Consider the following 72,089-nt stretch of genomic DNA (forward strand, 5'->3'; position numbering starts at 1 on the left):
AGAGAAGTTTTCTTAACTGCTCTGTCTGTTGATTTTTAATGATGGTCTGTAATTTATGCCCTGCATAAACTTCAGTCTGTTCATAATCTCGGTCACGTCCCATCCTTGCTGATCTCCATGAACCATGCCTCCAATTTAAAAATCTTTTCCTTCTCTTTAAAACCCTTTCTATCATCTTCACCTCCTACCTCCACCCCTCACACATTTCGGGAACTTCCTTCATTATTCCCTCGTTAATGCCCCTCTCCTGCAGCCCCATTTTCCTGCGCATCCCTCTGGTGTTGGCTTTGCGTTTGGCTACCTGGACCCCAGGCCTCTGGGACCTGTTGCCTTACCTGATGTTTGCCCAAGTTGCACCTCTCCTGTCCTTGCAGATTCATGCCCAGAAGCGAGTGGTTACACTGAAAAGACACTGTGCTCAACCCTGTCATGTGAGAGAGATGGGGACCAAAACATAGGAATGGGGGTCAGCCATTTGGCCCTTCTACCCTGGTGCGACATTCAATATGATCATTGGCTGATCATCCAAATCAGCATCTAGTCCCTGTTTTATCCCTTTAATCCTAAGAACTATTCCCACAAAATAAACAGTGGGATTGGCTGGTGAACATTTTATGGGAATGTCTAAATGATGTAGTGGAGGGTGTTCTTGCTGAGCTGGTCTTTATCTCACATCTCCCAAAGACACTTGTTGCCACAATGGGATATAGTCACATTTGCCCTTTTGTATCTCCCACATGTGGTTGATGCATTTCGATGCCAGTCCAGTGTAGAGAGTGCCTTTGTGGCTGTCATGAAGGTAAGGCACCACCCTTCAGCCCTGCCCCCCCCCCCCCCCCCCAATGTTGGTGGCGTGGGTATCCTAATCAAACTATACTCTTGCAGCCTAGGAGCCCTCAGGTACTATTCCATTCACTGTCCTGACTAATGCTGAACAGGCAGAGGGACATTTTGGACACACTCCAATTTCTGAACAAAAAAAGGGTTGCACATCACTTTAAAGAAAATAGCATCCAACCGAAACAAGACAGGAAGAAATGCCAGGATGTTGGGTTATTATCACTTCAGCAAGTGAATTTGAGGTTGATCAAGTGGATGTTTTAACACGCGTTAGGAATTCAGGGGCCAACTCTTGAACAGAGGCACATGGATTTGGACTCCTTCACATGTTCCCCGTGTAGTTCCAAAAGCCAGCTCCTCTCTGTGATAAGCTGCAGAAGGGAAAGTGCCACAGGGAGAATCCAACAAATCCCATCACAGGATCAGGCTTTAAATGAGTCACTTGTCTTGGATTGCAAGCAGCCTGCCTGCAGCTTGATGCTGACTGGTACAGGGTCTTTATTCCTGGCTGTGAAAGATACTGTGGTTAATTTGATTAGTTTAGAGTTGGTTAGTAGTGACAGTCTGCTTGGCTGGTGTGACTTTTTGCTCACTGAGCTGTATCTGCTCCTCTGAGAAGTCATGTTCTGTTCACAACTCTGATCCTTTCACTTCCTCTTCAACTTGCATTTTCATTCCGTTGAATACTCAGCTGTCCGCAGTTCATTTACCTCTACTCAGCCTCATCTGCTTTCAACTCACATTATCTCTGTCTTTCCTTGGTATTTCTTCATTTCATTTTCCCTCTTGTTCATTTACCTTTCCTCACCTGCTCTCTTCCTCTCTTTTCTCTGAATCTGACTAGTTCAGGAAAGGCTGCATACTTGCCTTGCAAGGCTACCCCTCACGTTACTGATGTCTTTTTGCAGAGAGCTAGTTGTTTTTATCCTTTTAGTGATTGTAGCTAATTACATTCTAATTCATTTTTCCCCATCTATTTGGACTCTCTTTCTGTGTAAAACAAAATTGCCCTCATGTCTTTTTTAAGTCTTGTGTTTTCAATTACTTTTTGTAATCCTTTTGGAAGTTGCAAACTGGAAATGAAGGTAATTTTTCACCATAATGATTCTTATCCTTACCCATTTGGTGCATTTAATATATCCGGGGTGTTGGTGGATCTGTATATGTCAGTCACTTCACAGTTTAACACTTACTAATACAATTAACACTGAGATTGGATGCAAAAAGTTCTGGAGAGTCATACAGCACAGAAACAGACCTTTTGGTCCAACCAGTCCATGCCAACCATAATCTCAAATTAAACCAGTCCCACCTGCCTGCACGTCGCCCATTTCACTCCAAACATTTCTTATTCATGTACTTATCTAAATGTCATAGAGTTGTATAGGATGGAAACAGACCCTTCAGCCCAACTTGTCCATGCTGACCAGATATCCTAAATTAATCTAGTCCTGTTTGCTAGCATTTGGCCCATATCCCTCTAAATCCTTCCTATTAATGTACCCATCCAAATGCCTTTTAAATGTAAATGTATCTGCATCCATCACTTCCTCTGGCAGCTCATTCCATACATGCACCACCCTCTGAGTGAAAACGTTGCCCCTCAGGTCCCTTTGAAATCTTTCCCCTCTCACCTTAGAGTCATAGAGATGTACAGCATGGAAACAGACCCTTCGATCCAACCCATCAATGCCGACCAGATATCTCAACCCAATCTAGTCCCACCTGCCAGCACCCAGCCCATATCCCTCTAAACCCTTCCTATTCATATACCTATCCAGATGCCTTTTAAATGTTGCAATTGTACCAGCCTCCACCACTTCCTCTGGCAGTTCATTCTATATTCGTACCACCCTCTGTGTGAAAAAGTTGCCCCTTAGCTCTCTTTTATATCTTTCCCCTCTCACCCTAAACCTATGCCCTCTAGTTCTGGACTCCCCTACCCTGTGGAAAAGACCTTGCCTATTCAACCAATCCATGCCCCTTAATTATCTTTTAAATGTTGGAACTGTACCCGCATCCCCACTTCCTCTGGAAGTTCATTCCACACACAAACCCCTCTCTGTGTATAAACAAAATTGTCTCTCATGTCTTCTTTTTAAACTTTTCTCCTCTCACCTAAAAAAGTGCCCCCAATCTTGAAATCCCCCACTATACGGAAAAAAACACCTGCCATTCACCTTATCTAATCTAATACCCCATATGATTTACAAACCTCTATGATGTCCTTTAGTGGTTAGTTTATTCTCTTGTACCTTAACCTTCACATTAAGGAAGCTGCAGTGAGCTTTGAAACTTGAAGTGAAAGCATTGTGAAGAGCATCTAATGACAATTATCTCCAATTTAAAAACTCAGTGAAGAGCTGTTCTAGCTGCACTGGTTACAGTACAATATTGTTGGGAAGCTCAGGATTTCAGAAATCAAAGTCGAAAAGGAGAAGTGACTGAAATTATCCTTTCATCTTGGGGAGCCCAGTTTGATCCTGTTGTGGCTGGTTCTAAGGGAATGGTGTGAGATGAACCAGTTTCTACCAAGGGGCTTATGGCATAATACTGGATGCTAATTTGGAGACGCAAAGATGTTGAAGATTAAAGAATGTTGCACTGGCTCCTTCTAGTTCTGAGGTACATTGCCAGCTCCGTGCAAGGGGAGCTTGGAAAATTACCATTGCTGGAAATACTTGCTGGGTTCCTGTGGTAATGTGATAGACCCAGGTTCAAGTCCCACTGCCACCAGAGGCTCAATTTCTGAACAGAGTGATGAGAAAAATGTCTCCCTTGAATGTCCTCCACTGTCATACCAGGGTTGGAACTGGGGAGCAAGTGTAACCTGATCTCACTCCTTTCCACCCCCCCCCCCCCCCCGCCAAGTCAAGAAACTGACTGGATTGGGTGCAATGCTGATTGAATTCTCCATCCCATTTGATTTCCGTAGAAACCCATTGGATGTTAGATGCAGGAACATAGTAGTATGCTAATTATGCCATTGGATTATAAATCCCGAATCCTTCTGAAATAGGAATTCAAATTAAACCATTACAGCTGGGTAATTTGAGTTAATTAATTAAGGAAATCTGGATTTTTAAAAAATATAGTGTCTGTTGAGGGGTAGCCATGAAACTGATGAATTGTCATTGAAAGATCCATGTGGTTTACAGATTTTCTCTTTTTTTGAAGGAAATGTGATGTCCTTCCTGGTCTGAGTGACATGTGACTCCAAGCCCACAGCAATCTGACTCTGGTTGCCCTCTGAAATGACCCAACGAGCCAATCCATTGTGTTAATGAAGGCTTTACTTAGGTGTCACCTTGTCCAGGGCAATCAGAGATTAGCAATAACACAATGACCTTGCCAGAGATGGCCAAATCCTGTGAACAAATGTCTGAAACAAACCCTGTAGCTACTTGACAGTGGAAACTGTCCCTTTCCCCAAAATCCCTCACCTGGATGATCACAAAGGCCACTGAATAGAGAAAACTGCTCTTAATTCAGGAGGGGGTGCTGTATTTTAATTTCTGTGGGTTCCTATAATGAGATTCAACAGACCTGGTGGTGAAATAATTCTGCAGTTATTGCAAAATAGTTCAAGAAAAGTAACTAGTCTTTAATTTTGCATCACTTTGGATACATAGTGAGTGTGCTGATGGTCAGTATCGTCTTGGACAGATTACGGAGATTGTAAGAATGAGTGAGGTGACATCCTGAATCAGATAGTCATTAATAAGGCGATAAACCTCTTCATGATTTTTCAGGTGCAATGATGTACAGTGATATGAACATTTCTGGTCTTAATTATGCATCTGAGAGGAGCACAACTGGTTTTAGAAATGGTATTGGATGGTTTATCCTCCTCAGAACCCATCGTACAGTACACCCTCAAAGCAGCATCCATCTTAAGTACAATCGACCCTCCTTGTAATGTTCAGTTGTGCTGTGTATGGTATGGCTCTGTCATAAATGATGAACACTGCTATTAATAGAATGTCATGTTATGAAAGATAAATGACTTTTGCCTGTCTAATGGTTTACATAAGAGTTGAAAGGAAAGTTAACATGAGCAGGAAAGCGGTGGGGGGAGGTGGGGGAGGTGAAGGGCAGAAGAAATGTTGTTAGACAATTCCTATGAAGCAAGCCTATGGTCATATCTTTTGATTTTTGCTTTGTTCAATAACCTGTACAATCACCAGCCTCTAATAATGTCAGACACCCAACCGTCCCTCGATAACCTATTCCATCAACACACTCAGTGAGAACATTCTGTCTGACTTCTCTTTAACATCATAAATTCTTAATTTCCTATCTGTGCCTGTTTGCCAGAATGAATCAAATTAACTGGACTGATCTCCAGGAATTATTTGTTCCTATGTTTTAAGGCTGAGTTTGTGAATCTTAGCTTGTTGCCATCATATGCTGTCTCTCCATCATCTCTTTGACTTCCAATGTTTGAATATTCTGTGAACAGGACGATATTAATAAAATGGCAGAATGCAAATTGGACTACCTGATGGTCCATCTTGGCCAAACATGATGCCAGCTCACGAGAGGGTGCAGGAAAATCAGGCTTGAGTGGCACAAATACACAAATCTGTGAAGGTGACAGCACAGTGTGAGAAAGTGATTGATAATGCAGATGGAATCCTAGGTTTTACAAATAGAGACACAGTTAACAAAGCTGAGGCGGTTCTAAAAATACTGGTTTGCTGCTGTGAATCTTGGGGAATGAGGTGGATTGAGAGCAGCAACCAATGTAAAGCCCTGAACTGCCTTCTCCAGCAATGATTTACACAGATCATCCCTCACCATGTGGTGCAGTTATTGAGAGAAGTGATGCGGTTAGCCCTGCCACCCTGACTGCCATTCTGTCTAATTGAAGTAGCTGGCACCATGTGGCAGAGATTGTGGAGTGTAAGATGACATTTTTTCCGAAGAGAATGACTTGCGTTAATATAGCACCTTGCTATGCCCTGTAGCACTTTGATGGGGACACAAAGCTAAGGAATTTCACCAACCAAATAGGAAATGTTTGTGATGCTTCTTTTGACTTAGAGGAAGGGGTGAATTAACAAGCATCTAATTGTAAAATCCTCATCACAGATTTCCCAAAACATCTGGACTCTGAATGTTATGACACTCCTCTGGAGCAGGTGGGACTTGAACCCAGGTCCTGATGAAGGGCTTATGCCCGAAACATCAATTCTCCTGCCCCTCAGATGCTGCCTGACCAACTGTGTTTTTCCAGCACCACACTCTCGACTTTGAACCCAGGCCTACCTGGCCCAGAGGGAGAGGCACTACCATTGCCTCACAAAAGGCCCTACTAGATTTCCCTTCTAAAAAGGGGGGGGGGGGGAGTCTTTAAGATTTTGCAATGATCATATAATGCAGGAGCAGAAGTAGACCGTTCTGCCCATTGAGTCTACTCTGCCCTTCAATGACACCATGCCTTACCTGATAATCCTCCACTCCAGTTTCCTGTCTTACCCTCAAAACCCTTGATTACTGGTTAAAATGTTGTCTCTTACAGCCTTGAATATGTTTAATGATCAGCTTCTATGATAAGTTTTTTTTAAAAAATAATCAACTTGCTATGTTATAACCTACCTCTGAAGCAGGTGGGACTTGAACACAGAGCCAGTGACACTACCACTATACTCCAACAGATTCACTGCCCTCTACTGAGGATAGTATGTGTTCATCTATCCATGATGCATGGGGATGTCTAACAATGGTGGCCAAATGGAAAACAGATTTGGCTGAGGAATTCCTCACTCCCACCCACATAGGACAAGAGCTTGCTTATCATCAGTCCGACAACTCTGTGTGAGGGGGATGGATTTACAAATGCTGCGTGCAGTAGTGAACCCATAGATAAACCTCATGGAAACATTCCTGAAACCATGTATTATTGCGTAGTATTGAAACTCTTTGCATCCAAAAACAGGGACATGTAATTTACATATAACCCCACATTAAACTGGCACCGTTTCGAATGGAAGCATATTTAACCAACCTATTTGAATAAGGGGATGTCATAACTCTACAACAGTTCTAATTGGCTTAAGGTCACAATCTACATTATTGTCACAGCTTTTTTATCAAATATTTGACAATTTATTTTTCGTGCAACTGTCCCTTTGAAATAAGTTTGAATTTAACACAATACATTGTTCACACGCTCATGGATGTAGGGGATGGTAAATCAAGCACTCAGTCGTTTTATGTCTGCACCCTTCTGGGGAAGTCACCATTATAAATCCCCCAAAGCAATAAATGTTGTCCCAGTTCAGCGCAAAGCACACTTGATTCGAAGTAGATCACCAGTGTCTTGCCCAATGCTTATCCTGTAATCTTCAGGGCGGAATCACGTTGCTGTTTGTGGGAGCTTCCTGTGTGCAAATTGGTTGCCGTATTTCTTGCATTAAATCAGTTCAAGAAGATTTGATGGCTGTAGGGTGCTTTGTGTCATTCAGTGATCAGGAAAGGTGCTATATAAATGTACATTGCTCCTTTTTGTTCTTTCTGGCCTTCTGTTTTGTGAAGATCCTCTTGGTTTAAAAATGAGCCTCAATCTTGTCTCCCAGGGTTCCTGCTGGTGGGCGTACTCGAATTGACAACTGACTGCCTGAACACCACCCCAGTACCATTGACTCTGGGATGAGCCACAGTGGAGTCAGTGTTTGGGAAAGGAGTGGGGGAGGTGGGGTTAGCCAGTGCCTTTCAATGGAAACTCTACACAGGGCAAAGTTTGACGTCATATTTCTTTACAAAATAAAGATATATTTTCCTTCCCATAGTCTTCCATTTTTCTCCCTTTTGCAGGGTCATCTCATACCCCTCCTCCAATCAGGATTAAAGGGACCGATTGATTGATCAGCATCAATGCAGCTTCGTGATTGGCCAGTAGCAGGCCTTTACTTTAACAGCACCTCCCACGGGCAAAGCCTGCCTCATTTTAAACGTTTCCAGCTGTTGGGACAACTCGCAGATCCAGACTCTCCCTCGTATTGGAGGTGTGCCCTGAGAGGGGGCTGATCCGGACCGTAATGGAGGGGCTGGTGGTAATGGAGGAAACTGATGGAAGAGGCCCAGTGGTATAGAACGCATAGGATTAGAGAGGCCGGAGGGCTGCTGGTGCACAGGAAGATCCTAAGGTGGGAAAAGGGCTTTGTTAAGACTGAAGACCCAGAGCTGGACAGCCCCTTGACTGTCCCGGGCTCGGCCATCCAGCATGGAGGTGAACATGCCTGGCTAGGAGGTACCTCCAGCTTCCTGCCATGTGTTCCCTCCAATAGCCCCCTCCAATACCCAGCCAATAATGCCCTCAATTACCTGCCCAAAAACCCCGTCCAATACCCACCCAATAACCCCCTCCAATATCCACTTCCTATACCCACCCAATAGCCCCCTTCAATACCCACCCAATAACCCCTTCTAATACCTCACCAATAACCCCTTCCGATACTTTGCCCATAATCCCCTCCAATACCCACCCAATAACCTCTTGCTATTCCTCACCAAGAACCCCTTCCAATACCCAGCCAATTAACCCCACCCCCCCACAATCTAGGGTCCATTCCCAACCTAAAGGAATGGCTTTGCTGCAGACAGCTAACCAGCCTTCTGTATACTTTGGCTGCCTGTTGGCCATGGAGAGCCAATCGTTGACTGAGGAGAGCTCACTGCCCAATCGCCCCATTCCCGTACGCCTCCTGAAACCACCTACATCCTCCTTTCCCCTCCCCAAACATGATGGAGCACCCATTATCCTGTGCTCCGCTCCATCCTGAGAGCTGTGTGTGTGTGTGTGCGCGCCAGCCTAAAGCACTGCAATGTCCCTTCAGGGGCAGAGAAACTCAGGTGGGGACACACCTCTGGGTTTTCAATCCCCACCCTGTGGATCAGGTCATCATCATGGGTGGACAGTATTTCCAGGGTTACCCCTTTGATATGGCCTATGGAGGGGGAACGTCACAATGTCCAATTATAGACACCATATGAGCTCTCAGAGCTGGAGAGCCTGGCTGAGGCCTCTCAACCTGAAAAGAGCAGCAGGATGCAGTAGAGGGCAAGTAAGTGCGAGGAGCCCTCCAACATGGAGGCAGCATCTCCAGCTAAATGAGTAAATGGGGCTGGCAGCTGGGTCGACACTTTCAGTTGGGGGCAGAGGGATTGGGAGTTTGTTTACCCCCTTCATTATGGCTGCGTCAGTTGCCCCTGGCACCTTATGCAGAACTGCTGGGCAAGCGGAAACCCTAATTCGCCTCCTTGAATTTGCACCCCCATTTCCCCCCACCCCCCAACCAACCCAGAAGCTACAAATGAATTTCCAACTTGCTGCCATCCTGCAGCCTCCCCACCCTCCTCCCCTTGGCTTTCCGTGGGTTACAATTCCAATGGAAGCTGGGAGCCACCTTCTTCTTCCTGCCCATAGGCCAACTCCCGTCTTACTCAATAAATCACGCACGGGCTCTGTGGATTCAAGGCTGAGATCCACCCATACCTAGAGTTAATGGATAATTGGAATAAAACTCTGGGAAACCAGTTTGTTTTTCCTTGCGGGGGTGGGAGAGGGGAGCGGTGTGGGAGTGTTCTCTAGTCTTCAGAATTGCCTCACAGGCAATTGTCAGTACAGGACTGAATAACACAGAAAATTTACTTTAAGGGTGACAGCACGAAAGAATCAACAAAGCATTAGATTCCAATGCTTTTATAGCCTGTGTTCTTCCACATCTCGTCCATGTGAAAGCTTTTCAACAGAGGGCAGTATAACCACTCTATGTATCTTTTCCCTAATCAAAGATTCAAGCCTTTATTTGATTGCATTATGATTACCGAGTTAAATATGGCTTCAATGAAAATATGTTGTTTGGGAAATGATCTGTTATTATAACAAGCAATTTGCCAGATATCAGTGTGTTTGAAATCTGTAAAATGTTAACACTGTCCCTCATGGAAACTGCACAGTTCATGTTTCTGTCATTTCAGTATTTTGTTGATGCTTTGTTTGGAAATAAAAAAATTTACAGTGTGACAATTACTTTTTATCAACAGGCACCGGTATGGGAAATGCTGAAGCAAGATGTCCTTTGCTGTTCTCATGGTTTGCTATGTTTTTTAGTTCCCCCAGTTTGATCAGTAACGTCAAATGCTTGCCTCACAAATTCCTGACTTTTTTTTCAAATACTTAATACTTAAACAAGATGCCAAGCTTGCTGCTTTGGTCCTTAGTCAACACTAAGATCATGTGTACAATGTGTTTGAAAAACAGCAGTTTGTTCAGGCAGAATCTGTGGAAACAGGAACAGAGAGAGAGAGACACACACACACAAACACAGTTAATATTCTCAAGAGTGGCAGCCATAGTCAGGATTGATCATCTACATCTATTTATCTTGCCCCATTGAGACTAAGCTGCAAATTTCTTGCTGGGAATTTAGATCCCCAGTCCTGAAGAATTGCTGACATCAACCAGTTCTCTCATGGTGCAGGGTAGTGATAGGGAAGTCAGAGAGTCATACAGCACGAAACAGACCCTTCAGTCCGACCAGTTCATGCTGACCATAATCCCAAATTAAACTAGTCCCACCTTCCTGCGCTTGGCCCATATCCCTCCAAGCATTCCTTATTCATGTACTTTTTAAAATGTTGTAACTATTGCGTTCACCACTTTCTCTGGATCATGAACCACTCTCTGTGTTTAAAAAAAATGCCCCCATATCTTTTTTAAACCTCTCACCTTGAAATTATCTCCCCTAGTCTTGACATTTCCTGCCCTAGGGAAAAGGCACCTGCCATTCACCTTATCTTTACCCCTATTATTTTATAAACCTCTATAAGGTCATCTCTCAACCTCCTTCACTCCAGTGAAAAAAGACCCAGCCCATCCAGCCTCTCCTTATAGCTTAAACCCTCCATTTCTGACAACATCCTAACAAATCCCTTCTGAATCCCGTTCAGCTTAATAGTAAACTTGCATCAAATTGTGCCCCTTTTACAGTAGGCAGTGCCTTGTTCTGTGTTTTGGATGGTTAGCTCAGTTGGCTGGATGGCTGGTGTGTGATAATGATGCCAACTGCGTGGGTTGAAATTCCCACCAACCCAACCTCATCCTGACACGTGGTGATCATCAAGTTAAACTCATCCCCAGTTCTGAGCATGACCAATTATGTCTAGAAGGTCAAGAGTAGCAGATACATGGAAACACCTACAAGTTCCACTCTAAGCCACTCACCATCTTGACTTGGAAATATATCACTGTGGAGCAAGCAAGGACTGCAGATGCTGGAGATCAGAGTTGAAAAGGGTGGTGCTGGAAAAGCACAGCCAGTTAGGTTGCATCTGAGAAGCGGGAGAGTCAATGTTTCAAGCATAAGCTCTTCATCAGAAATATATCACCATTCCTTCATAGTTGCTGGGTCAAATGTTTGTGGGTATAGCCAACAGCACATGCACTGCAGCGGTTCAAGAAGGTAGCTCACCAGCACCTTCTTAAGGGCATCTAATTGCCAGTCTAGCCAGCAATGCTCTCTCCAATCATATGAATGAATTAAAAATAAAGATAAACACTTCCTGAACTGCACTGACCTTTGGTCCAGCAACATTTAAAGTTCTCATTAATTTTCAAATTTTTCTCTGGCCTTTAGATTTGGTGTAACTTTGGTAGTAGAGATTCAATGGGCCAAAGAGCCTCTTCTGTAAAGTATGATTTTATGACCAACCTCACCTATATCAGCAGCTGCCTTTATCCCTATGATCATTGTGATTCCTGCATTCTTCTAAACCCAGCCTCTGGACCATCCTCGATATAAATTGATTGAGTATTGGAGCTTATTTCCTCAGTTGCTTGAGCCCTAAGATCTGGAATTCCCTCTGTAAAATCCCTCCCATTCTTCACCTCTCTCTCTCTTGTTGTTTTAAAATGTTCCCTAAAATCTTCCTCATTGGCCAAAATTTTGGTTACCTGACAAAATACCTCCTTGTGTGATTTAAACGTAGAACAGAACAGCACAGGAACAGGCCCTTCTGCCCACCATATCTATGCTGACCATGTTGCCATTCTGAGCCAATCCCATCTGCCTGACAAATTTTATTTCTGAAAGTCGTACCATATTGTTTTCACTATATAAATGCAGTTAGTTGTTGGAACCATTAACTTCAAGCCACAGTGGCTCAATGGTTAGCACTGCTGCCTCACAGCACCAGGGACCCAGGTTTGATTCCAGTCTCGGGTGACTCTCTGTGTGGAGTTTGCACATTCTCTCCGTGTCTGCATGGGTTTCCTCCGGGTGCTCCAGTTTACTCCCATAGTCCAAAAGATGTGCAGGTTAGGTGAATTGGTCATGCAAAATTGCCCGTAGAGTTAAGTGCATTAGTTAGGGGGAACGGGTCTGGGCGGGTTACTCTTTGGAGGGTCGGTGTGGACTTGTTGGGCCGAAGGGCCTGTTTCCACATTGTAGGGAATCTAATCTAATACTACAGACACTGGAATAAAAACAAAATGTGAAGAAATGTAAAGCAGAAAATATCAGTGGGTCTGATAGTGCCTATGGAGAGAGAAAATGAGTTAACATCACAGGTAACTTACATTTAATGAGATCTGGAAAAGTTAGAAATGTCATAGATTTTGGACAAGTGAAAGGAGGGAAGGTGGGAAAAAAATAAATGAGGAGTCAATGACGGAGTGGAGAATTAAGCAAGAGGTTTCAAAGGTTAAAGGTAATACTGTAGTTTGAGAAAAGTTAAAACAAAATCAGACGCATCTAGAGGAGGCGTGAATGGCAGGAGCTGCTGTTGATACCGAACGTGAAACATGACGTTTAAAACCCCAGCAAAGAAATGCAGAAGGAATTGGACAGAGGTCATGATTGCAGTTTGTTGAGCGCAGTGTTGAGATGAGAATTCTGGTAAGATGAGATGCTGTACCTTCAGGCTACAGGGAAGATTGCAGCAGACTGGGGACAGAGAGGTCAGAGGGACAGTAAGACTGTAAACTAAAAGGGTCGAGAGTGTGGTGCTGGAAAAGCACAGCAGGTCAGGCAGCATCCAAGGAGCAGGAGAATCGATGATTCGGGCATAAGCCCTTCATCAGGAGGGGGCTTATGCCCGAAACATCTATTCTCCTGCTTCTCGGATGCTGCCTGACCTGCTGTGCTTTTCCAGCACCACACTCTTGACTCTGATCTCCAGCATCTGCAGTCCTCACTTTCTCCAAGCAAACTCAAAGGAGTCGTGTGGAGACTTTTAACAAGGGAAGGCTGTTAGATCGTAGCTAACACACGTTTCTGGCTGACCAGAGAATCTCTTGCTCTCACCATTACTTATGGAAAGGATTTAAAGAGTAATAATCAATCTGTTTGGCTATTTCATTGATAATCCTTCACCAACCGTCATCAGGTGAGACTTGAAACTAGACGAGCTGCCTGTGAGGTTGAGATACCAGCCATTGCAGCACAATTCACCTTGACTCGCCAACATAGAAGAGATTGCACTCTTAAAATCAGCTTAAAATTCCTGTTGTTTGTATTTATCTTTATATCCTTCACTTCTCCACTTTTATAATTCACCCCAACAACTTGTGTTTGTTTCGCATCATGATGTGGTTAAATATTTCAGTGGAGCTTTACAGTTTATCAAACAGAACTTGTACTTGAGTCAAAATTTGTTAAATTAGCATAAGGACATAATCAAAAGGATTTTAAGAAGTGTCTATTTTTTATTCATTTGTGGAATGTGGGCCTCACTGGCTGGGCTGACATTTATTGCCCATCCCTAGTACCTCTTGAGAACATGCTGGTGAGCTGCCTTCTTGAACATCTTCAGTCCATGTGCTGTGGGTTGACCCACAATGCCCTGAGAGAGGGAATTCTAGGATTTTGATCCAGCAATAGTGAAGGAATGCCGATATATCTCCAAGTCAGGATTTTGAATGGCTTGGAGGGGAACCTACAGTGTTGTTTCCATATATCTGCTCCCCTATCCCTTTGGATGGTAGTGGTCATGGATTTGGAAGGTGTTGTCTTTGGTGAGTTACTGCAGTGCATCTCATAGATAGTACACCCTGCTGCCACTGAGCATTGGTGGTAGAGGGAAAAAATGTTTGTGGATGTGGTGCCAACCAAACAAGCTGCTTTGTTCTGGATGGTGTCAAACTTCTTGAGTGTTGTTGGAGCTGCATGATCCAGGCAAGTGATGAGTATCCCATCACACTCCTGACTCAGCCTTGCAGAAATATAGAAAATAAGTGCAGGAATAGGCCATTCGCCCCTTCGAGCCTACACCGCATTCAATACAATCATGGCCAATCATGTAATCTCAGTATCCCATTCCCATCCTCTCCCCATACCCCTTTGATCCCTCTTGAATATATTTTTAATAAACTGGTCCCAACAGCTTTCTATGGGAGAGAATTTCACAGGTTCACAACTCCCTGAGTGAAGAAATTCTTTCTCATCTCAGTCCTGAATGGCTTATCCCTTATTCTTAGACTGTAACTTGTTCTGGACTTCCCCAACATGGGGACATTCTCTCCTGTATCTAGCCTGTCCAGTCCTATCAGGATTTTCTATGTTTCCATGAGATCCCTTCTCATTCTAAATTCCAGTGAGTACAAGCCCAGTCGATCCAGACTTTCCTCATATGCCGAGCCTGCCATCCCAGGAATCAGTCTGGTGTACCTTCACTGGATTCCCTCAATAGCAACGGATGTATTAGATGACATTTATGGAGATGCAGGTAAATTTCTGTCAGATGTGAAATTTACCTGTACCTCCACCAATGCCATCTATTGTATCTGTTGCACCTGATGTGGTCTCCTCTACATTGTGGAAACAGGACACCAACTTGCGGATCATTTCAGAGAACATCTCTGGGACACCCGCACCAACCAACCCCACCGCCTCGTGGCTAAACACTTCAACTCCCCCTCCCACTCCATCAAGGACATGCAGGTCCTGGGCCTCCTCCATCGCCACACCCTAACCACCCGACGCCTGGAGGAAGAATGCCTCATCTTCTGCCTTGGGACCCTCCAACCATACAGCACCAATGTGGATTTCACCAGTTTCCTCATATCCCCTGCGCTCACCTTATCCCAGTCCCAAGCCTTGGCACCCCCTCTTGACCTGTCCATCATCTTTCCCATCTATCTGCCTTCCTCTCTGACCTATCAGCTTCTCCCTCACCTTCATCCACCTCTAGCTTTCCCAGTTACCTTCCCCCAGCCTCACCCCCCTCCCATTTATCTCTCAGCCCTGGCCCACAAGCCTCATTCCTGATGAAGGGCTTATACCCGAAACATCAATTCTCCTGCTCCTTGGATGCTGCCTAACCTGCTGTGCTTTTCCAGCACCACACGCTTGACCCTGTTTAACTGCAGCAAGACATCCTTATTCCTACTCAAATCCTCTTACTATGATGGAGAGCATGCCATTAATGTTCCTCACTGCCTGCTGCATCTGCATTCCAACCTTCAGATGGTGGACAGGCTTTGGGGAGTCAGGCCATGAGTGACTCGCAGGAGTATTCCTGGCCTCTGACCTGCTCTTGTAGCCACACTGTTTATGTGGTCAGTCTAGTTGAGTTTCTGGTCAATGTAACCTCAAGGATGTTGATAATGGGGGATTCAGTGATGGTGACACCATTGAATGTCAAGAGGCAGTGGGCAGATTGGGGATGGTCATAGCCTGGCATTTGTGTGGCACAAATGACACATGCCACTTGTCAGCCCAAGTCTGGATATTGTCCAGATCTTGTTACATTTGAACATGGACTACTTCAGTAACTGAGGAGTTGTGAATGGTGCTGAACATTGTGCAATCATCAGCAAATATCCTCACGTCTGACCTTATGTTGGAGGGAAGGTCGTTGATGAAGGAGCTGAAGATGGTTGGGCCTAGGACACTAACCTGAGGAACTCCTGCAGGGATGTCCTGGAGCTGAGATGACTGACCTCCAACAGCCTTTGTCAATGGTAGCTGTGATGTGGAGGTGCCAGGTATCACACCAACCAGTTTTCCCCCTGATACCCCGTTGATTACAGTTTTGCTAGTGCTCCTTGATGTCACATTCATTCAAATGCAGCCTTAACATCTCACATCGCCTCTGGAATTCAGCTCTTTTGTCCATGTTTGAACCAAGGCTGTAATGAGACCGGGAGCTAAATGGCCCCGGCAGAACCCAAACTGGGCATCACTGAGCAGGTTATTGCTGAGCAGGTGCTGCTTGCTGGAACAGTTGATGACACCTTCCATCACTTTACCAATGATCAAGAATAGACTGATGGGGCAGTAGTTGGCTGGGTTGGATTTGTCCTGCTTTTTGTGTAGAGGAACTACCTGGGCAATCTTCCACATTATCAGGTAGATGCCAGTGTTGTAACTACACTGGAACAGCTTCGATATGGCAGCAGCAAGTTCTTGAACACAAGTCATTTGACCGAACGTTGTTAGCCGTTGTAGTATCCAATGTTTTCAGACACATTTTGATATCACATGGAGTGAATCAAATTGGCTGAAGATGGTCTCTGTAATGCTGGGGACCACTGGAGGAGACTGCGATGCATCATCCACTCGGCACTTCTGGCTGAAGATTGCTGTGAATGTTTCAGCCTTATCTATTGCACTGATGTGCTCTTCCATCATTGAGATTGAGTTTATTTGTGGAGTCTCCTCCTCCCGTGAGTTGTTTAATTGTCCACCACGATTCACAACTGGACATGACAGGACATGCAGTGTTTAGGTCTGATCCATTGATTGTGGGAGCACTTAGCCCTATCATCATGACTTCGTGTGTGGGAAATCATGTCTCACAAACTTGATTGAGTTTTTTGAAGACGTAGCAAAGAGGATTGATGAGGGCAGCATAGTAGGTGTGATCTATGTGGACTTCAGTAAGGCATTTGACAAGGTTCCCCATGGGAGACTGATTAGCAAGGTTAGATCTCATGGAATACAGGGAGAACTAGCCATTTGGATACAGAACTGGCTCAAAGGTAGAAGACAGAGGATGGTGGTGGAGGGTTGTTTTTCAGACTGGAGGCCTGTAACCAGTGGAGTGCCACAAGGATCGGTGCTAGGTCCTATACTTTTTGTCATTTACATAAATGATTTGGATGCAAGCATAAGAGATACAGTAAGTTTGCAGATGACACCAAAATTGGAGGTGTATTGGACAGCGAAGAGGGTTACCTCACATTACAACAGGATCTTGACCAGATGGGCCAATGAGCTGAGAAGTGGCAGGTGGAATTTAATTCTGATAAATGCAAGGTGCTGCATTTTGGGAAAGCAAATCTTAGCAGGATTTATACACTTAATGGTAAGGTCCTCAGGAGTGTTGCTGAACAAAGGGACCTTGGAGTGCAGGTTCATAGCTCCTTGAAAGTGGAGTCGCAGGTAGGTAGGATAGTGAAGAAGGCGTTTGGTATGCTTTCCTTTCTTGGTCAGAATATTGAGTATAGGAGTTGGGAGGTCAGGTTGCAGCTGTACAGGGCATTGGTTAGGCCACTGTTGGAATATTACATGCAATTCTGGTCTCCTTCCAATTGGAAAGATGTTGTGAAACTTGAAAGGGTTCAGAAAAGATTTACAAGAATGTTGCCAGGGTTGGAGGATTTGAGCTACAGGGAGAGGCTGAACAGGCTGGGGCTGTTTTCCCTTGAGCGTCGGAGGCTGAGGGGTGACCTTATAGAGGTTTACAAAATTATGAGGAGCATCGATAGGGTAAATAGGCAAAGTCTTTTCTTTGGGGTCGGGGAGTCCAGAACTAGAAGGGATAGGTTTAGGGTGAGGGGGGAGAAAGATATATAAGAGACCTAAGGGGCAACGTTTTCACGCAGAGGGTGATATGTGTATGGAATGAGCTGCCAGAGGAAGTGATGGAGGCTGGTACAATTGCAAAATTTAAGAGGCATTTAGATGGGTATATGAATAGGAAGGGTTTGGAGGGATATGGGCCGGGTGCTGGCAGGTGGGACTAGATTGGGTTGGGATATCTGGTCGGCATGGACGGGTTGGACCGAAGGGTCTGTTTCCATGCTGTACATCTCTATGACTCTATGCATTGCTGCTTATGCTGTTTGGCACACAAGTAATTTATTTTCAGGTATGCCTGATGCTGCTCCTAGCATACCTGGCTGCACTATCCATTGAACCAGGATTGATCCCCTGGCTTGATGGTAATGGTTGAGTGGGGGATATGCTGGGCCATGAGGTTACAGATTATGCTGGAGTACAATTCTGCTGCCATTGATGGCCAACATCATCTCATGGATGCCTGGTGTTGAAGTGCTAGATCTGTTTGAAGTCTGTCGCATTTAACATGATGATAGTGCCACGCAACACGATGGATAGCAGCTATGTCCTTTAGGACCCGACCAGCTCAATCAGTAGTACTACTGCCGAGCCACTCTTGGTTATGGACATTGAAATGCTCCACCCACATTTTGTGCCATAGGCTTCCTCAGCTCTTCCCCTAAATATTGTTCAATATGGATGAGTACCAATTCATCAGCAGAGGAAAGACAGTATGTGGTTATCAGCAGGTTTCCTTGCCCGCTTTTAACCTGAAGCCATGAGACTTCATGGGGTCTAGAGTCATATTGAGGACTGTCAGTGCAACTCCCTCCTGAGTATACCCCACTGTGACACCACTCGGCTGGGTCTGTCCTGCCGGTGGAACAAGACATGTCCAGGGATGGTGATGGTGGGGTCTGGGTCATTGTCTATAAGGTATGATTCCATGAGTATGACTATATCAGGTTGTTGTTTGACTCGTCAGTGAGACAGCTCTCCCAGTTGGTCTTGTCGCCAGATGTTATTGAAGAGGACTTTGCAGGGTTGACAGAGCCATTGTCTTTTCCAGTGCCTCATTTAAAGCCAGGTGACCTGTCTGGTTTCATCTCTTTCTTGACACTTTGTAACGATTGATGCAATTGAGTGGCTTGCTCGGTCATTTCAGAGGATAATTGAGAGTCAACCGCATTGCTGTGGGTCTGGAGTCATATGTAGGCCAGACTGGCTGAAGATGGCAGAATTCTTTCCCTGAAGGATATTAGTCAACCAGATGGGTTTTTCTGACAATTGACAATGATTTTGTGGTCATCAGCAGATTCTTAATTCCAGATCATTTTTTATTGAATTCAAATTCCATCTGCTGTCTTAAGAGATGAAAGACTGTGAGAGAGATCGAGAGATAGGCAGGTTTTACAGATAGAATTCCAGAGCCTTCCGGCATAGGCAGTTGAAAACATGACCACCTTTGGTGGAACAATTATACTCATAAAACCTAGGAAGCAAGAACTGAAAAGGGATGATCAGGGCATTGCAGACAATACCATGACTGGGAAAACACCAAGGAGGGGTTTGAAGAAAAGGATGAGATTTTTAGATTTGATACCTAGCCAGACCATTTCTGAGGAAGTGAAAGAGGTGACACCCCACCTAACAAGGCAAGAGTCCGAGATGGGAATTCTGGCAAGCTGGGTTGTGGGTGGGGAGAGATGTACTGGGTGAACCAGAGACCTGGGTAGGGGGTATTAGTGAGATTCGGGGATGGGGGAATGCTAGGTCTCTCATGACATTTCACATACACTTACAGTCTGTCTGCTAGACACCATCAGTGCTCCATAATCTACTCCCTAGACAGCTCCCCAAATATCTCTTCCCATCTTGCCCCTCCATCCAAATCCCAGCAGCCCATGAAATTTGAGCTGTATCCCCTGCACTGCTCTGTCTCCACCCCAGCCCCGGCTTTACAGACCCAAACATATGGATCTAGTCCTTTAACATCTACAGAGTGTGGTGCTCCTCCGCTCCTAGAGACCTCCTCCTGAGCCGTGCAAGCTGCTGCCACACACGGGCTGGCACAATGGCTCAGTGGTTAGCACTGGTGCCTCATAGTGCAGGACCCGGGTTCGATTCCATCCTCGGGCGACTGTCCGTGTGGAGTTTGCACATTCTCTGGGTGCTCCGTTTCTTTCCACACTCCAAAGATGTGCAGGTTAAGTGAATTGGCCATGCTAATTTGCCTATAGTGTTCAGGTATGTGTAGGTTAGGTGCATTTGTCAGGGGTAAATATAGGTTAGGGGAATGGGTCTGGGTGGGTTACTCTTCGGAGGGTCGGTGTGGATCTGTTGGACTGAAGTGTCTATTTCTACACTGTGAAATTCTATGAAAAAGTAGGGATTCTTTGAAAAAGTAGATGTGGCCAGGAGCAAAGGGCTCTCTTGGCACAATGGTAATGCCCTATCTCTGAGCCAGGAGATCCAGATTCATAATTGCACCTGCTCTGGAGGTGTGTTATAATAAGTCTGAACAGACTGATTAAAGAACTAATGACAGAAGGAGATATCCCCAAGAAACTCCTGGCCATAGAAGTTGATGACAGAAGACACCTGTAGGTATGACAGTACAGAGCAGAATGATCCTGTAGTATCTGGATTTTCATCAAGTTGTTGCGGGGTTGATGTACGAACAAGATGTGAAGTGGGTAGGAAGCCGAGATGAGGAGTAGCGTGAGGAGGGTGAAAATTGGAAGATTGGACACCTCCAAAGGGCTGTTTTACTGAAATTACTAAATAACAGATAGACATTGGTAAATAGTCAGAAAGGAGTTAAAAAGTGAAAGTTGAGGCAATCTGGAGAAAGAGGAATATTTAATGGATTAGGTAGATGACCTTTGATGGACTAAATAGAAAGAAAGAGAAGGGAGTAGGAGTAAATTACTGCAGATGCTGGAATCTGTACTGAAAATAACAAAGTGCTGAGGATCACAGAGGGTCAGATAGCATCCATAGAGAGAGAGAGCGATCAAGCTGATGTATCAAGTCTAGGTGACACTTCATCAGAGCTGAAGTATGGAGGGGACAGGATTTATGCTATAGTTTTGGGGGAGGGGTAGATTGTGGGTGTAGGTGCTGGTGGAGAAAAGATGTTGATAGTTCAGATTAAGAGATTGGAATATGAGAATGGCAGAACAATGGTGTGTCTAACTGACAGACTGGACAGTCCCACTGGGATGAAAAGAATGGGAGAAAGGACAAGCTAACATAATGTAACAAGCTAAAAGAAAGGTGAGTGGGAGTGAGTTCACAGTTTGAGGGTGTTGAACTCAATATTAAGTCCAGGAGGTTGTAAAGTGCCTTGTCTGAAGTTGAGATGTTGTTCCCCCAGTTTGCGCTGTGATTCACTGGAGCATTGTAGCATGCCAAGGGCAGACATGTGGGCATGTGAACAAGATGCTGTGTTACAATACCAGCTATGGAAAGATTGGGGTCATGCTTGCACACAGACCAGAAATGTTCCTCAAAAAAGTCACCAAGTCTGCCTTTGGTTTCTCCAATGTATTGTAGGCCACAATACATTGGGTATTGGGTGCAATGAATACAATACGCAAGATTGGAGGAGGTACAGGTGAAATGCTGCTGCCCCTCCACACATCACTCCAAGAGTCATCTAGATTGGACACTTTTACTTTTTCTCTTTCTCTCTCTCTCTATGGATGCTGCCTGAGTCACTGGGATCTCCAGCATTTGTTGTTTTCAGGGAAGGGAGCAGGGTTTGGTGTGACACAGAGAGGGGCGGAAGTGAGTAACATGGCGGGCGTTTTAGGGGGGCGGAGGTGACGACAAGGAAGGCGTCGTGCAGGGCGGAAGTGGTCTGAGAGACCGGAAGTAGGTCTCGCGGGGGTGGTGGCGGCGGCGGGATTGATGGTGAGTGTGAAAACTTCCCGAAGTTTGTTGCTTTAATCAGGGATTGATCTCCGTTCGAAAGGTGCGAGCGTGTGTTTTCCCGCGTCAGGGAGGCGGCGCGGGCCCGGACCGATTTTTTTGAAATTGTGGGGGAGTTTCGATGTCGTTCGGGAGGCGGAGGGGAGGGAGCCCGACCCGGGGCCTGGGGGGGGGGGGGAGGGGAGGGGAGGGGAGGGAGCCCGACCCGGGGCCTGGGGGGGGGGGGAGGGGAGGGGGGGGGGAGGGGAGGGGAGGGGAGGGGGAGGGAGCCCGACCCGGGGCCTGGGGGGAGGGGAGGGGAGGGGAGGGGGAGGGAGCCCGACCCGGGGCCTGGGGGGAGGGGAGGGGAGGGGAGGGGAGGAGGAGGGGGAGCCTGAGCCTGAGTGTTGGGGGGGGGGAAGGCAGACCGTGGGTGTGTGGGGGGGGGGGGGGAAGGCAGACCGTGGGTGTGAGGGGGGGAGGGAGAAGAGGGGGAGGACTCTGGGCTTTTGGGGACATGGGGGATGACTGTTGAGTGGGACTGCCCCTGGGCCTTGGGGTAGAGACCCTGGGCCTAGGGTTGTGGGCGGAGTGACCTTTGGTCCAGGGGGGGAGTTGATGAGGAGAGACCCTGTGTCTGGGGGAAGGGGTTGCCCATGAGGAGGTGGTGGTGAGCTGCCTTCTTGATCCACTGCAGTCCATCTGCTGTGGGTTTACCTACAATACCATTACAGAGGGAATTCCAGGATTTTGATCCAGTGATAGTGAAGGAACGATGGTATATTTCCAAGTCAGGATGGTGAGTGGCTTGAAACAGAACTTGTAAGTGGTGGTGTTCCTATACATCCGCTGCCCTTGTCCTTCTAAATGGAAGTGGTTGTGGGTTTGGAAGGTGCTGTCTGAGAATCTTTGATGGATTTGCGCAGTGTATCTTGTATATAGTCGGCACTACTGCTACTGAGCGTCGGTGGTGAAAGGAATGGATGCTTGTGGATGTGGTGCCAGTCAAGTGGGTTGCTTTGTGTTGAGTCGTGTCAAGCTTCTTGAGCGTCTTCGCGAGTTTTAAGAAAATTTGTAGCTTGGGTTGAGGTTCTGAAGTTCTTCAGAACTTGTGTTGCCAAGGGAGGGAGAGGGAAAAGAGACCAGTGGGCTGGATAGATGGGCTGGGGGCAGATATGAGGTGTAGTGGTTGGATCAGAGGGGACAAAGGGGAGCGAGTGAGGGGGTGGGAGAGGGGAGGCAGTCAGGGAGGGAAGGAGCAGAAGTTAGTGTGGAGAGGGAAGGGGAAACTGGAGAGAGTGAGGTTGGAGTAGGAGATAGTGGGCAGAAAGAGGATGGAGGGTGGAGAAAGTGAGGGAGAGGAGAGAGATGGGGAAGGTGACGGGAAAGAAGATTGGGAAAAGACAGGAGTGGTGCAGCGTGGGAAGGGAAGAGAGAAATGGGGAGAAGAGAAACAGGGAGAGTCAGCATGAGTGTTGTAACTGAGAGGAAGAGAGTTGGCTTTGTTCCTCATACCTGTCTTTGTCATCTGTTCTCAAATATTATTGTTGTGGAAACTTTTTGATATCCAAACTAGGATCAAACCAATTCTTAAATACACAGCTCTCGACTGTTTTAAACACTGGAGAGTTATAGCACCCGCACATGTCTCTAGACCCTATATTGTTTCTAAATGTTAGAGTAGATCAAAAGAATCGATTTCTGCAGGTCGAGTTGGAACAAGAGTCTGATGTTGAGAGCCAGACTTTTTAGTGTTAACATTGGGAAATGTTTCTTCACCTGAATTATGGTGGAACTTTCTAAACTCTCTGCCAACCAAAAGTTCAATCTGAGATGAGCCAGACAACACGTAATTTGGATCTGGAATGAGCTCCCTGTGAATGTGGTGGGGGCTGGCTGAAGCACAACCATTGGTGGGGCAATGGGGAAAGAGCTGGAACAAGCTGATTGGCTGTTGTAGTGAGCTCATGTTGTCATGACCGGCAAATGTCTGTAATGAAACCACGATTTTGTCTTGTGGTTCTTTTAAGGGATGTGGGGGTCCAGATCCCATATTTACTTTATATGCTTTACATCGATGTGCAAAATGGCACAATTGTAATGTCACTGGTCTCATAATCAGAAACCCAGGCTAATGCCCTGGAGACAGATTCAAATCACAGCTAGTGGAATTTAAATATGGTCAACTTAAGACCATTGTCAATTGCTATTAAAAAAAAATCATTCACTAACATACTTTAGGGAAGGTTTACCTGTTACTTTACCTCTTGTAATCTATCTGTAACTCCAGGCCCAAGTCTGGTGGCAGTCATATACACGAGAGAAATTTGCTCCTGGAGTCCCAATCATTGGTATTGACTCCAGGCTCCATGAAGTCTCATGACATTGTGTCAAAACTGTGTACTGTTCACCACCTTACCCCCCCCCCCCCCCCAACCTTGTCTGATGAATCGGTCTCCTCCAAATTGAACACCACGTGAAAGAACCACTAAGGGTGGCAAAGCCACTGAATGTACTGTAGATGAGGGACTTCAATGTCCATCAGCACCACTACTGACCAAGCTGGTTGAGTGGTAGGAAAAGCATGTAAACGGGAGAAGCCTATTCAGTCCCTGGAGCCTGCTCTGTGTTCAGGAAGATCCTGGCTGATCTATGGCATAATTCTATGTTAAACTAGTATTCCATTAACTGTCTTGACTATGGCACAGTGGTTTAGTGATTGGCATTGCTGCCTCACAGTGCCAGGGACCTGGGTTCGATTCCTGCCTTGGATGTGCAGAGTTTGCACATTCGCCCCGTGTCTCCGTGGGTTTCCTCCGGGTGCTTCGGTTTCCTCCCACAGTCCAAAGATGTGCAGGTTAGGTGAATTGGCTATGCTAAATTGCCCGTAGTGTACAGGGGTGGAGGTTAGGTGCATTAGTTGGGGAAGTGTAGAATAATAGGGTAGGGAATCTATTCGTCTATGGTCCAAAATGGAGAACCTCACACATACTTCTATTACAATCCATCTGCCCATTCACCTAATCTATCAATATCCTGGAAGTAATTTTATGTTGTTATCAACTTGTCTACATGCTGCCCAATTTTTGTATTGTCACCAAATTTGGATATTTGACTTCTTTATGCCATTGTCCAAGTTGTTAATGAATATTGTGAATAACTGAGGCCCCAACACCAATCCCTGTAGGGCACCACTCGTCATATCCTGCCATTTGAGTCCTGACCCATTATTCCAACTCTGTTCATTCCACTCATCCAGTTTCCTATCCATGTCAGTAATTTGCCTTCAATTCTGTACGCTTCCATCTTAGCTAATCATTTACTGTAGAGGGAAGTTTTATCAGAAGTTTTGTGGAAGTCCCATCCAACGACTTACCTATGTTCACCCACCTTTGTCACTTCTTGAAAAATCTGAGGTTTGTCAGGCATTTATCCTTCATGAATCTAATGTTGATTCTCCCTGATTAACTGAAATGTTTTGGGATGGTCAATTACCCTCACCTTGGTGTATAGACTCCAACAATTTCCCCACCCCTGTTGTTAGGCTAACTGGTCTATAATTCACCTTTCTTAAAGAGCAAGTGACATGAGTGAATTTCCAATCCAGACGTACAACACCTCAATATAGGGAACTTTGAAAGACTGTGGTTAGGGCATCAGCAGTGTGCTATCTGACCTCCTTTAACACCTGTGGATGGAAACCATCAGGTCCTGGGGATTTGTCGCTCTTCAATAATGGGGCAATTCATGGAATTAATGATTATTTAAGCTGATTTTATTTTTACGCTGTCCCTGATCCTCTGTTAATTTCTTTGGCACTTCCAGCAACCTCCCATCTTTTGCTGCTGTGAATACTGAAGCAAAATAATCGTTCTACATGTCTATCATTTCCCCATGGTCAGTGTCAGTCTCCCCACTCTTAACCCTCAGTAGGCCAATATTACTCTTAACCAGCTGCTTTCCCTTTATGTAACTATAACATTTCTCCTTATTGTCTTTTATGTACTTTGCAAGTTTCCTTTCATAATCCTTTTAAGCTGCTATTATAAGCTGCTTTGTGGCCCTCTGGGAGTCTTTGTCACATTCTGTGGGGTCGGTACTGTTCTTTCTGTTCTTATAAGCCCTTTGTTTTAATTTTATGCTGTCCCTTACTTCCTCAGATGTCCATAGGAGGGGAGCTTTTCCTTCTCGTGGGCACAAGCTGTTTCTGAATAGCATTAAATGTTTCGTTAAACGCCTTCCATAGTTCCTCAGTTATTTTACCTATTAGCAGAGCTTCCCAATTAACTGCGGGCAGTCTCTGCCTCATCCTCATCCATCTGCCTTGTTTAAATCCAAAACTCTAGTCTGATCTTTGTTTGTCTGTTATAAATGCTGCATAACACGCGATTATGTTACTTGACAGATGTTCATAAACAGCTAGGTTACTAATTAAATCAGACTCACTGCTCATTACTAGGTCCAGTATTACTTGTTCCCTTATCCAAGAAATTTGCTGTAGGAAACTATCCCAGACACGCCTCAAATTCAGAACCTTTTTGGCTGTCTATGTTCCTATGCCTTTGCTACATTGTGGTCTAATTTCAGCATTTATACAGTCTAACAGTTCTGACCTGCTACTAAGTGATCTATATATGATGGCTGTTGTGGTTATTCAGTTTCACACACAAGGTCTCCTCTGGGTACCTTCCCCTCATTACTTCCTCTTTCACAATCGAAGTGATTCTGTTTCTAATCAGTAATGCTATTCCACCCACTTTACCATTTTCTTGAACCCTCCTGTAAACCTTGTAAACCTGATATGTTTAGTTCCTAGTCCTGACCATTCTGCAGCCATGTCTCCTCAATGGCTACTATTATCATTGTTTCCAATTCCAGTCTGTGCTGCCAGTTCATTTAGTTGTTCTGTACACATTGTACATTTGTATAAAGAACTCTAATTTTGGACGTACACGCTATCCTGTCCTTCAGTATCTTCTTATTATTTCTCCTCCCTGACTGATTCATCTTTTTATAGTCCTGCCTTGTCCGTTAAACTGACCCTGCTTGTTCATCCTATTAACCTCCCATCCTGACCTGCTGCTCTGGTTCCCACTTCCCCCACACCAATTTAAATCTTCCCGAGTGGCACTGGCAAACCTCCCCACAAGGATGCTGGTCCTCCCCCAGTTTAGGTGCAGCCTGACCTGCTTGTACTGGTTCCACCTGTCCTGGAACACATCCAATATTCCAAATATTTGAATCCCTTCCTCCTACACCAGTTCATTTGCCATGTATTGGACTGTACTGCCTTCTAATTTCTGGCCTTACAAGCACATGGCATGGGGAGTAATCCTATAATTATAACCCAAGAGGTCTTTTTTTTTAAACTTTCTACCTAACTCCCTTGTCATTAGTTGACCACAACCTCTGACTGTTCACCCTCCCTTAGTATGTCCTGTGCCTGCTCAGAGACACCTTGACCTTGACCCCAGGGAGGTAACACACCATCCTGGAGACTATCTTGCAGCCACAGAAACGCCTGTCTGTGCCCCAGACTGGTATCCCTGACTACGTCTGCTCACTTGCACTTTGACCCTCACAACAGAGCAAGCTAAAAGACATAGCTGCCAAATTAGATCTCCATTCCCAGCAATCTGCCTGCCGCAGATGCATCCGTCCATGACAGAGACAGTACGAGTGACCACTGCACAGTTCTTGGGAATATAAAGTCCTGCTTTCACGTTGAACATCCCATCCACCGTGTTGTTGCACACTGTTACTGTACAAAATGGAATAGATGTCAAACAGACCTCGCACCTCACCAACGGCCTCCACTAAGTTCTAAGGGCATTCAGCCACAAGCTGCACCTTCAGAACCAACGTATCCTCCACTCCACTGTTACCATCAAGTGAATGGGTGGTCATGAAGAATGCAGGAAGGCATAGCAGGTTCAGCACCAGGCAGACCTAAAAATGAGGATTCAACCTGATGAAGCCAGGACTACCTTTGTGCCAGACACTGACAGCAGCACGTTATAGACAGCTAAACAATCCGACAGCTATTAGATCTAAACTGGGAATGCAGATGGTCAATTAAACAACTAACAGGAGGAGTAGGGAACTCGTCAAATATCCCTTCCATACCAATAGGGCATCCTAGCCCATCAGGGGAGAAGACTGAGGCTGAGGCAATTGCATCTGGCATCAGGCAGGGGTGAACCATCCTGGGGTCACCAGGATCTCTGATGCCTGTCTTCATCCAAATTGACTCACTCCACGTGATGTTAAGAAACAGTTACAGGCATTGGGTACTGCAAAAGCTACTGGCCCTGACACCATTCCCAGCATAGTGTTGAAGACAGCGCTCCAGAGCTTGGCACAGCCTCTAACCATGCTGTTCCAGAACAGTTCCAGCTCTGGCATCTACCCAGCAATGTCAGGTGTCCTGTAAGGAAGAAGGAGGAGAATCCAAATGCTGAGTAACCAGCCCTTACTCTCGACTATCTGTAAGGTAACAGAAAGTGTCACTATCGAATAATAACCCGCACATTGATGCTTTGTTTGGGTTCTACTGGGGTCACTGTGCCCCTGACCTCATCTTGGCATCAGTCCCAACGTGGCCAAAAGAGCAGAGCTCCAGGGATGAAGTGAGAATGACTGGCCTGACGTCAAGGCAATGTTTGACTGAACATGGCATGAAGGACTTCAGCAAAACTGAATACAAAAGGAATCTGTGGAAAAGCTCTTCGCTGGTTGGAGTTGTCAAAGAGTGTGGTGCTGGAAAAGCACAGCCGGTCAGGCAGCATCCGAGGAGCAGGAGAATCGACGTTTCAAGCGTAAGCCCTTCACAGGAATGAGGCTTGTGGCCCAAAGGGGCTGAGAGAGAAATAGGTGGGGCTGGGGGGAAGGTAGCTGGGAATGCAATAGGTTGGTGAAGGTGATAGGTCAGAGAGGAAGATGGAGCAGATAGGTGGGAAGGAAGATGGACAGGTCAAGAGGGTAATGCTGAGTTGGAAAGTTGGATCTTGGATAAGGTGGAGGGGGGGGAGGGGAAATGAAGAAACTGGTGAAGTCAACATTGATCCTGTGTGGTTGGAGGATCCGAAGGTCGGATGCTGAGGCGTTCTTCCTCTAGGCGTCAAGTGGTTAGGGTTTGGAGGTGGAGGAGGCCAGGGTTTGCATGACCTTGGCCTAATGAAGGGCTTATGCCCGAAATGTTGACTCTTCTGCTCCTCTGTTGCGTGCCTGTATGTGCTTTTCCAGCACCACACTCTTCGACTCTGACCTCCACCATCTGTAGTCCTCACTTTCTACTGCTTAGAGTTGTACCCAACACAAAGAAAGATTATTCTGATTGTTGAAGGTCAATTATCGCCAGACCCAGACATCTCTGCAGTTGCTTCTCAGGATGGTCCCCTGGGCCCTGCCATTTTTGTTGCTTCGTCAGTTGACCTTCCCTCCATTAGAAGGTCAGAAAAGGGCATGTTGACTGATTATGCAACATCACAGGTGCCAGACAATGGCCATCTTTAATGAAGAATAAATATTTCTCTTGCACTTCCAATGGGATAGCAATGCTGAATCCCCTGCTGTCAATATCCTGGAAGTTACCATTGACCAGAACATGAACTTGGACAGCCATATAAATACTATGGCTTCAGGAACAGATTAAAGGCTAGAAATTCTGTGGTGAAGAACTCATCGTCTGTGAACCCAGAGCCTGCCTACCACCTTCAAGGCACATGTTAGGAGTGTGATGAAATACTCCCCACTTCTCCGAAAGAGTGCGGCTCCAACTACACTCAAACATGGCACCATCCAGGAGCAGTCTATTCCCCTTGGCCACCGGTGCACAGTTGGCACAGTGTGTACTGTGCACATGATGTGCTGCAGCAGCTCATCAAGAAATGTTCCAAACCCATGACCTGTACCACCTCGGAGGATGGGGACAGTAGACACCTGGTACCAGCTGCAGGTTCCTGCCTGTGCCCCTCGTGGTCCTGAGTTGAACTGTATCACCAGTGCTACATCACAATGCTGGAATTCCATTCCCAATCGTGTCGTGGATGATCCAACACCCCAAATGACACAATGTCAAGGGCGGGCAGCAAATGCTGACCTAGCTGGTGGTATCCACATCCCTGGGCACATTAGAAAAAAAACTGTTAATCATTTAAGGCTTGACTGAGTTTACAAAAAAAAGTGCTGCCACCTTTTGTGCTTGGGTAGGTCTGTGTGGAGTGACATTCCAACATAGATAATTAACGTTCATGTATGGAAAGTAAAAATAGTTAACATACTTGTCTGGGCTAGAAGGTGCCAAGGCAGAAGTTGGGAGTATTAGTTGGATAAGTCATAAAAGTCATAAAAAAGAAACAACTGGAATGCAGAGGAATGAGGTGTCATAATGTAACGCTGCTAAGCATTACTCAGACAGATAATGTTTTGAAGCCCACGTGTATAGTTCACACTCACTAATGTGTTGCTTCACGTTTTCCCTGCCACACTTAGACGACAATGCACTGTTATTATCACTGTGTTCTTTGACTCTCCTAGCCAGCATTCCCTCCAAACCACGCAGCCGCTTTGAGGTTCTGTGCCAACACATTGGCTTCTGGCTTCAGAACTCTCTGCATACGTACCTCCTGAGGTCTGCCCACCTGAAAAAAAGTTAGTGAGAGGATAACAATTTGTAAAGTTTGCTGTCAAAATGTAGGTTGGTTTTGGTGAGTTGCACGGTCTGTGATTAGGAAACCGAGGAGAATGTTAGTCTTTACTGCAAGGGGATGGAGAAGTAAGAAAGTCTTGCTGCAGTTATCCAGGACATTGATGAGATTACACTTAGTGTACTGTGCATGGCTTTAATCCCTTCCTGCTGTTAGAAGGAGGTCAGAGAAGTTCAGTAGGCTGATATCTGGGATAATGAGATTGGACCATAGGCAGATTGGACCGATTTGATTGGAATTTACGAGAATGAGAAGTCATCTGATTGAAATATCAGATTCTGGATGGCTGGGTGTTTGACAGGATAGATGCCGCGGTTGGTTCCTGACGTGGGGAATCCAGAACTCGGTGCAATATTTCAAATTAAGGAGTCTCCATCTAAGGCACAGATGAGGAGCTGCTTCCATTATGGGCTCACTGGTATTTGGAATTCTCTTCCATCGAGAGCAGTGGTGGCTGGCTCCATGAATATACTCAAGGTTGAGTTAGACCGACCCTTCATCGATTAAAGTTATGGGGGACAAGCAGGAAAGTGGAGTTCAGACCATGAACACAGCAGCAATGAGTTTGCTTAATGATGGAACAGGCTTAAAGGGCTGAATGGCCAACTTCATCCGTCTGTTTTATGATTTATTTTAGGGTTGGGTGTGAGCAGTGAGGAATGAAAGTGGGTCAGGGGTGGTCTGTGCAGCAGTAAAGCTGTGGAAGCAGAAGTTCCTGGTTCCTTCCCTGGCCTAGTTTGGTGCTGAGTTCATGATCTTGGTTGTAGTGACACAGCCCTGGGAGCAGGTGGGTTCTCTGCAGTTCTCCCCTGGTGGGTGTTGCTGAGTGAATTGTATAAATGAGAACCTTCTATTTGCTGAAGGTTTTTCCAGTGTTCAAACTAGTCCTTGCCAAGGAATCGACTACCAAGTTTATGGTGCAAAGAGTTAAGGGATGTAGATTTATATGGCACCTTTCCTATCCTCAGAATATACCTCAATGGGGTTCACAACTATCCATTATATTTTTTCAGTCACTGTTGGAATGTGGGCAGTTTGTACAGAGCAAGACCCTGTGGAAACATGACATTGACCTGTTATTTTTCCCACTGATGTTGAGGAAGAGACTTTGGACAGGGTGACATTTGCTCTGTTCTTCAAAGTGTGCAATCTAGGGCTTGAGGTTATGCTGGTGGGCTGAGGGGTCAGTATGTGGGACCTGTGGCTGTATTTGAAGATAGGGGCAACGTTCAGGCATACTGGTTTGGTCCATTGACAGAAAGGACTAGTATTTATCGAGCATTATTCAAGGTCTCAGGGTATCCAGAGCACTGTGCTCTGTTGTTTTGTGCAGCTGCCTTTACAGTAGGAAATGTTTGGTTTGAATGAACTAACTGCTTCCTGACACCTCCCTGTTTTCCATTGTGCTGCAACTTTGGGAACAAACACAGACTTCACTGCCCACATTTCCCTGAGGTAGACTGCATCTTGCACTGGCATGAGCCAAGTGTTTAATCGAAACACCAAGAAAGTGCCCGGGGTTTGATCAGTGGGTTAGGAGCCGCTGCTGCTTTACTCCACTCACCTTATTAAAGGCCCTGTATCTGATCAGGCACCGACTTGGACCAGTTCCGGAATTTGGTGAGTTCAGTTTAAAAGATAGTCTTCACTGTCCATTTCTGTTCATGGGGTGTGATGTACCATTATCAGATTGGCTCACTGTTCTGGGAGAGTGTGACAATGATTTAAATACGTCTTGGTCAATTAATGCATGTTGATATGTTGGTGATGAGGTTGGAGATGGAGACTGGAAAAGCAAACAGAGATTCCTGCTGGTGATGGCTGTGTCAGGAAAGCAGAGGCAACTGGCAGCTCAGAGTGAGTGTGTTTTCTTAAGCCAGTTCAGTATTTCCATTGCTGCTCCCAGAATCAGTCAGGCCAAACTGCCCCTCCCCTCTGTTTCTTACTCCCTCCTCAGGCATTGCTGTTAACTGGGCTTTAACCACACTGGTGGTTGGTTTTCCCCCTCGCTGAATCCTACGGGTATCTCCTCAGTTTGCAATCATCCTTTTAGTCAGAGCTAGCTGTCTCAGGTTGGATCCTGTCGAGTGAGTGAGTGTTGTGCATTCTCTTACTTTTGGCTGTTTCCAAAGACCTCCTTCCTTTGCTCCATTGCTGGTGATGATGGCTTCAGTTGTCAGGGCATGAAGCTTTGGGGTTCCCTCCTCCTACTCATAACCCACCATTGAAGCTATTCATCTGGCTACCTGTCCTAACATCCACTTGATTGGCTCAGAGTCATCTTTGTGTCTGATTAAACTCCTGTGAAGCACGACTGGGCATTTCTACTCCATCCAGTGCAGGTGCTTTATAAATCCGATTTCTTACTGAGCACCTACTTCTCAAAGTGCTTTTCTGACCTATGTTTCACAGCCCCAGTTCCCTCGGATCAGATTTCCTTTGACGGTAAGGTTGAGGGATGTGACCATGTGAATACTGAGAGCCGGTGTCAGCCTTGGCTCAGCAGCCTGTGTTCTCACCTCGGCATCAAGAGATTGTGGATTCAAATCCCACTCTAGAGTCTTGAGCACTGGCATCTGTCCTGACACACTCAGTGCAGGCAGAGGGACAGCTGCATTGTCTGAGCTGCCATCTTCAAAATTGGACATTAAACTGAGGTTTAATGTCTTTCGTTTAATGTTTGCTTTTCCAGTCTCCATCTCCAACCTCATTAAACTTCATGCCCCTCAAATGGACAGGAAGCAATTTCATTGTTCTACTTTTTTTTTAAAAAAAAGGAGCAAGGAAGTGGTAACCTTGCTAATATTTACTCTTCAATCAACATTACAAAAGAAGGCAGTAAGGTCCTGGTCCCGCTGCTGTTAGTGAGAGCTTGCTGCGCACACATTATCTGCCCTGTTTCCTACATTGCAATAGTGATTGCAGATTGTTGGTAGTACAACATGTGGGAGTTGTCCCGAGGCTATGAAATGTGCTGGCTATAAATGCAGGCCTTTCCCTTTCTCTAACCGTGCAGTGCTGTGTCCACACAGGAAGAGAGAATGTCCGGAGAGAGCGCGGTGAGTCCAGTGCCCGCAGCATCAACCCGCACCACTTCCTTCAAAGGGGCAAGCCCAAGCTCCAAGTATGTCAAACTGAATGTGGGAGGAGCTCTCTACTACACCACCATGCAGACCCTGACCAAACAGGACACCATGCTGAAGGCAATGTTCAGTGGCCGGATGGAGGTGTTGACTGACAGCGAAGGTAATTTAAGCCAAACTACTACTAATGGGCTGGATCTGTCCACGCGGAGAGAGATGGCTGGTGAAGGTCTTTCAGATAAAGAAAGGGGTGGAAGGAGTAGACGTTACAAAGATTAAAACTGGGGCCCACTAGAATAAGACAGTATTTCACAAATCACACAAGGAATTCAGGAGAATTATCTTTATTCAGTGAGAACGTGGGACTGGATATTGTAGGGAATGGTTGTGATGCAATGCTGAACTTTTTATTTCTTTATTGTTCTAATTTTTTCTCCCTATGAACTTGTATTGAAAAATCTGTACATGGTACCTTGTATGTAAGGTGGCACTATGGTGACTTGCACACTTTTCACTGCGCTCATTTGAATACATGTGACAATAATTCAGTGTATGCTTGTCTAAATTTCCCCATAGAAACAAGGGAGAATGGGGAGAAAAGAGCAAATTGAGAAGATTCATTGAAGATCAGAAGGCAGAATAAAACAGCGAGGGCAGAATGGCCTATTTCTTTGCAGTTAAATTCTGTTCTGGAAGTAGCTACTTGAATCAGTTACAGGATACTGCAAAGGGATGTGAGGTATTTTTGTTCAGTGACAGACACTGGGAGATAAGAGCAGCAGAATGCCATTGCCACCCCCAAGCCTGTTGTGCTGTGTAATTTGATGCTGCCCTATCAGGTTCCTGTACAGTGGCTGTCAGCTGGCCTTGTGAACTGGCTGCAATCCTATCGTGTAGCACTGTGATGACAGCAACAGCATGTCAACGCTCTGTTAAGCTGCGTTCACTCTGTAGAGCTTTCTCACGGCTGAAATGTCACCACGGCATGTTCCAACTGAAGAAAAAATTACAGTTTGCATCGTAATCCTTGTAATATCACTGAGCAATTCCCTGAATAGATTTTCGCCCCGTGTAGTTGCCAAGAATCGTGATGCTTGCAATGTTCCATGTGGTGCTTCCTTTCTTGTTCACTGTTTGCACTTGGAGTGGGATTGCCTCAGGATCATTCAACAGTTTTCACACCTGCTGATTATTTTAACAGGGGAGGGGGAAGAGAGGGAGGGAGGAAGAGGATGGATAGGAAAGAGGGAGAGTGGACACGAGGGGAAGGAGGGATGGGAGAGAAGACGAGGGGAAGGAGGGATGGGAGGGAAGAAGAGGGGGAAGGGGAGATGGGGAGCATGAGGGGAGAAGGAGAGATGGGAAGGCAGCAGAAGTGCAGGGATGTTTGGAGGGTATGGGAAAGAGATGAGGGAAGAGAGAATGAGGGAAAATTAAAGAAAAAGAGGGTGGAGGGGGTGTCACTGTTTTCAAGGTAGTTTCCACTTGTTGATTTTTCACGTTTTCTCTGTTGCTCGACTGTGTCTGAGGTATAGTGTCCCTGTGTAGTAGTTCGTAACAGTTTGAAATGATGGGAATCTTGCCTTATTTGTCCAGGGTTCCCTTTGCATTTCTGCAGTAAATTCCTTGGATCCCAGCCCTATGTGGTTTACATGAGCAATTTGACCTCTTCTCCCTGTGACGGAGAATAACAGATCCACAGAGCTGCATGCCTCAAATGTTTGAGAAAGAAACTCAGGGTGCTGTAAGGCACTGACTAGCTCGTAGTAATTCTGGAGACGGTGGATTGGAGCTGTGTACGTACTGTCCAAAATGGCTGTGGAAATTTTCAGTGGAGCACAACCAAGAAGAGCAGGAGGCTTCCTACCCAGTGGCCGAGTCATTAACACAGCACTCTGCGTTTACAGTGAGGAAAAAAACTGTAACATTTTAGTCTTTATTTTGCAGTCTTGTGATTTGCTGTTTAACATTTTATCAGCACAAAGTTGGTGGAACTTTTGCCTCTGAGTCGTATGGCTCTGCGATCAGGTCCCAGCTCAGCATCTAGACACAGAAATCAGGGCAGGTAGTCCTATGCAGTACTGAGGGAATGCTGTGCTGAGAGGGGGTACTGCCATTTGGGTGAGACATTTATCCCCTCTGCTCAAGTGGGTGTGAAAAATCCCATGATGCTGTTGCAGGAAACAGCAGAGGTGTTGTCCGTGGTCCCCTGACCAATTTATGACCCTTAGTCAACAACATGTCATTATCTCATTACCTGGGTTTCAGTTAGCACAGTTGGCTGGTTGTCATTTTATGATGGAACGTGGGTTGCATTCCTGCACTGAGCTTACCAATCTCCTCTTCGACCTCTCCCCTCACCTGAGGCGTGGTGAACCTCCCATTAAACCACCCCCAGTCATCCCTATTGTCTGGTAAGATTATAACTATTTTATGTTTTACTTTTACCTGGTGGGAGCTTGCTGTGCGACACGGATTCCTACATTTCAACCGCAGCCACACTTTGCAGATGCCTCATTGGCTTTGAAATAGTTTGAGACCTTCAGTGACCGTGGAATACATTACATAAATGCACAAGTCTTTTTTTTAAAATGGGACTAATTTTCCATCATTCCCATTCAGTGCTTGGTTTGCTGTACCTCTAGTTTCCACCTGAGGGCAGTGGTGAGTACAGCCCACTGTAATGAGGCAGTTGCACCACCCGGAGGAGCATTGGTGCGAATACAGCTCAGGTGGCAGGCAAGGACAGATTGTGGTCCTAAAACATTAACTCCGTGTTCCAATCCCAAGATGCTTCCTAACCGGCTGAACATTGATATTTTCTATTGTTCTTTTTTCACTGTCGCTTCCTTGGTTCAATTGCCAGCCGACTCGTGAGTGAGCTGCTCAGTGCAGCGTGTATCACTAGGGTAAGCGACTGCGGAATCTGGTTCCACAAGGAACGAATGTGAACAGTTCTCCCAATCACCCCCTTCTTTCACTTGCACAGGGTGGGAGATGATTGTCCACATGGTTTCAAAGTGGTGAAGCAGCAAAGTGTTTAAGTGATTGAGAAGTAAGGATAAGAACCGAGGCATCTTCTGTTTTGCAGGCTGGATCCTAATTGACCGCTGCGGGAAGCACTTTGGCGCAGTTCTGAACTACCTGCGTGATGGTGCTGTGCCCCTGCCAGAGACTAACCGTGAAATTGAGGAGTTGCTAGCTGAAGCGAAGTACTACTTGGTGCAGGGGCTGGTGGAGGAGTGTCAAGCTGCTCTTCAGGTAAAACCGTCATCACGGTGCACACCATGTTCAGCCGATTCGATCTCCAGTCCTCCAGTCTTCCTATTAGATCAGCTAGTCTCCTCAAAGCTGAAGGAGCTTGGTCCAGTAAGTAAGGAGAACCATTTCCAATAGCAGTCTCAGGGTGAGGTTAGGAACTTGAGCAATGATCTACTTGAAATCTCTTAAATTAAAGAGGGATTAAAGAGAATAAGCCATCTCCTCTGAGGATCACCAGAACAGGTATCAAATCTTAAAATTAAAGCTGGATCATTCAGCAGTGACTGATCAAGTTTATTAGAAAAGCAACAAGAGTCATGGAGCAACAATGTGGTGAATGGAGATGAACTACTGATCAACTATGACGTGGAAATTATGGTAAACCGTACTAAGTAGATTGGGAAGTTGACAAAATTTGAAGTTGTGTTGGTTTGCAACTAATGAAAATTAATACTACACAAACCTGAATATTGCTGACAAGAGAAACAGTTTGCCAAGGCCTTTCATTTTGCACTCATAAGGGCAAATGCAAGAATAGCAAATTTCAAACAATGGCAATAATTGATACAACAAAAAATGGTGCTGATTGTTTGGTAATTTGACTCCAATTGGCTGATATGTTATCATAGAAAATGCAACGACAAACAATATGCTTCAGACTATTGGTAAATTGATGTGATTGTTTGAAAGGTGGTATTCTTGTGTTTGTCCAGATGAAAGCAAGGTGGAAAACTTCACATGCCTCCCTCTCTCTCTATCTCTTCAGCTGCATTCAAATTCCAGACTACTAAGGTGCAGTGCAAGCTGCAGAAACCTAGGCAAAAAGAGAGGTGGCCATTTAGCCCCGTTATCGTGCAACAAATTTCCTTTACATTTCTGAATCTAAATTCCTTACGTAATGGGACACACCATTCAGTATGTCACCTCAGCCAGTACTATTCCCTAACTATTGCCCAGTATTTTAGCTAATTCCTTATCCAACTTCACATTTTAGCGAAGACAGCCACTGCCATGAGTTTCTGCAGCAGGATTCACTCCACATTCCCTGAATGTTTCTGGGAATTGTTACGACACGGTGGTGAACGCCTCTGTTAATTAAACCAAACACCCAGAAAAGCTCCTCTCTCCTCATAATCTGTTAAAATATGAGTGATGAGAACTCCCAACTTCCACTATTTAAAGAAAATAATATCAATTTATCCTTTAACTCTAAAGGTGAACATTAAACAATAACCATTCACAACTCGTAAGCCCCCCTTTCTCTTAACTGCTTATTGTCTGCCTCCAAGTCTATAACAATATACTGCTCCAATAAAACACTTCTTAAAATTACATCAACTTAATTTCAATTACAATAGTTGTCGTATTCGGTGTCTTTCTGCTTCCAGCTGAAGATCTCCCTGGGTCATCGTCTTTTTACTGTAAAGATGTTTCATGTGAAAATGTACCTTTTGATAGAGAATTTCAAATGGCAGTTGCTCACTCAATGGCAGTTACTCTGTCTGACATTCAAACTGCCAGCCCTTTTCATACGTCTTACATCGAATTGTCTCTGGTTCGATGTTGGTAAAAACAATAAATTCAAACTTGATTGGGTTTTAGTATCCTAGGGCATAATTTAAACTGGTTAAATTTGAATTGTTGTCAAAACAGCAATCAACTCGGGTATTTATTTCATAGCCAAATGTTACACATTTTCAATTTTCCAGTACACTCTGAGACTGCAAGTTAGTCCTGTGCCTGGCGCTTGTAAGCTCTCAGTGCAAAACAGCATTCATTATCTATTAAAGGTGCAGTATATGCCTTCAACTTCATAACAGACTCTATGCGCACTATATTGCACAGCAATGCTACTGACTGTGTAACTAGGGGATTTTCAGGAATTGAAGGCAGTGCTGCACAGTTCAGCAAGATTGATCTCCGAAGAGAAGCTGTGGCCTATAATGTGATAAGCAAGGGCTTCTCAGACACAGAAAGGGAAGCTTCAGAGGGGACCTGATAGAAATATGTACGGCAAAGGAACCAAATGAAAATAAACTAAACTTTTGGTAATGTCTGGGCACGAGGACCACAGAATACTGATGCAGGATCAGGAGAAAGAATTTCTTTACACCAATAAGAACTGGGTGAAGTTGCCAGGAACAGTGATTAGAATCTCTCAATGGAATCAGGGTGCCTCAGCCCATTATATCTGCTCCAGCTCTTTTACCAGCATGTCCAATTTCTGCAATTCAGCCTGCCATTCCCCCACAGCCCTGCAAACATTCCCTTGTAAGATATAATCTAGTTCCCTTTTGGACATTACTTCGGAATCTGCTTCCACCATCCTTTTCGGCAGTGCATACCCAAACCATGCCAACAGGCTGCACTAAGAAATTTGCCTCATACCCCATCTTGTTCTTTTACCAATTATCTTTAATTCAAGACATTACAACTCAGGTTTGTTCTCCATAACGTAGCCCCTTAAGCATTCGATATTCCAGTGAATTGGATTTTGTATTCTTGGACAAAGAAATGGGCAGAATATCCTACTTAGAGGAGTTCAGATATTTAGAGGAGAAACAGATAATCTTGCAACAGTAGTGAATCCAGTAGTCAGTGTATCCAGATGTTGTAGGCCAGCAGTCAATGAATCATTATATTGATGCAGCATTTCTCAAACAAAGAATCACCCTGAGGCACCTTCCCACAGATACAAAAGGAAGACTGATGCCAGACTACAAAGTACAAGGTGACCAGAATCTTGATGCTTTGCTTTGATTAGCTTCATCTCACCAAAGTACTTCACACACAATTGCATTTGATTGCTGCATCGTTGCATAATTTTGATCTTAAAAAAATGCTCTGTTTGCTACGATTTTTTTTCAGTTCTTGAAGATATTTTCAGTTCTTGCAATTTTCTGAGGTATCTGTTTATTTTGCAGCAGAAAGAAACTTATGAACCTTTCTGTAAAGTTCCTGTGATCACATCCAACAAAGAGGAGCAGCGATTGATAGCAACTTCTAACAAGGTTAGAGCAATCGGCAAGCTTGCCATTGGGAGCTTATCACTGAAAATGCTTCGTCTCTTTGAAAGGTCAAGGTTAGGCATGTAAGGCCTGTTTTGCTGTTCTCTCTATCCAATGCTAATATTAAGTCATGCCTGGACAATGAGACAAAAAAGCTCAATTCCATGCAGACTGGATTGCCGATGTGCTAAAGCCAAACTTGTCCTTTAACCCTATGTAAGATGCTTCCCCTTCCACCCCGATCACAGGAATGGAATTACTAATATGAGCCAGTCACTGGCATACTGTGTGGTATTTCCCCACACTTTCTGGGGTGGGATGAAATACTTGTCTGAATGGATTCAGCTCCAACCACACTCAGAAACTCAACAGCTTCATGGACAAAGTAGCCCACCTAATGGCAATCCATTTGTTCCCTTTAAAACCGACACTGAGTAGCACTGTACCATGCACTGCAGTAACTCCCTAAGGCTCCTGTGACACCACTTTCTGAACCCACACCCTCTACCACTTGGAATGCCATGGACAGAAAATATCTACAAGTTCCCTTTCAAGCCATCCACTTGGAAAGATATCACTGTTCCTTCAATGTGGCTGGGTGAAAATACTGGAACTCCCTCACCCGAGTGGACAGGGTTGTTAAGAAAGCATATGGTGTTTTGGCTTTCATTAACAGGGGTATTGAGTTTAAGAGTCGTGAGATCTTGTTGCAGCTCTATAAAACTTTGGTTAGACCGCACTTGGAATACTGCATCCAGTTCTGATCGTCCTATTTTAATAAAGATGTGGATGCTTTGGAGCGGGTTCAGAGGAGGTTTACCAGGATGCTGCCTGGACTGGAGGGTTTATCTTATAAGGAGAGGTTGACTGAGCTCAGACTTTTTTCATTGGAGAAAAGGAGGAGAAGAGGGGACCCAATTGAGGTATACAAGGTAATGAGAGGCATAGATAGAGTTGATAGCCAGAGACTATTTCCCAGGGCAGAAATGACTAACACGAGGGGTCATAGTTTTAAGCTGGTTGGAGGAAAGTAGAGAGGGGATGTCAGAGGCGGGTTCTTTACACAGAGAGTTGTGAGAACATGGAATGCGTTGCCAGCAGCAGTTGTGGAGGCAGGGTCATTGGGGACATTTAAGAGACTCCTCGACATACATATATGGTCACAGAAATTTGAGGGTGCATACATGAGGATCAGTGTTCGGCACAACATTGTGGGCTGAAGGGCCTGTTCTGTGCTGTACTGTTCTATGTTCTATAACACTGGGAGCCCCTCCACCCCAAAGATAGCAGCTCAGGAATGTAGCCCTCCATCACTAACTTGAAGGAGAGGACAATAAATACTGTAGGCAGCAACCCTATATTCCATTAACAAATAAAAAATACTTCCTTGAGTTAGATTCAGACTGCGCATGTTTATTTCCTGTTGACTCCATCCCGCCACCAGGGAGAGATTGTTTTGATCTAATCAGTGTGACTAGTTTGAAACCGTGTAGCAGATGAACAAGGCTATGTTCTTATTGACTAGTTGTCATTCATGTCTTGAAGTCATATCTACTACAAATATTCTTTTCTGTTTGTAGCCTGCAGTTAAGCTGTTGTACAACAGAAGCAACAACAAATACTCATACACCAGGTAAGCAAAGACCATCTGATCAGTGCCACATTACTAACAGAATTTTAAAATACAAAACTCTTATGACAGCCAAGTGTCTGATACATGAAGCTGTAGATTAAAAGATCCCAGTGCTGTGTGTGTGTGTGTGTGTGTGTGTGTGTGTGTGTCTCACATTAGTGTGGGTGATGTACTTGGTTTTAATAACCTGTAAATAAGGAGTGCGAACTGTCAGCTTTGGCTCACCTTCCTGGATTATTATCCAGTCACTGAACAAGGCGCACAACCAAGCAGGGGTGCAGAATTTATGAAGAAACTATAAAGTAAAACATCCAAAGGCTTCAAAATTTGATATCAGACCAGCTAAGGCAGCATTGGAGCAGGTGATTGAAAGCCTGGTCAAAGAGGTAGGACTTTGAGAAGCATCTTCATTGGAGGAGTGTGAGGTAGAGAAATGCAGATGTTTAGAGCCAGCAGTTTCAAGGTCATGGTGCACAGGCAGGATGGGGTATGGATTGCCAGTGATACAGCCCTGGAAAACAAGGTGTGCATCAGATTAGAATTAGAGAAGTGGGGATGCAGGGCTGACACCATTGGGACCTGCTCTGAAGGATGAGGGTTCCAGAGGGCTTGTCCCTCGGTGACTATTGACCAAGTCTAAAGCAGTGTCTCAGCAGGAATCGATGCCTTTTTGAGAACAGGAGTAGTGGGTCAGGTAGAGCAGCACCCAGTGGACTGTATTGTGATGCTGTTCTGCACTTATGGTTTTTCTGCTAATCCTGGACACTGTTTCCTGAACAGAATGAGGGAGTATTGGAGAACCAGTTACTCCTTCACACACCTTCAGTGAACCAGCTCCGTGAGAACAAGTCATCTAGCTGGGAAGTATATATTCTGTAGGCAGGAACAGAGTCCATACAACAATAATGCAAACATCTACTGTGATGTAAATAGCAATAGACACCTACAGCACAAAAAAGGCCCTTTAGCCCATTTTATCCATCGCAGTCAAAAACAACTACCTATGAATTTTAATGGCATTTTCCAACACTTGGCCCATAGCTTTGTATGCGTTAGCATTCCAAACATACATTTAAATACTCCTTCAATGTTATGAGGGTTTCTGCCTTTCCTACCATTACAGACAGAGTTCCAGATTCCCACCGCCCCCATGAAAAGATTTATTTCTAACATTTCCTGTAAATATCAGAGGAGGAAGTGCTGAATGTCTGGAAATGCATAAAGGTGAATAAATCCCCAGGATCTGCACAGGTGTACCTTAGAACTCTGTGGGAAGCTAGGGAAGTGATTGCTGGGCCTCTTGCTGAGATATTTGGATCATCGATAGTCACAGGTGAAGTGCTGCAAGATTGGAGGTTGGCAAACGTGGTGCCACTGTTTAAGAAAAGTGGTAAGGACAAGCCAAGGAACTATAGACTAGTGAGCCTGACGTGGGCAAGTTGTTGGAGGGAATCCTGAGGGACAGGATGTGCATGTATTTGGAAAGGCGAGGACTCATTAGGGATAATGCACATGGCTTTGTGCGTGGGAAATCATGTCTCTCAAACTTGATTGAGTTTTTTGAGGAAGTAACAAAGAAGATTGATGAGGGCAGAGCAGTAGATGTGATCTATATGGACTTCAGTAAGGCGTTCGACAAGGTTCCCCATGGGAGACTGATTAGCAAGGTTAGATCTCATGGAATATAGGGAGAACTAGCCATTTGGATACAGAACTGGCTCAAAGGTAGAAGACACAGGGTGGAGGTGGAGGGTTGTTTTTAGACTGGTGGCCTGTGACCAGTGGAGTGCCACAAGGATCGGTGCTGGGTCCTCTACTTTTTGTCATTTACATAAATGATTTGGATGCGAGCATAAGAGGTACAGTTGGTAAGTTTGCAGATGACACCAAAATTGGAGGTGTAGTGGATAGTGAAGAGGGTTACCTCAGATTACAACAGGCTCTTGACCAGATGGGCCAATGCGTTGAGAAGTGGCAATGGAGTTTAATTCAGATAAATGCGAGGTGCTGCATTTTGGGAAAGCAAATCTTAGCAGGATTTATACACTTAATGGTAAGATCCTAGGGAGTGTTGCTGAACAAAGAGACCTTGGAGTGCAGCTTCATAGCTATCCAGTCGCAGGTAGATGAGATAGTGAAGAAGGTGTTTGGTATGCTTTCCTTTATTGGTCAGAGTATTGAGTACAGGAGTTAGGAGGTCATGTTGCGACTGTACAGGACATTGGTTAGGCCACTGTTGGAATATTGCGTGCAATTCTGGTCACCTTTCTATCGGAAAGATGTTGTGAAACTTGAAAGGGTTCAGAAAAGATTTACAAGGATGTTGCCAGAGTTAGAGGATTTGAGCTATAGGGTGAGGTTGAATAGGCTGGGGCTGTTTTCCCTGGAGTGTCGGAGGCTAACCTTTAGAGGTTCACAAACCTCATAAGGACGTGCACCCTGGTTCATGGCATGGAGGGGCATGGATGGGGTAAATAGACAAAGTCTTTTCCCTGGTGTGGGGGAGTTCAGAACTAGAGGGCATGGGTTTAGGGTGAGAGGGGAAACATATAAAAGAAACCTATGGGGCAACTCTTTCACGCAGAGGGTGGTACGTGTATGGGATGAGCTGCCAGAGGAAGTGGTGGAGGCTGGTACAATTGCAACATTTAAAAGGCATCTGGATGGGTATATGAATAGGAAGGGCTTGGAGGGATATGGGCCAGGTACTGGCAGGTGGGACTAGATTGGGTTGGGATACCTGGTCTGCATGGATGGATTGTACCACAGGGTCTGTTTCCATGCTGTACATCTCTATGACTCTAGACCTCTCACCCCCTCCCTTAAATCCATGCCCCATCCACCATGCCTTGTCATTGATTCCTCCACCAAGGGGAAAAAGTTCCTTCCTGTCTAGCCCTGTCCATGTCCATTGTCATATTATACATCTCCATCGTGTTTCCCCCCCGCCCCTCATCTCCTTTTAAGGAAAATAATTCCAGTCAGTCCAATCTCTGTTTATAACTGAGACTCTCTAGCCCAGGCAACACCCCAGTAAATCTCCTCTGCACCCTCTCCAGTGCCATTACTTCCCTCCTATAATGTGGATTCCAGAACTGCACACACAACTTTAACCAACAATGGTACAATTCCAGCATTATCCTCCTGCTCTTAAACTATGATTGCCCAGTAAGTGCAGTATGCCGTATATCTTTGTAACCAATGTATCCACCTGTCCTGATCCCTTGAGCACACCAAGGCCCCCATGATCCTCTGTGCTTCCCAGGGTCCTACTGTTCATCATGTACTCCCTTGCTATGAGATCACAGGAGACAGAATTCTTCCATCTCAGCTTCAGTATTGAGCTACAATTCATTGAAGTAACATCCTTGATGTAATTCAATGGCCTCAGCATTTCACAATAGCATTTATCAAACAAAATTTAACACCAAGTTACACAAGTTATTAGGACACATTGTCAAAAATAAAAAATCAAAAGGTTTTAGGGAGCCTCCTTAAGTTGGAAATGGAGGCAGAGAGATTTGAGAAACTAATTGGCGAATTTGGAATCTTAACCTGTAAGCATTTATCTAACACCTTTCATAAGCTGTGACTGTCCCAAAGGCTTGAAATTCAGATGCGATTTAATATTTGTAGGAATTGAGGCGTTGTTATTGGGCTGGGACCTTTATATCAATTGGTGAAAGCCAGGATTCAGATAGATTGGCCAATCTGTTTCAAATTACCGTGCATTTAGTTGAAGTTGTCTCTTATACTTTCAGCAACTCGGATGACAATATGCTGAAGAACATTGAGCTGTTTGACAAGTTGTCGCTGCGTTTTAATGGGAGAGTGCTCTTCATAAAGGATGTCCTTGGCGATGAAATTTGCTGCTGGTCCTTCTATGGGCAGGGCCGGAAGATTGCTGAGGTCTGCTGTACCTCCATTGTGTACGCAACAGAGAAGAAACAGACCAAGGTGGGTTTTAACTTGCAGGGTGATCCATCTTAGAGAGCCGCATCATATTTGTGACCAGGGTGCACATTCTTATGAAACTGGCAATAAAAACACACCTTTTACAACCATCAGACCTCTCCAGGTGCTTTACAGACAGTGCAGTCCCTGACAACAATCAACACCGGTATAATGTTGGAACCACAGCAACCAACTTACACATATTAGGCTTCTGCTTGCAGCGATATGATAATGACCAGACTTATTTGCAATGTTAATTAACAGATAAATCTTGGCCAGAGCACCCAAAATACCTCGCCAACTTTTACTTGAAGTCATGCCATGGGATGTCTCAAATCCATCTAAGCAGGCATATAGTTCATTCAAACTTTATCTTAAAGATGGCATCTTCATAAACGTAGCACACCCCCTACTCCCCCCCACCCCTCCCCGAAAACTGGCCTTGATTTTGTTGCTGTATTCCTGGAACGGGCCTTGATCCCCTAACCTTCTGACTCCAATGACTATGCTGAGTCCCAACTGGCATTAAATAAATAGAATAAAGTCAGCAAGTACAGGTGAAACATAGGTCTAGAAGCATCTCATTTTTAATTCATGCATTGGATATAGGTATTGCTGGCTGGATCAGCATTTGTTGCTCATTCCTACCTCCCCTTGAGAAGGTGGGGGTAAGCTCCCTTCTTAAACCACGGTAACTGTGGAGAGAGTCAGCAGCAGGGTTCATGTTTTGAGTTCCAGTGTGATTTGAGAACAAGTTTTTCACACAGAGGGTGGTTTGCATATGAAATGAATTTCCTGATGAAGAGGTGGACGCCCGTACAGTTACAACATTTAGAAGATGAATAGGGACAGTTTGGAGCAATATGGGCCAGGAGCAGGCCGGTGGGAATAGTTTAGTTTGGGTTATGGTCAGCATGGACTGGTTGGAACGAAGGGTCTGTTTCCGTGCTGTATGACACTTTTTTTCCAGAACTGTAAACAATGGACCTATACTGCTCTTGGTTAACTGATCTATAATGAAACTATATTATTGTTTTTCTCTATTTTAATTTGAGTAATTTCAGTATGTTGAAGAGCAATATTCCATCAACCATTCAGGGTGAACAAGGTCATTGCTGTTCTCAGTGGTAAAAACAGTATGGTGTAATGGCCAGGAATAAATAAGAATTTGTATTGCTCGTACTGTCTATCAGAACTGCAGATCACTTCTCAGTGGCTGCAGCCCTTTCTGAAGTGCAGTTTCTGTTGTACAGATTCAGAGAGAGTAAAGCAGCAAGCTTAGCCAGCTCCACATTCAGTGATATTGATGGAGGGACAACCATTGGTCTGAAACAGGAGAAACATCCCCTTTTCTTCCACCAGTTTACAGGGTGATTTTTAATCCAGTTGAGGGGGAAAGTAGGATGTTGACTTGTCGCCGTCAAAATTTCTGACAGTGCAGCACTTGGCAGTATGGCTTTGAGGATGAGTGAGCTGAGATTGAGGTACTCCGATGGGGCTCCCGTCCATGGCCAGAGCCGAGCTGGCTAGTGCTGCTTCTGACTAAGGCACAGCCATGCTCTGCACAGACTGTTGTTCATTGTTATCACCCACTTTGTCAGCAATAGAATGAGACTAGCTTTTTGTGTTCTTAAAGCAGGATGTCATTAAATAGTCATTATGACTTTGGATATTTTGTGAAGTAGAGAGTAGTGGTATAGTTACAAGGAACCGATCTCATTAAACGTGGGGTCACACAAAGTGCAGCAATAAACCTTGAATGGATCTATCATCTGAACACTGAGATTCCAGAATATCTTCCAATTACTCAGGTGTGTCATTGTCTCATGATAGCAACTGAACTGAAGGATTTCATTAAGTCTATGTTTAAATCTTCAATAGAAAATAATATCTCTGTATATGGTTAATGGCTGCTGTTGTTAAAAATGCTTGCTGATTTTTTAAACTACTGTTTAAATATAGTTACCTCAGGATGACTGGGGGGGTGGTGCAGCACAGTTTCAGGTGGACAGACAGAATTCATTGATTTGTACATTCCATTCCTAAATGATGAAGGTATCTGTCATCTCCCCAGCATGTTTGGTACCCATGTTCCTATTTGAAACTCCCTGTCACACTCTTACTGTCCTTGCTGGTCTTGATTATCTCTCTCACACACAGGCCCTTCTCTCACCTCCCTCTGCAGTCTTCTCTGAGGATGAACGCTTCATTCTTTCTTCTGTGGTCTGCTGCACCTCCATCCACACCACCACTGCTGCTACCAGAACTGTGTCCCACACTGAAAAATCTCCACAAGCTCTGTGGTTTGCTACCTGTTCCACCATCATCGTCACCACCTCAGTAACCTTCATAAAGTTCTCCACTTCCTGTTCAGTGTCCATTGTGAACCATTGTAATTCAGTATGATACTATGTAACATGGAAGAGTCATAGAGATATATGGCATGGAAACGGACTCTTTAGCCTAACTAGTCCACACTGACCAAATATCGTAACTTAATCTAGTCCCATTTGCTAGCACTTGGCCCATAATCCCCTAAACCCTTCCCTATTCATATACCCATCCAGATGCCTTTTAAATGTGTAATTGTACTAGCTTCCACCACTTTCTCTGGCAGCTCATTCCATACATACATGCACTAAGCATGAATCACAGAATTGTGATGATGCAGAAGGAGGGAATTTGACATATTTAGTGAGCATTGGAATGGTATCCATACACCCATGGACAGTAGTAATTCCAGTAGGCAGGCCAGTTAGGGTTGGCTAATAATTACTGCTCCAGCCAGCGACACTGCATCCCATGAATGTTTTTTTAAAACTGCTAATGTAATTTACTACTTGTTCCTCCTCTTCTCCCTGCCACTCCCGCAATACACTAACCTTCAATTCTGTGTAACTAATGTGACCCATGATCGAGGCTGGTTCATAATCTTAGCCCCTCAGCTTCTGCCTGTGCTTTGTGGGAATCAGTTGCTGGGAACGTGCATCTGAGGAGGGTTCCTCCAGGTGCTGTACAAAGGGGCTGAGCTACAAAGGAAATTCCATGAGACTTCCTGTCCTATCATGGTGTTACACTCTCTTGTACCTTCAATTGACTGTGCTACTTCACAATTACATTATACTAATTCATTATTAAAGCTCTGTAGCCTGAAACGTTATTGGGAGTTCTATTGGCAGGTGACCAATTCTTGTACAATCAATACCTTTTAAGTTGTTTCATTGTAAAATCCTGTTCAGCATGATAACACGTCCCATTAATCAGTGACCCATTCAGTAAATGAGAGATCCAGACAGCTCATGTACTGGGGTAGGTAGCAAGATCCCTTGAAGTAAACAGTCTACTTTTGACTGCACCCTCTTATTGTACAGGAAGCTCAGTTCACTGTAGTTGTGCTGCACTGGAAAAGTGATGTAGCCAGAAAGTGCTGGAACTGCACAGCAACTCGCTTAACACCTGAAGGCAGAAGCTCAGAGATGGCCCTTCAGAGTTCCCAGGGAAATGTCTGACCAAGACATCAGCTCGCCTTCCTGTTTGACCCCCCATGTTTTCTATTCTATTTCACATTTACTGTACTGCATTTGTCCTTTTTTATATTGAAGTGCGGTAAGTATGAAAGTGATATGAAACTGTCGACATGTTCAGAGGAAATCCTATGGGACTGTTAGCAGAAAAGCCGGAGAGTGCCCCTGGTTAATGTTTGTCCTTCATCCAGACTTGCAAACAGATTATCTGGCCATTATCTCAGAGCTGACGTTATTGTGTGCACTTTGGTGATTACTACATTACAGCAGTGACCACGCTACATAGTAACTTGATTTGCTGTGAAACATCTTGGGACATGAGGAACTCATGCCAAGCTCTGTATAAATATAAAGTCTAATGTTTGTTTGTTATTCATTTTAAGGTCCCAGTTATCAGGGCCTCCACAGTGTATACCACAGTGCTCCTTATGAGCTAAGCAATAGAAGATTCATTTGGGGTCTGCTGAGGCGCAGTGTTAATGTCCCTACCTCTGAGCTAGAAAACCTGGGTTCACATCTCAGCTGTTCCAGAGCTGTGTCATAACATGTCTGCACAGGTTGATTAAAAGAATAGAAGATTCATGCACAGGATTTCACTAAGACAGGCATCACCCTGATAGTGAAGGAATGTTTGCTCGTTATTGGGTGAAGAAAATGAATTGAGACACTGCTGTTGAGTTGCTAGAATTCGCTGCTGTTGAGGTGTGTGTGTGTGCGCGCATGTGGATTGACGACCTGTCCCTTCCACAGGTTGAGTTCCCTGAAGCTCGAATCTATGAAGAGACCCTGAATATTTTACTGTACGAGACTCAGGATGGGCGTGGGCCGGATAACGCACTGTTAGAAGCGACTGGAGGAGCGGCAGGTCGGTCTCATCACCTCGAGGAAGAGGAAGAGCGGGATAGGATTGAACGGGTTCGGAGGATTCACATCAAGCGGCCAGATGACCGATCACACCTCCATCAGTGAGAGGAACCGCTCGGCGTCTGTCTGTCTGTCTGTCCATAGGTCCTACTCTTTTGAACCCTTTTCTCCTTACTTTCCCCGGAGAAAGTGATAGAGAAGAGACAATTTTATCACAAAATGAGGTTCCTATAACGTTTTAGAATAGTGAATAGATTAACGTCAATCGGTAAAACTCCGCCAGGCTGAAGAACTCATGATGTGCAATACGTGGAGTGCTAAAGAATGGACACGCTGCACAATGTAGCCTGGGTATCCCGATTACACGGTTAGACTCTAGCCTTACACAGTGCTGTAATTATTGAAGAGGCAATGCACTTCTTAAATTGTACAGAATGTGTTCAACTATTACTCTTCACAGAAAATATAACTGAACAGTTAATTTATTTTCATTGTTTTTCCAAAAGTAACTCTTCCAATCTAGTGGAGCAGTGATCACAATTGACTGAAAATTGTGGAGAGACACAGCAGGTTCATCTGAAAGGAAGGAGTACTGTTCGCTGTGTGCTGAACAGTATCCTGATACCTGTCCTTCAGAAAGATGCTGGCCCTGTTGTGTCTTTCCACCTTTGGGCACTGTTCCTTCATAAAAATAGCTTTTCTTTTTTATTGATAAATTACAGATATCACTAAGCAATGTTTAATTTCCTTCCGTCCTATCAAAGCAGAATTAGGATTTTTTTTCATGGAGTAGACTGGCCTTTTGTGTTTTATACACTGACATGGTAATTTTTAATGAGGAGACCCTTCTCACAGTTCTTGCATTTCCTTGCATCCCAGAGAGCTGTAATCAGTTGCTCTTCTTGCTAAGGTATAGATGAAACTATAATTGATGTTTCTCGGTTCGTTGAAGATCAACGAAGAGGACTTTTTAAAAAATATTCTACCCAAAGCCCACTCACAATTGACTTGTAGCACTCAACTCCCTTCCCACCGTTTCTCTCTGGCCTGTTCCAGTTTCAGCTTGTTGTCATGTGTTATGTCAGTTTGACTCCTGAGCTGCCACTTGGTCATTATTAGGCAGGTATTTCTTGAGGTGTTTTTTAAACAGCAGTGGTTGATGGAAGAGCTGATTATTATCACGTGCAGAACGCGCATGAGCTCAGAATGTACTTGTGCTCTATAGTGTAATCTCTTGGACTGTCTGGATTTGTCTTGACATGAAGAACATGTGACCATCATTCACTGTATGCTGATATCAGGTGGAACAGCAGCTATCTACATCATTTCTACTTTCAAATGTGTGTTAGATTTCTGCCAAGCACACAGTAAGTTTCTCTTCCTGATCAAAACAGATTACAGAACAATGTAACTCTTTAAATGATTATATATTTTGGCTCAAAGTTCAACAGTTGTTTATGGCATTGGCACTTGTATTAAATATTCCCTTCCCTCACTGCCCCCTGCTGCTCCCTACCCCACTTCACCACACTTCCCCCAGACCCTTAAATCTGGTTATTTGCTTAAAGCTAGTGATGCTGCTTTGCATATAGAGTACATCCTGCAATTTGGATGCGATTGGTGTGGAGTTTGGACGTTGGGTCATGTGCTGTGCGGGTATTGCCCACATTGTGCTGCTGTATTAGTGTGGGTGATGCTGTGCCTACTCATGTCAGAGGCATTCTATTTAATCAGCCAGAGGAACTCATCCCGGGGATGATGAATAAGACAGCAATGTTACCTGAGGGCGAACTATTGAGGTATGCACGTTCCTTTCTTGAATCCATACCACATCACTGCTCCCACAGCTCAGTTTGTAAAATGTTAAAGCTTTTGTTTTGTTACTGCTGCCCATGTACCATAATTTACCAGCAAAAGGAAATCGGTTTCAGGCTTGTCATGTTGGCTTTTTAAAGAGCAGTGGAGTTTTACACTTTGACCATTTGGACCATGGGGCAAGAAGAAATTACACAGAAAAACAATAGGTTGTAGATTACCAAATCTGGATTCTGTTGTAAAGAGCCTTTTGAGTTAGGTACAGTGAGGTGATGCCCATTCGTTCACTCATTGATGGTCAGTTAAGGTGATGAATCCAAAGTTTCTCAGGAGCATTAAAAATAAAAGTAGATTCTCGCTGATGCTGGAAGTCTGAAATCAAAACAAAGTGCTGGAAAAACTCGACAGGTCTAGCAGTATCTCTGCAGAGAGAAACAGTTAACATCTCTAGGCCAATATGCCTCCTCTTCAGAGCTCTCACAACCCTTGTTTGTACAAAGTGCGATATCAGGGCAGAGATATGTGCACGTTGGTATGAATTTACCTCATTTTTTAAGAACATTGACCTTTAGAATAAACTTGGTCCACAGTGCAAGTCTGTCAAATCCAGCTGAACAACCTTCAGGTTTACTGTCTGATCTGATTTCTATCTGTCGCACTGTTTGTTGAACATCACATTGTGAGGGGACAAATGAGTTTAAATTCACATGAGGTCTGTAGTTGGTTACAAAGGGATAATGGCCTGTATTGTTATCCAGCAGTGTATTATAAGTTATACTTTTTAATGAAAGCAGTTAGCTCAGTGCTGATTTTTCACCAATTCACTGATTCAGTATTTTGATATGAAATAGAGTTTAGTTTGTAAAATGGAAGTACTTACCAACAATAATCCCTATTCTCCTCAATCACTGGGGCCAGGGATTTTCTGTTACTCGAACACCAGCATTTTAGCTCACTTCTCCTAAGATGCAGAACAGCAACTCTTTGGCAACAAAATGCTAAAAATACAGCAAGTTTAGCTACCTATATGGGACTGTTAATCAGTCTATCCTTCCTCCATTGTTCGTATAGCCACTGTGTTTGTGTCTTCCTTAAAAAAGCCAGGAGTTTTTTCCCAGTTGCTTCAGTCCTAGCCCACTCCTCCTTGAGTCTATAGCATTACGTTCCTAATCAGTGAAAGTAGCACCCATATGTTAGCTTAATTGGGGCTTCTCATTGACCGAAAAACATACCTCATGCCCAGTTTTTATCTGACCTGATAATAGACAGTGTTTTCTATGGACTTAATCGACTTCTGGCTGCCAGTGATTTTAAGATTTAAATGCAACTCCTTGTAATCGCTTTTTTAAGTGCAGGATTATCTTTGTGGGGAATGCTATGAATGTCAACCATGACCACATGCCCAGGTTGACACTTCAGTGTTGGCTTGAGGTAGTGTACTGCCTTCCCTTTTCGTTTCGGGGCCATTAGAAACTGGAATGGAATGCGTCGGCTTAGTAAATATGATCAAATTAATGGAAGTGTCGTATAAATATTGCATCATGGATTTTACTTGAGTTTAAAACTATAGTCAGAATACCCATACCTAAAATGACAATAATTTTACTGCCCATTACTAAAAGAAAATTGGAAAATATTTCCAGATTGTCAGATAACTACTTTTCTTTACCATTTAAATGTTAGGGTTGTGGGAGGACTTGTATAGGTCACTGGTGCTTTGCTGCCTGAATCCTTACAGTGTTTAATTAAATATGTTGCTTCAGAAGGACTGAATTGGGCAGCTCTTAAAAACTATATCTCTGAGAGTGGGGAGAGATTGCAGTATAGCTTCCTGTCTGATTCTCATCTGAAATGCTTCAACTAAACAGATAACGCTGCACCTTTCTGTTATTAAACCCCACTGTGGCAGCTCTTTGCATCTTGATTTGGACTAAACCAAGCCTTTAGAACTAAATTCAAACTGCAATCTGAGAACTGAGATGAAGATCATATGGATCAGTTTGTTGAAGCTTCTCTTTATTTCTATCTGCATAAACCTCTACTGTTAGTTGCCAGTGCAAATGTTCTGAAATATCGCATCCATATTCGAGGGATTGTAATTGATTTTGCTGCCAGTGCCCAGCCAGTGCACCCTTTAACTCTGTCAGGTTTATTCTGGTGCAGGCTTCACTTCAGCTCTTGCAGTTTGCTCCTGATGACTCTCAGTTTGAGTATTTCTGCGAAGCTGTAACTATCTGTAACATCTGATTTTTTAATTTGCAAAGCTGATTAAGAAGACCCTACATTATCAACCACCGCAATCCTACTGACGTTTGTAAATTATTAATTATGTCAAATTTTGGTCACAGCCATGCAATGTTTCAAAGAAAACATGCAGTGCAAGTTATTCAGAAAAATAGTTGCAGCAGCTTAAAAATTTGATGACACACCAGGCCACTGAGTATCAGGGAGGGGATATAGACAGACATTAAACACTGGAAGTGAAGTGCTGGACATTTTGATACAGGCGTCAAGGCCAGGGCGCCAGTTACTTTCAGGGAAAGATGTGGCCTAACTAGCAATCCCTAAAGGGACGCAGTCTCCTAAATCGAGAGCGGGGGGGGGGTCCTGCGTTGAGATTATTGGCAGCAGCCAGTCCTACAGACTGAACATTAGTTTCTTGTTTCTGTTCCACATTGGGACACCCTCATTTCCTCAGTTTGACATCTATTACTGAGTTGCCATCATCATCTCTCACAAACAATCAGTGAATATCACACTGTCCCTGCCTTTGTTCAGGGTGCAGTGCAATGTATAACCCTGGTACCTATGTCATCTATCCCTGAAGAAGTTCTAAGGAAAGTGGTTCATCAGAGATGCTTGAGAGATTTTCAAAAGCTAAAGGCAAGAATCTTCTGCAGATGTTGCCATGATGCAGTATTTTGAAGGATATTAAGCATGCTTATGCACAATTTCTGAGCACATTCTTTGCCTGCCCCCTGGATTCCATTCTTCACTCCAGTTCCAGTGGTATCATTTTGGTTAATGGTTCAATTTTAGCAATCGGATTCTGGTGATTAGTTAAGTTATCACTGTCCTTCAAACGTACTATCTTTTGATCACATCCAAACTGAAGCAGTAACAGTGTTTTATGAACCAAGGATAAAGCTTGTTCAAACATTGTGAAATTAGTCCTGGGTGCAGGGTAATAAATGTAATGAGTTTGGGAAGATCCCTGTGTCTATAATTGGTGGCTGTACTCAGACTACTGAGTGACTGCCTTGAATAGTGAATAGATATACCTCAGTGCAAAGGGCAGTACTCTCCTGAGGCACGTTTCTGATGAACAAAGAGAGCTTCACTGTACATTACACAGTATTGCAGGACTCCTATCGATGTAAGTCTCGAAGCTTGATAGAGCTTTGTTCTACATCTAACTGGTATATCTGATCTGGAACCGTTTGGAGTATGCATTATTACCGAATACTAATATCTCTCCTTGTCATGACCAAAACGTGTGTTAAAAATTACTTGAACACAACTGATTTCAAGGCAGTATCACAGCAATCAGAGGGTAGAATTGCATTTGTAAGCCCAGTCTCACCAGCACAGCTATCTGTAAAGAATTTTCAATCTGTTTTCAATTAATCTGTGTTCGATTAATTGTCTGTTTATTTCTTTTTGTTTAAAATGAGTACCTATTTAATTTGAGCTACATTCACATATTTGAACTGCCTTTGAATCAATGTCATGAAAGCATATACTGTTGTAATCCATCTTTATTTTTATAATATCAGTGCATTGTTGAAAAAAGTCTGTATTTTGTACAGTTGTAAAACTCTGCCACTTTATTTAGCTAAATAAAAGGTAAATAAAGCTTAAACTATATTTATAAAAATCTCTTGCCTGTCTATAAATGAGGATGTGTACATGTTCTGTTTACTCTGCTTGCCTGTTGGTTTGACACGTTCTACTTTCTCTGATATCACTTCCCAATCAATTAAAATAGATTCTGTACTTCCTGCACGATGGGAACGATTTTCTTGTGCTTCAGTTTTTGGAGCTGGAAGCAGCCAGTGTTCTTTATTGCTGTCCAGTGTATTGTATGGAAAATCTCTTCAAAATCATGGTATCCCTTTCAACCTTGAGACTGACATCTGCCCTCAAGTCAAGATCAACAACAAAATGGCATGATTTCCATGGCTGAATGTTATCCACCTCCATCATGGCTGAATTCATCTAGGCATTTGCTACTTTTTATGGTCCCTGAACCTTCCTGCATTAATTTCAACTGCATTCTTTCATGGGATGTCCATGTCCCTGGCTAGGCTAACATTTATCTCCCGTCTCTCTGCCCTCACAAGGTGCTGTGTTTTTTGATTGCTTTGGTCCATTGGGGGCAGGTACAGCACAGTGCTGTCAAGAAATCATTTCCAAGGCTTTGACCCAGCAACAAGATGGTGTGTGGCTTGAAAGGGATTTGCACACTGAACTGTTCTCAAGTATCTTTCCAAGGATTAGAGGTTGCACATTTGAATGATACTGTCAAATGTATGTTGGTGAGTTGCTGCTGAGTACAGTGTAGGAGCTGAGGTGGGCCATTTGGCCTATTGAGTCTGCTGGGTATTCACCTGAGGTCATGGCTGATTTGGTTATCTTTAACTTGCACTTTTCATAACCCTGTATTACCTTACTGATGAGACATCTAACTCAGCCTTGAATATACTTACAACTTCGACTGCTGTCTGCTATAAAGAAATTCACAGATTATCTACCTTCTGAGAGAAGGAACTCCCTAATAGGAGGACTGCAATCAAACTGAGCACCTTTGGCTAAGAAAGGCATAATTGAAAAGCAGGAGATTGTGGATCTGGCAAACAATCAGCTGTTTTTTTTAAAAAAAGCTCAAAATGCCAGAACTACTCAACAGCTCAGGCAGCATCTACGCTGAGAGGAAATGTTCACAGTTACGGCCCATGACCTTTTGTGAGAACTGTGAAAAGTTCAAAATGTAATAGGTTTTAAAGAAATGGATGGGGGAGGGGGAGGAAAAGCAGAAAGGGGAAGATCTATCTTTGGATGGGAAAGGGGAGTGCGCACAGGTTGGTACTACAGGACCAATTAGCGTGAAACAAATACGAAATAGGAAAATGTTCCACAGTCTAAAGGTGTGCAGGTTAAATTACCCATAGTGTCCGGGCATCTGCAGCTTAGGTGGGTTGCCTTGATTAGGTACAGGGTCACAGGGATAGGATAGAGGAGTTGTCCTGGGTGGAAATGCAGACTCGATGGGCTGAATAGCCTTTTTCTGCACTGTAGGGATTCTGTGTTTCTATGTGTTCAGAGGAGGTGTGAAAGGCAGAATGATAAGCAGCTGCTGTCCAACAACGAAAGCAAAAGGAGAATGAACATAAAAGCAGAAGGATGTCAAGTGGAGACCAGGGCTGTGATCTGTATTTGTTGAACCCAGTGTTGTCTCCAGAGGTGGTGATGTGCCTTACTCAAAGGACGAGACTCTGTTCCTCAACCTTACTTTGAATTTCATTAAGCAAGGGGATCATTCCACTGGTTATCGATTGTATTTACTGTGATGCCAACCGCCATCAGCTTGTGGCTTACATAATTGCTGCCTCCATCCTTAACTGAGGTCAACTGGGTGACATGGTGCTGGAGTGGAAATACGACTAAGTCTTAACATAGGCTCTCGTCTTAAACAAGATGTAGTTTATTGCTTGATAGCAATCAGGTAGAAGTTGCATTAGTAAGTTAGACATTGTTGTTAAGACTAGTGGGAGGCCAAGGATTGATCTACAAGATCCTAAGGTGTCTGCCTTCCCATTTTTTAAAATTCATTCATGAGATAAGGTGTCATTGGTTATCCCTAATTGGGCAGTTGAGTGTCAACCATATTGCTATGGGTTTGGAGTCACATGTAGGCCAGACCAGGTGAGGATGGCAGATTTCCTTCCCTAATAGACATTCTCTGCCTAAGTCTTTATGATATCATCAGATTGGGTGAAGCTTATTGCAGTCTTCAACATTGACCCTTTCAGAATCAATGTTTCTGTAATTCCTGCTGGAATCATAGACAAGTGGGCATCCAGTGACGAAAGGAAGGATCAAGATTGGATTTTGCTGGTGCTATGCCCAAATGCACCTGGTGAACTTTGTGTGCCAAAGTTTCCATCCCTCGAAATACCATTTGGGCAAAGGACTAAAAAATAGCCAGCATCCCCATGAGAACCAAACTCAACCATTGGGTACAGAAACAGAGAAGAGAAATTTGGCTGGAAAAGAAAAAGTGGAAGAGAAAATAATCGTTATTCCATAATTTGTTAAATTACTAAAACCAGAGAAGCTGAGGATACATTTTACCATGTCTGTTTTAATTGATATTAATATCGGAAGGAGCTGTGACTGAGCTAGAGAATAAATTTGATATTTGCACAATCACAATAAATTAACAATACTATCATTCAAATTACTGTAAGTATCAAATGTGAATGATTGCACAACAGAAAACAGGTTCATTATTGTATTCCTGGGTGAGAATCCATTATCTTATTATTTAACAAAACACAGGAGCAGCTAAACCAAAGCAGAGAGTTGGGAGTGTGTAGGGGCATTTCTTGCCGATATCTAGAGCATTAACAGTTTTTACAGGCAATTAGTGGAATGAGTAAGTGGAATGAGTAACAGGATGAGTAAGGTCATAGTCACAGGAGAATGTATTTTAAACAGTGAAGTGTCCCAATCAGACTTTTATTTTAACCAATGCATCTTAATCGCAGAGTTTAATAACTGGCTGACCATTAATGTCTGACTCATGCACGCCTAACTTTTATATATCCAATTGTTTCCTGGGAAATCTTTTTTTTATTAAATCGAAAAGCTAATATTACTTTTTTCAGGTAAAAGAAATGTGCTGAGGGAGTTTGAATGCTGCAGAAATATTTTACTAACTCTTCATAGGTCCGTGAGACATAGGAGCAGAATTGGGCCAATCGGCTCAGCCATTCGATCATGTCTGATATGCTCCTCAACCCCATTTCCCTGCCTTCTCTCTTTATCCCTTCAACCCATCATCAATTAAAAATCTATCTAACTCCTTGTTAAATTAACTCACTGTCCTAGCATCCACCCCACTTTGTGGTAGGGAATTCCACAGATTCATAATCCTTTGGGAGAAGTAGTTTCTCTTCAGCTCTGTTTTAAATTTGCTACCCCTTACCCTAAGACTATGACCTCTCGTCCTAGAATGCCCCACAACAGGAAGTATCCGCTCCATGTCTATCTTATCCACACCTTTTATCATCTTGAATACCTCAATTTGATTTCCCCTCATTCTTCTAAATTCCAGAGCATATAAACCTAAACTATTTAATCTCTCTTCATACCACAAACCCCTCATCTCTGGGATCAATCTATTGAATCTCCTGTGAACTGTCTCCAATGCCACTACATCTTTCCTCAAATAAGGAGACCAAAACAGTGCACAGTACTCCAGTCTCACCAATACCTTGTAGAGTTGTTCAGTTTTATACTCCCCTGATGTTTCTGCTCCTGAGCTCCTTGAAACCTGAGTGAAACAGGACAGGTCGAGCAGAGATTGTAAATTGCAATCCCTCTATGGCTATCGGTAAATGTGCATTTGACTAATTTGAATAATTAGCATCAGAAAATCCCAGATTGTCCTCAAAAACCCAACTCATTCACCAACGTGAGCAATAGGAGCTGGTTCCTGTCTCCCTGTAGATATGATTCCAGCACCCCTCCATCCCCCCCATCTGAAACTGACTGTTAGGGCAACAAGCAGTGGGAGTAAGTGTGCCTTTCTAGTGCTGCTCACTCCCCAAAATGAAATAATTGCTGAGATATAGTTCTTGGATTTTCCTCTTCCTACCCAACTTTTTTTATAACTGCACTGCACTGGCTGGGCCAGTGTTTATTAGCTACCCTTAATTGCTGTAGGAATGATGGTGGTGAGCTGCCTTCTTGGAATACTGCAGTCCTTGCAGTATAGGTGCTGTTACTGAGTTCCAGAACTCCAAACCAACCTCACCGAGGAACAGCGATATACTTCCAAGTCAGGATGGTGGCTGGCTTGGGGGTGGTTCTCTCTCCATGTGTATGCTTCTCCTGTCCTTCTTGGTGTCAATTTGGGTTCTGCTCTTGAAGAAACTTTGGCAAGTCCACCTTGTATATGAGGTGGAGCACAGTCTCAGTGAACCGATGGTAGAGAGTGTGATTGTTTAAGGTGGTGATGGGATCAATAGGTACATAGCCCAGAAAGAAAAGATTGCATGGCCAAGAGGAAAGAGCAGACGGTGAAACTGTTTACTGCTCTTTCAAAAAGCTAGAACAGACATGATGGAAAAATGGTCTCTTTTTGTGTTGTATGATTCTGCCGATGCTAAGCTGGGTGAAATCATCACTGAAACCTGTCTTAGCACTGACTTTAGGAACGGAGAGAACAACCTATCCAGGGTTCTTACTGCAGCTTGCTACCTAGCAACCCCAGCCCCCACATGGAATTGGATAAGGAGCAAACTGAAGTTGCAATGACACTAGCCTCTGATGGAATTGTATGGTGACCTGCACTGTCTGTGTTCACAGGTGAGGTATGTCTACTTTAACCAGAGTGACCCAACTTCTTGGCCTACCTGAAATGTGCTGGCTTCCCAGTGTCAAGAGTTAACCATGACTACGTGTTGCAGACTGGCACATTCCAAGGTCCAGGTTTACATGACGAGGTAATGGCCTGTCAGTTCAAAGAAATGAAGAAGGGCTTATGCCCGAAACGTCGATTCTCCTGCTCCTTGGATGCTACCTGACCTGCTGCGCTTTTCCAGCACCATATCTTTCAGCTCTGATCTCCAGCATCTGCAGTCCTCACTTTTTCCCTGTCAGTTCAAAGACCCAAGTAATGTTCTGGGTTCAAATCCTGCCACGGCAGATGGTGGAATTTGAATTTAATAACAAAAACTCTGGAGTTAGAAGTCTAATAATGACTGTGAATCCATTGATGACTGTCGGAAAAACCCATCTGATTCACTAATCTCCTTTAGGGAGGGAAGCTGCCATCGTTACCTGGTCTTGCCTACATGTGACTCCATATCCATAGCAATGTGGTTGACTCTTAACTGCCCTCTGGGCAATAAATGTTGGCCTAGCCAGCGACACCCTCATCCTGTGAATGAATAAAAAAAAGTTTCTCTCTTCACAGATGCTGCCAGATCTGCTGAGTTTCTACAGCTCAACCTGCTTTCAATTCAGATCGCCAGCATCCACATTTCTTTGTTTTTATAATGGTTTTGGTGAAAGCCTTATCCCTAAGGCCATAAGAAATAGGAACATGAATAGACTATTCAGACCCTTGAGCCTGTTCCGCTGTTCATTAGGATCATGGTTGATCCAACGTTCCTCACATCCACATTCCCGCCTCTTCCCTGTAAATCTTGCTTCCCTGACCAAACAAGAAACTCTCTATCTCAGCCTTAAATATACAGAAAGTCTCTGCCCCACAGCTCTCTGTGGCAAGGAGTTCCAAAGGCTGACAGCCCTCTGAGAGAAATTCCTCCTTAACCCAGTCCTAAACTGATGCCCCTTTATTCTGAGACTTACCTGTGGCTAGCAGTAGTCAGCATTAGGAACAGAACTTGGTTTTTGTTTCTCTCCCAGTTCAGGAACGTCTAGGTTAGCAGCAATATTCTTGCTTTTGGTCAAGTTTTGATCATGGAACTCAGCATCAACAAAGGATCAAAACTAGATTATCCTGCAACATTATCCTGCTTTAAAGCTCAATTTTTCACTATTCACCAGCACTTACTCCAGCACTGCTATAGTTATATATTTTCATAGGCGTTCACCTCATTTTTCAACCCAATATTGATTGGGACTCTGTATTTGCTATTCTGAGGAAGGTTATATTGGAACCACAGCCTGAATCATGCTGAATCTCTCATGTTCATTCCTTTAGTGTCTTCTCCCCTCACTGTTAGGGAAACCACAGCCTCTAGAGGGTGACCTTCACCAACTTTGGGCTTGTCACCTTCTCCAGGGACAGAAAGCTGTTCGGTTTGAGACGATGGCTTGGCTTAACAATTAATGTTTCAATAGGTGAGGAAAGAGCAGGTAGTGAAAATGAGGAAGACATGCCAAAAGACTGTGTAATATCTTTGCCAAAAACCTACATCCTCCTTAATATCCACTTGTGAGGTGGATATTCTCCTCATGAGATCACCTTTAGAATGCTATTGTGATAACTACAGTTTTGTTTAATTTCTCAGAGGGGGAGTGAAAAAAGGGGGAGGAAAAGAGAAGAGATTGGGGAGGGGGAGGGGAGAGGAGTAATGGAAAGAGGTAGTGGATGAGGAGGTGAGTGATGGAGAGGAGGGGTGGAGGAGAGGGGGAGGGAGGAGTGATAGAGAAGAGAATTGGGGAGGGGGCATGGAGGAGAGTGAGTGGAGGAGGGGGTTGAGGGAGAGGGAGAGTGGATGACAGAGTGAGTGGTGGAGAACCGGAGTGGGGGGGGGGGGGGGTGGAGGATGGATGAGTGAGGGAGAGGGGAGTAGAGGAGGGGGAGTGGGGGAGGCGGAGAGTGGAGGATAGGGGAGTGGAGGAGAGGGAGAGTGATGGAGAAGGAAGTGGTGAAGAGGGGAGTGGAGGATGGGGGAGTGGGGGAGAGATAGAGCGGTGGAGGGGGAGTGGATGAGAAGAGAGTGGAGAAGGGGCGGAGAGGGGGGGTGGAGAGGAGGGGAGAAGGAGAATGTTGGAGAGTGGGAATGGAGGAGACGGGGGTTGAGGGAGAGGGAGAATGGAGAAGGGGGAGTGGATGAGAGGAAAGTGGACAAGGAGGAGAGGGGTTTGGAGGACAGGAGTTTGAAGGAAGGGGGAAGGGGAGAGGGGGGAAGTGGAGGATTCCAGAGATAAGATGTTTGCATTCTGAGAGCATGGCCTCCAATGCCATAGTAATTAAAACCCCAATCAAACTCATTGGCATATGTAAACCATTTGAACAGTAATTTCATCAGGCCGCCTCTCTTGTTTGTGGACTGTTCATGTTTGGAATGATTCTAATTGCTTTACAAATCTCTGAACTGATTAATTGGGACGTTATATTGCCTCCTGCTTGAACAGAAGACAGCAGCACTCTGAAGAGACCTTCGATTGACCTTTCTGCTGGTTTGTTTATTTGGTGTGGAGCTTGCTGCTATCCTCAGTTTCTCCAGCTACAAATAACCCTCACACCACCCTCCCTCCCTCTGAGTCCATCTGCTGTTAACAGAATGAACATGGCCTTTGCAGTGAGATTACCTGGAACAGGGGTCATATTGCATTATAATCGCAACTGACACTGCTGACAACATCTAGTTCCTTCACGAAATTAATTTTCGCCCTCTTCTCCCCGACCTGCCTGCTCCCAGTGAGATACAATTCCATTTGTACAAACTGCCCTTTCAGCATCTTGCAGTACGACAATGTGTTTGCCAGACTGGAGGTCAATTTATAGTGGAGTTCCCCAGGGATCACTGTTGGGGCCAGTGCTTGTCCTGATGTAAATATAAATGAGCTAGACCCTGGTGCAAAGGACATAAATTTAACACTTGTGGATCATATGAAACTTGGAAGCATTGTGAGCTGCAAGGAGGACATTTCAAAAGATGCAGTCAGATGAAATGAGTGGACAAGTGGCAGATAATATTTGACACAGAGAAACGTGAAGTGGTTCTCTTCAGTAGGAGTGCTGATGGTGTAGTGGTCTCCTAATCCTGAGCTCCAGACTAATTCTGTGGTGGCATGGGATTTTGTCCTGAGAAGTTCTGTGATGCAGGACCTTATGCTCTTCAGACTGTTCCTCAGGATGCACACTGAGACTGAGCCTGGAGGACCATCAACTCAGTGAAAGATACTCCTTGATCGACAGTGCCTGTATTCATTGCAGTTTAAGAGAGAGTGAGTGGGAATTACAGTGAAACTGATAGCGTCTGACATGGCTGACACAGGGCTGACGTTTCCCCGATTAGGGTTCCAGGACAAGGTCTAGGGACCATTTCCAAATGACGTGTAGCGGAATTGGGTGGTAATCTGTGAAACATTACACCATATTAGGCTGGAGGTGAAGTGACTGAATATATTTAAGAAAGGAATAGATAGATTTCTAGAGGCAAATGGTGCCAAGGAGAGTGCCAGGGGGTGTGGGGGTTGGATAGTGGGCAGGGACGTGGTAATTGGTATTGAGATAGAGGATCAGCCACAATCACATTGATCAACAAAGCAGACTTGCTGGACTGAATGGCCTACTCCTGCTCCCATTTTACAGGTTTCTAAACAGTACAACTGTAAAAGGCAGACAGGAGCAGAATGATTTGTGTGTATATGTACATTAGTCATTGAAGGAAACAGATTGAGAGTGCAGTTAATAAGGTACAGTCTATTTTGATGTGATACAATAGTTCTGTTCCCATGCGATCCGACATTATAAGAAAATTTTGTCATAGCAGCACCATTTAAACCAATGGAACTGGAATCACGTTATAACCAATACAGGTAAAGAAAGTTTGTGTTCTACAAATAACTGCCTAAATTCTTCAATCGTATTAAAGCCAATTTGCATTGAAGGAACACGCGTTATTGCAGAATCAACTGTATACAGAACCCAAAGGTCTATGAATAGGGCACACAGCACAACAGCAAGGAGGAGCTGTTGACCTTATATAAAACCCATATAGGATGGTGCAAGATTTAAGAGCTATTAATGCCATTGTCCAACCACTTCATGCCTTGGTTCCAAACCCAGTTCAGATTTTATCAACAATATCATCGGATGCTAAGTTTTTTGCTGTTGTTGATCTTCAGCATGCCTTTTTCTCACTGCTTCTTCATGAGAACAGCCAGTACCTATTTGTCTTCACCTTTAATGGACAGCAACTAACATGAACTCGACTACCCCAGGGCTTCATTCACTCTCCAACACTTCTGTCTCAGATCTTACAGAAACAATTGAAGTGTTTAACCTTAACAAGTGGATCTACGTTAGTTCAATATGTGGACGACCTCCTTGTAATCAGCACTGATGAAGAATCAAACCACTCTGATGTTGTCCTTCTCCTGAATTAGTTGAAGCACTTAAGATATGTAGTCTCTTAACAGAAAGTCTCCATTGCACTACGTCAAGTCAAATTCCTGGGCTTTACTATATTTGCTGACTCACGCTCTTTGGAACAGAGCCGCATCACTCCTATTTTTAACTTCCCAGCCCCAACTACAATGAGGCAAATGCGCCAATGGCTGGACATGGTCAATTTCTGCAGACAGTGGATTCCCAACGCAGCTCTCCTCATTATGAAGTTGGCTCCATATTCCTCCTACAAGGGTACCTTTACCCTTTCCTCAGAAGCAAAACAAGCCTTTGATGAACTAAAGCAAATTTTATCACAAACTCCAGCTCTGGGAAGACCTCTTTATGACAGACCTTTTCAATTATACTGTACATTTTGGATAACTGTGCCTCCTCAGTACTTACTAAACTTCATAGAGATAGACATCGCCCAGTTGCCTATTTTTCTATTAAGCTTGACCCTGTTGCTTTGGGACATCCCCGCTGCACTCGGATTTTAACTGCTATTTATCTCAGTTTACAATCTGCAGAAAATTCCACACTACAACAAGACATTGTCATCTACAGTAATTGCCCTTTTAGGGAATTTGCAAACGCAGTATTTGACTGCAGCCCACCAAATATGTTATGAGATTTATCTTTTGAATAATTTTCAATGGACTTTTAAGAATTGCATTATCATCAATCCAGACAATTTCTTAGCTCATCCTCCTTCAACATTGTCCATTCCAGAAGATGATTGTTTTCTCTTCATTAATGAGGATGTCCAAGTTCGACCGGATTTCTCAGACATGTCAATCCCCAATCCTGATATCAATATGTTCACAGATGGAAGTTCTTTTAGTTCTTTTATCGACCATACAGGAACTCGTCTTTCAGGCTATGCTATAGTTGATGACTATGGCTCTAACCTGGAGTCTGTTGCCTTTGATAGCCCTTTTTCAGCCCAGCAAGCTGAACCTTTTGCATTCATTCATGCTTATATTCTAGGGACAGGGCTCCGTGATAACATTTACACTGACTCCCGATATGCTTTTGGGATTGTATATGATTTTAGCAACTTTGGAGTAACAGAGGATTCTTGACATCATCTGGCACTCCTATCTCTCACCGACAGTATCAGACCTTTTGACTGTGCTCCTGCTCCCAAAACAGGTTTCTGTTATCAAGTGTACTGCTCATGGAAAAGGCCAAACCCCTGTTGATGTTGGTAACCATGTTGCTGATATGGCTGCAAAACAAGCAGCTTGCAACCATCTTATGATTGTGCCTAAAATGATGAGTCAGACTGAAAGGTCTGACAAGAGTAAGTCTACCTCAGATAAACTAATGCCAACCATTCAAGATGTGGTAACCTTACAGAGAGACGCCACTGAATCTGAAAGGCATTTGTGATCTAAAGCCAGCTGTTATTGTCATCCTGTTACTAAACTATGGACAGATTTGTATGTCTGATGAACTTGCTTTATGGGTAGATGATTGTATTCATAATGCTACTCACTGTGGTGCTCGCTCAACGTCTGACTTGCTTTTGAATACCTGATGGCATCCGTGCCTCCAGCAGATGGCCCAACAAGTAAGTGATGGATGCCTCACTTGTCAGGAACATTATCTGGGAAAAGATAGTCCTTGCCCTAAGGATCAGACAACCCTCCCTGAGGGACCATTTCAAACTCTTCAACTAGATTTTATTGAATTAGAAAAGTGCCAAAATTATAAATCTGTTTTAGTTATTGTTGATGTTTTCTCTAAATGGGATGAAGCTTACCCTACTTCCAAAGCTACTGCCAAAACTGTTGTAAGTTCTACTGAAGGAAATTATTCCCCACTTTGGTATTTCTCTTTGCCTGTCTTCTGATAATGGTCCTCATTTTATTGGTGATATAAATGAGGAATTGTGCTCTCAATTTGGCATCCGACATCAGCTCCATAGTGCGTATCATCCACAGGTTTCAGGCCTTATGGAACATTGTAATCAGACTCTGAAAACTAAACTCGCAAAATTAATTTCTGAGACAAGCCTTTCCTGGGTTAAACTATCGTCTCTGGTTCTGTTTCACCTACGCTGCACTCCTGCTGCGAGGACTTGTTTATCCTCTGCCAGAATCGTTTACAGGCAGGCCTTTCACACATCTTGGAACAACAACATTGCTCCGTCCACTTTTACCACATGGAGGACGACATGTCCTCCTATGTTTTCTCCTTAACTACAATTTTGTGAGGGCTTCATACTCGAATATGTGCTGCTCATGAAAAGCTCCCCTCCCTTGAAGGAGTTCACACTATTGAACCAGGCTCCTTTGTCCTTATCAAGAATTGGACACGCCATGACCTCCAAACTCGATGGAAAGGTCCCTTTCAGGTCCTTCTCACCATCCCAACTGCGATCTGCGTGGGTTCATATCCACCATTATAAGGTCATTGGAGATATATCTAAGAAGAGGGGAGATGACAGATACGATGGAGATGATGAGAATGAATGGGTAGATGATGGCCATAATTAGAATGTAAGGGAACTGAGAAAGGAGTTGGAACCAGACTATTCGGTCATAGCTGTCTTTTGAATTGTGATTTTCTTTCTGTTTTAGATATCCTAACCCTTGCTACAGAAATGACTACCAGGATCAGAACCACTTTCATTCTAATATGTGGACTTGCCTTGGCCAGCATTAGTACACAAAAGGGGGCCATCTATCTGTGTGATCCTGAGCAACAAGAGACTGTATACCACCTATGCCATGATGGTGTTCTTGTATGCCAAGAGACTGATTCCTTCAATGTGTGGAACATTACCCAAGATGATTGTCATAATAGTCAACTACATCAACAAGATTGAACAGTTCAATTACAGAACAAGTCTAAATGGTATGGTCTTTACCCTGTAAAGGTGTTGTGTGCCAGTTTGATCCCAGTTGTGCTATGGTAAGCCTTTCCCCATCCAACTGTTAATCACTATGGCTACATATGCTGCAATTATTTTAGTTGGTCTTTTTGTTAGTATTGCTATTGTTAAATGTATTATTGCTAAGATATTAGCTTCCATTGAAAACGTTGATTCTACCCAGAAACTGCTTCTTCTCCACTTAGATGAAGATGAGGAAGCACCTTTGCCTGCCCTTGATCCCTCTTCGGAGGAAGAGGAGGTATGCAGTTTTTCGGATTAATTCAATCCATGCCTTCACATTTATGATATGGTCATAGAATAACCAAAGGGGGGAGATGAGGATTCAAATGTCTGATCCTAGCTGTTGTCAGAAGCAACAAATATATATAGGCTTTTTATTAAGAACAAAATGGCTTTTCAATTTAAAATAACACAACAAAATGGATGCAAATTATGATTTGACTTTGTGAACTTGTATTGCTGCCTTGCTGAATTAGCTGAAATAGAAGATCAGGCAAACAATGGAGTTTTCACAAAATGAATACTGACACATTAATTGACCATTTGAACTAACCTTGAACTCCTAGCATAAGATGATGATTTATGTAAAACAAGAACCCTTTCCTAGGAAATATCATTGGATTAGTCTGTTGCCAATCAACTCACCATATTACAGTTGATTGGTCATTTGTTGTAATTAAGGCTGTACTGTCTCTCAAAAAACATATAAAAATGCTTATTGTTCAATTGGAATTTTATCATGGAGCACAGAAGCTTTAACCTCTGTGTTGCTGAACAGAATTGCGTCAGGCTACCTTGCTTTTTAAACTGAACCTTGCTTTGTATAGACCGCATTCTGTTGATTCTTTGATCAATCTTGAAACCGAAAGGTCCCGCTTGGGATCTACCTGCACAATATTGGTTTTGGTTTCTGGTTTATCACAAAATGAGTAGTGGTGTTGATGACTCGATGATGCTTCAGATGATGGAGGAACCCAATTTTAAATCTATGGGTTTTCTGTTGTGGAGCCATGTTATAGTGTGGGAATGAATTCACAGCCTCGGGGTGGGTTCCGTCACTGTCCTTTACCACTGCTTCACAGTCGAGACACTGAACCTTGAAGCCTGCTGCACATCTGTTGGATTAGGAGATGTTGTGAGAAAGGTTCTGCAACTTTCACCTCACAGTCAACAACCCTGTGCTTCTGGGTGACTTTGACCACGTGCTTATACCTTTTCCTTTCGCTACTGTTAGAGCGTTAGTCAATGGAGAGCTGGGAGAGGAGAAGTGTGATGGCTTTCGGAGATCCAAACATAATGGCCCAAGCATCTGAGGTAGTTACTCAGGAGCAGTACTTCAATGGTGGGAGAGAGATAGCTTCAAAGAGAATGCTCTTGTTGGTCCAGTGGTCTTCCCATTTGTACTCCAGGATTCAATGTAGGCATCAGAGGGGGTGCAAAGGAGATTCACCAGGGTGTTGTCTGGGATAGAACATTTCCACTGATATGAGATTATGAGGGGTACGGACAGAGTGAATAGAAAGCAGCTGTTCCCCTTAGTCTAAACGTCATTAATAAGGGGTCATCATTTTAAAGCGAAAAACAGGAGGTTTGGAAGGGATTTGAGGAAAGGGTTTTCGTGGGTGTCTACAGTGACAAGGTTTGTTTTTACCTGGGAGTGTCCCGCGAGGACACCTGGGAGGTTCTGGCACCTGGGAAGGTCATTGAGGCAGGAAACCACACAACCTTTAAAAAAAATACATGGATGAGCAATTGAAATGTCACAACATTCAAGGCTGTGTGCCCAGTGCAGGACTAGCCTAGTGTATACTTGACAGTATACACTTGAGGGGCCAAAGGGTTCCTTCTGTACTGTATGATTCTATGATTCAGTGATCTCTAGTGGAAGCTACCCAGAGGTGGGAATGTAACTTCAGTAGATGGTCCAGGCTTCACTCCAGTCAAGAAGAGCTTTGAGGATCACAGCTGGAGATTTGCTAACTTCCAAAGATTGCTGTCATCAAAGACACATTACCACAGGTTGTAGAAGGCAATGCTGGTGCAGCAGGACTCGGTGCTGGACTTCTTCAATGATGGTAGCTCCTTGCAAGAGGTGGCTGCTGAGACATGGGAACTGTTACACCAAGTCAGGGCCACTCCATCTCTCTGAATGGTATGGGGGTATCAGGGGTGCACAGGGAGGGACCCTGATCTTGGTGACATTTGAGGACAGATCAAGAATCGCAATCAAGGTGCTGACATGGTCAGGCTTCCTTTGAATGTCCATGGTGCAGCAGTCACCTATAAACCGAAGGTCGTGGGTGTCTACAGTGACAAGGTTTGTTTTTACCTGGGAGTGTCCCGCGAGGAACAGGTTCCCAGCTTGGTGATGTTGGATGTGGACATTAGATGGCAGCCCAACTCGGACAACGGAAATGGTGGTGCTCAAGTAGATGATGACTATGGTGGGGGGATTACACAACTCAGTTCCATCCTGGTCTGGGTGTACAACATGTCAGATCCTTCACTCAGGACACCAGGAGTTTTGTGCACTAACCTCAAATGATGGACTTGGCCTTGGAGAATTTCACCAGAATGACACCATAGAACAAAGAACTTGGGACATAGAACCATACAGCACAGCACCGGCCCTTCAGCCCTCGATGTTGTGCTGGCCTTTTATCCAGCTCTAAGATCAGACTAACCTACATGCCCTTCATTGTACTAACTTCCATGTGCCTTTCCAACAGTTTAATTTTGAAGGTAGCTCAAGTCTCAACTATCCTGATCCTGCTCCTGAATTACTATTCCTCATCAAAAACAGCATACAGTCTATTTTACCCTAAAAACATTAGAGGCTTACAGGTCTTATATTGTTATATAAACTTTACTATATCCACTAATGGTCAAATAGAGGTGATGTAATTTTGATTAGATTACATTCCCTACAGTGTGGAAACAGGCCCTTTGGCCCAACCAGTCCATACCAACCCTCTGACTAATGCACCTAACACTATGGGCAATTTAGCATGGCCAATTCACCTGACCTGCTCATCTTTGGACTGTGGAAGGAAACCCAAACAGACACAGGGAGAACATGCAAACTCCACACAGGCAGTTGCCTGAGGCTGGAATCGAACCTGGGATCCTATTGCTGTGAGGCAGCAGTGCTAACCACTGAGCCAATGTGCGTTTCAAAAAAGTAGTATATAGGAGTACATAGAAAGGAATTATTTCCTTTGGAGTCCAGATGATGGAGGACAGGATTCAGGTTAAACTCAGACCATTTAGAAATAAAATACAGAAGAGCTTTTTCAAACAAAGGATATTAGAAATTGAGAATAAGGGCAAAATGCTACACGATGCTGAAACTCTGAAACCAGCACACCAGAGAAACCCAGCAGGTATGACAGCATCTGTGGAGAAAAAACAGAGTTGATCCTTCAAGTCTGAAGTGACTCTCCTTAAAACCCACACCACACTTGAAACGTTAGGATACAAAGATCTCTGTCAAGATCCCAACAATCTCCTCCCAGGCCTCCTTCAGTATCCAGGGACTGGAGATTGGCTAATGTGGTATCACTGTTTAAGAAGGGTGGTAAGGACAAGCGAGGGAACTATAGACCAGTGAGCCTGACGTCGGTGGTGAGCACGTTGTTGGAGGGAATCCTTGGACAGGCAAGGACTGATTAGGGATAGTCAAAATGGCTTTGTGCATGGGAAATCATGTCTCACAAATTTGATTGAGTTTTTTGAGGAAGTAACAAAGAGGATTGATGAGGGCAGAGCAGTAGATGTGGTCTATTTGGACATCAGTAAGGCGTTCAACAAGGTTCCCCATGGGAGGCTGATTAGCAAGGTTAGGTCTCACCGAATACAGGGAGAACTAGCCATTTGGATACAGAACTGGCTCAAAGATAGAAGACACAGGGTGTTGGTGGAGGGTTGTTTTTAGACTGGAGGCCTGTGACCAGTCAAGTGCCACAAGGATCGGTGCTGGGTCCTCTACTTTTTGTCATTTACATAAATGATTTGGATGCGAGCATAAGAGATACAGTTAGTAAGTTTGCAGATGACACCAAAATTGGAGGTGTAGTGGACAGTGAAGAGGGTTACCTCAGATTACAACAGGATCTGGACCAGATGGGCCAATGGGCTGAGAAGTGGTAGATGGTGTTTAATTCAGATAAATGCGAAGTGCTGCATTTTGGGAAAGCAAATCTTAGCGGGACTTATACGCTTAATGGTAAGGTCCTAGGGAGTGTTGCTGAACAAAGAGACCTTGGAGTGCAGGTTCATAGCTCCTTGAAAGTGGAGTCACAGGTAGATAGGATAGTGAAGAAGGCATTTGGTATGCTTTCCTTTATTGATCAGAGTATTGAGTACAGGAGTTGGGAGGTCATGTTGCGACTGTACAGGACATTGGTTAGGCCACTGTTGGAATATTGTGTGCAATTCTGGTCTCCTTTCTATTGGAAAGATGTTGTGAAACTTGAAAGGGTTCAGAAAAGATTTACAAGGATGTTGCCAGGGTTGGAAGATTTGAGCTATAGGGAGAGGCTGAACAGACTAGGGCTGTTTTCCCTGGAGCATCAGAGGCTGAGGGGTGACCTTATAGAAGTTTACAAAATCATGAGGGGTATACTTAGGATAAATAGACAAAGTCTTTTCCCTGGGGTGGGGGAGTCCAGAACTAGAGGGAATAGGTTTA

At 44.2% G+C, this 72,089-nt stretch overlaps 1 protein-coding gene and 1 long non-coding RNA gene across 5 annotated transcripts in view; both read left to right on the forward strand.

The window, feature by feature from the left end:
- Positions 1-9,876, forward strand: part of LOC140488103 (uncharacterized) — a 54,867-nt gene extending 44,991 nt beyond the window's left edge. For both annotated transcript variants that reach the window (XR_011962996.1, XR_011962997.1), the window contains exon 4: positions 7,660-9,876. This is a non-coding gene — a long non-coding RNA (uncharacterized lncRNA). The remainder of the gene's footprint in view (positions 1-7,659) is intronic.
- Positions 9,877-21,496: 11,620 nt separating this feature from the next.
- Positions 21,497-55,262, forward strand: kctd10 (potassium channel tetramerization domain containing 10). 3 transcript variants are annotated; one of them, XM_072587865.1, is made up of 7 exons: positions 21,497-21,548; positions 33,286-33,499; positions 36,428-36,597; positions 39,522-39,608; positions 41,186-41,238; positions 45,000-45,195; positions 49,467-55,262. In XM_072587865.1, the coding sequence occupies exons 1-7, from the start codon at positions 21,546-21,548 to the stop codon at positions 49,683-49,685; spliced, it is 942 nt and encodes a 313-aa protein (XP_072443966.1). In that variant the 5' UTR covers positions 21,497-21,545; the 3' UTR covers positions 49,686-55,262. The 3 variants fall into 3 exon arrangements, with proteins under 3 accessions (XP_072443966.1, XP_072443965.1, XP_072443963.1); XM_072587864.1 differs by lacking the exon at positions 21,497-21,548 and adding an exon at positions 22,151-22,344 and having other exon boundaries at positions 39,525-39,608; XM_072587862.1 differs by lacking the exon at positions 21,497-21,548 and adding an exon at positions 22,160-22,344.
- Positions 55,263-72,089: the final 16,827 nt, after the last annotated feature.

This window comes from Chiloscyllium punctatum, chromosome 17, assembly GCF_047496795.1.
Source record: "Chiloscyllium punctatum isolate Juve2018m chromosome 17, sChiPun1.3, whole genome shotgun sequence".
In the NCBI taxonomy this organism is placed as follows: domain Eukaryota; kingdom Metazoa; phylum Chordata; class Chondrichthyes; order Orectolobiformes; family Hemiscylliidae; genus Chiloscyllium; species Chiloscyllium punctatum.

Coding starts and splice junctions, on each gene's coding strand:
- kctd10 (XM_072587862.1), top strand. CDS start 22,321: ATGGTATATTTCCAAGTCAGGATG. Junction 33,500..36,427: donor GGTGTTGACTGACAGCGAAG/GTAATTTAAGCC, acceptor TCTGTTTTGCAG/GCTGGATCCTAATTGACCGC. Junction 36,598..39,521: donor AGTGTCAAGCTGCTCTTCAG/GTAAAACCGTCA, acceptor TTTATTTTGCAG/CAGAAAGAAACTTATGAACC.